Consider the following 72,089-nt stretch of genomic DNA (forward strand, 5'->3'; position numbering starts at 1 on the left):
AAACATGCTTTTTTAAAAAAACAGCTCCATCTGTTGCATGTAAGAGCAACACACATTATACTAAATATGTTACGATTCCAATTCGATATTTCCAATTTCATTGATTAATTGAATTTTCATAAATTTCGGTTAATTTTAATTTTGATTTAATTATTATGTGTGACATTGCGTTGGAATTGATCTGTGTTGTTTACCATATCATTCATTTCGTGAGTATACATTATTTTTTATTATTTTTTTTTTTTGATGTCGTGCTGTGTTATGATCCCAGGTAGCCGAAAAACGAGTCTCCCCTTTGAGAATTATTCTATCAAGCCTGACCTGACTATAAGGTCTGGGAAATAAGGAGGTGAAGACACCAATGTAAAATAGCTGGTTGGATTTGATGAACAATTTGAGATTATGGGCAGTAAATAAGAAAATAGATAAATGACTGATTAAGAGATGTGGACAATTTGCTGGAGGTGTGAGGCTCGCTTCTGGAGGGCTTTGAGCTCACTTGAGGCCAGACATCACAGGGGGAAGCCATGCTCTGTTTGAGCTCCCGTCAGAAAGGAACCCTAGTGATATATCTCCAAGAGAAGAGAAGTGTGCAGACGTGCCAGCTGTGGAATCGAGCTGGGAACGTTGTGGTCTCAAGTCCGGGACGGCGAGGAGTGTTAATTAAGCCGCCCAGAGACATTATCGTGGGCCGTGGGAGTGCCCTGACCAGACTCAGTCAGAGGGAGGAGCGCCCTCGACTAGGCAATCTGTGGTAAGCACGATTTAAGCCAGTTCATAGTGATTACTTGTAGTTGGTTGTGTGCCCAGCGACAGTAGCAATGTTTATTGATAAGTTAGACATGTTTTGATAAAGCAGGAGGCCTAAAATAAGAGAGTGGAGAGGGAGGAACACGGAGCGACATCCGTCTCCTCTGAGCGCTGGCAGGTGACTGAGGGGGGCCCAGCTCCTGGGGGCTGAGGACCCTCCCAGAGTGAGTGAGGCCCGCCAGGCAAGGCGGAGCATGGACCAGCCCAAAATGGGGGAGTCCACTCTCACAGTATGCAGAGAGCAGATAGATGTAGGAGGCAAACATATTGTGTGGTTATTTTTGTTTATGTGTTTAATGGGAAACATTTCTATTGGAGTGTCAATGGGTTGCAGGTTTGTCTTTGGGGAAGAAGTTGCTGAGAACTTCGAAGCCAGCACAGAGAGAGCCAGCTGATGAGACTCCAAGGTAGTGGAGGAGAGGACCTCGAGCTGTGAGGAGAAGCAGTGAAGAGGAGTGTCACGTGCTTCTGTAGAGGTGGTGAAGCACCATAGTTGCTCGAGGGAACTTCATGGTGTAGCAGCCAGGAGAGCTGGGGAGGACCCTAGCAGAAGTGGTGAAGCACCGTAGTTGCTCAAGGAAAACTTCATGGTAGCAGCCTGAAGGAGCTGCAGAGGATCCTGGTAGTTAAACCCGGAAGAACGTGAAGAGATCAGGGTAGTGAACTTCCAGATGTGGAAGGGAAGTTCTGTTTGATTACTTGTTGGGAGATGTTAGAGTGTTTGGTTGTCATTAGCGTGCCAGACGCAGTGAAAGGCGAGTGATAGTTTGCCATTTTTGTGCCAAGGAGTTTATACTGAAGTTTAAAGTTACAGTCGTAGGCTGGATTACCTACAGATGTATGTGTTCTAGGACTGATAGGGTGATCGATGGATCATTGTTGTGTATCAAGGAACATTTATACTGATATATGTTATTGCATTCATACGCTGATTTTTCTTGTACATGTTTATAGATATATATATATTCTCTTGCTGATAGTGCAACATTGTATTATAGGACTTGACCTTCTTGAGGAGGTTGGTAATATCAGGTGGTGAACCAGGAGATAGGATACCACTTGATAAGCTGAGGATAGAGTTCTGATGTTGTTGGAGTGCAACCTGACTGAAATAGTGAAGAGTGTAGGATTCATTATTATTATTATATGCGTATGTGCTCTGTCCAGTAAATGTATTCAAATTTGCTGGTGTTTGACCTTGTCCTAGTGAGGCTTCCCAGGAGGTAGTAAAGAAGGAGAGAGAGAGAGAAAGAACCAAGAACCACTGCTGCGGACAGGGTAGAAGGTAATACTAATATGTCAAAGTGGATTGAGGAGATCATATCTCATAAGGAGAGAGTGGGGAGTCACAGCGGCTCGAGTGGGTGTGTGCACTTGACAACGAGGCTGAGTGTTGAAGCCGCATTCCCTAAATGTGTGACGTTGAGCCCCTCTCCAGGAGCCAGAAGCGCCCAGTGTGATCTCCTGGTAAAGTATAAGCACTCCACCGAGTTGTGGGTTGGGTTGTCCATAAAGAAGGATCAACAACGTGACAACACCACCAACCCACACTACAAGAAATTGGGGGCCTGTGTCCGGGAAAGTGAGCTGACACACCCACACCCTGTCCAAGAGTGGATTTGTACACCCCTTGTCGAAATAAATACTCTGTGTGACCGTAGGTGTATATTCTCTCTCTTGGGAAGACTCACAGGACAAGATGGATAAGGTGCAAGCATTTGTGGAGTCAGGCAAGCCTGAGGACTTGGAAGGTTGCACGAGGGATCAATTGAAACAAATAGCAGAAAAATGTGGCATCAGGTTGAAAGCATCTAAACTAGCTGGGATGAAGGATGAGATCCTGAGGCAGTTAAGAGCCAAATGTGAAGCGGCAGAGCAAGGAGCCCAGAAAGGAGCTGAAAGTGGTAAGGAGGATGATGGGCAGGATGAAGTGAGATCCCAGGGATCGAGTAGGAGCAGCAAGAGTAGCAGGAGTAGCCGAAATAGGAGCTTGGAGAGATTCTAGTTAGAACTCCAGATGCAGCGTGAGGAGAGACAGTTCCAGCTGGAAAAGATGAAATTAGAACTCCAGATGAAAAATGAAGCCGAGAAGGAAAAAGAGAAAACCAAGCTGGAAGTAGAGAAAGCAAGACTAGAGGTGGAAAAAGAAAAAGAGAAAACCAGAATAAGGGAACTGGAATTGGAACAGGAGAAAGAAAAAGAAAAAGCCCAGGTCGAAAAAGAAAAAGAGAGAACAAAACAAATGCAGATAGAAGCGAACAGAACCTTGGCTGAACAAAGGATTGAACATGGGTTGCCAGAGAGCACCACCCAGGTATCACACTCACCAGATGTTAGTGTTAGGGAGAAGGACATTCCCTTGTTTGTTCCCGAAGAGGCGGAGAGCTTCTTCGAGCATTTTGAAAAAGTTGCCAGCATCAAGGAGTGGCCACAGGAGGAATGGGCCCAGCTGGTCCAGTTAGGATTGACCGGTGCAGCCAGGGAGGCATACACCCAATTGTCACTGGAAGAGTGCCAGGATTATGCCACGGTAAAGAGCAGCATATTGCGCTCGTTTCAGCTAACTCCATAAGCTTATAGGAAGCGCTTCAGAGAGATGGTGAAGGTTGGAGCGTGTACGTTTGCCGAGACAGCAAGGGATCTGGAAAAACGATTCCAGAAGTGGATTGAGGCTGCTGGAGTTGGATCTTACGCTGACCTGAAGGAACTGATGATCATGGAGAAGTTCTTGGAGATGATGCATCCCGAAACAAAGTTCAAGATCCAAGAAGCGGGGATAAAGGAGGTGAAAGATGCCGCAGATAGGGCGGATATGATTACGGAAGCATACAAGAGCTTGAGGGAGAACAGAGTGAGAAGCGAGGCGAGACGCAGCAATGGCAGACCCAGTGGAGTCTGGGGAGGAAGAAATTATGAAAGACCCAGAAGAGTCTGGGGTGAGAAGAATTTTGATAAATGGGCAGATAAACGTAAGTACCCTACAACTCAGAAGAGTAGGTCGCACACTTCGTCTGAAAGTGAGGATGGAGGAGCTAAATGAGAAACTAATCGGTATCGAGGAAATCAAGAGTCCAGTAAAGCCCCACAGAGTGCAGGTAGCGTGCCTGGCCTGAGGAACTCTCATGCGAGTGGACAAAGTCAGAGCAGCTCTGGTACATATAGCAGAGACTTTTCCCAGATGAGATGTTACCAATGTAACAGGTTGGGTCACGTGATGCGAGATTGTCGGCAGGGCAAGCGAGTTGTGACCCTGGCCATGTGTGACCCCCGAAGTAAATATACTAATGTGTTCCGAGACAAACCACAGAAGGTGAACTAAGTGAACGAGAGGTATAGGCCGTTCATGAGTAAAGGTTGGATCAGTGTAGAAGGCCAACCTGAGGTAGAAGTTGGTATTTTAAGGGATACCGGAGCTAATCAGAGCTTGATTGCGAGAAGCCTGATTGGGAATGATCGATGGTTAGCTGGCAGAAGTAAGATGAAAGTATATGGGTTATTGTCTGAGAGTGACATGCCCGTATGTACTGTCCAGCTAAGGTCGGAATATGTGTCGGCAGAGTGTGAGATTTTTTTTTCTTTGACAGTTATCAAAAGAATTAAGTCCTATTGATGTTACGTTAATCGTAACTACCTCGCAAGAGAGGCAGACCTTAAACAGCAAGAGCTGCCAGTGGCAGATATTTAATCTTAAAGCCTAAGATCATAGGACCGCGGGAGCAAACCGCCAGGCGAAACCACACGGGTAACACCTGTCACTTAGGTCGCTGGCTCCTCCTAGTTGACAACTAATAAAGGGTAGCCGACGGATTCTCACTTCTTATTTATAGAAGTGTGGTGCTGTGCAATGGACTCGAGCTTTAGATACAGACTTGATATGAACATAAGCAGGCAAAGCGTTGCAGAACATAAAATGTGGGGCAGTAATATTGGAAGGTTTGACGTAAACGACCGTTTCTATAACACAACAATTTATTCACAAAACAATAACTAAAACTACTACACAGTGAATTTACGTTACTTTACTGTCACTCCAGTGGCACATTCAAGAACAGCTAATCAACAGCCTGATGGACCCACGGTCTCCTTATCCCGTCGTCGCTGACTGACTAATGACACTAACTGAACAAAGTGGTGCCCACTGGTGACGCAAGCTTGCTATCAATATTGTCGCGGCTTCACGGTGATCAACTACTCTAATCACAAAACTTGACTGGCGCTCGCTGCCCTCAACGAGGTACCAAGTAACAAGGCGGTTAATCCAAGAATGATAACCCCTTATAAAAAATCTTACGTTAACACTTGTCTCTCAGGACAATCAACAACAAAAGTTACTCTAATTGAATTTCAACAATTACGATAACACACACGTGTCTCAACGACACTTAAATGGCAGCAATAACTCGTAAATCAATTAATTACATCAACTTGTAAGTCAAGCATTCGGTGAGTAATTCCCAATTAATTACTGAATACTACAGCCTATTTATTCAGACGAGTATTGACAAAGCCTACTGTCTCTCAACTGACAGTTCACTTCCGGTCTTACGACAAGATTACCTTAACGAGGGTAGACTACTGTACCACACACAAGGTTACAACACTCCATGTAAACAACAACATCAACACCTGACAAATGATTCGCTCACTGGCCGCCAGAGGGCCAGGACGTGCTCGTTTGACCTGCCAGTTGTCGCTTGGTGCTGAGTGGAGGCGGGTGTGGATTGTGGTGTGGTGCGCCCGCGGGCCGGAGGGCCCGGCTGGTGGTATGGTGGTTGGTGGTGTGTCCCGCGTACGGCGGGTGGACACGCAGTGCCTTGACTTCTCAGGGGATGTGGACTGGGCGATTGTGGAAGTTGTTGTCGTCGATGTGCTTCAAGCGGATGTCCAGGATTTGATAGGGCTGGAAAAGCTTTCCCCTACACGAGTGGCGCTGACCTTCTGCAGGAGCTCGCTGTACAAGGAGTTTGTGGAGCGTTGGGCCAGCCACTCGGTTCCAGTCACCGATACTGTGGCCGTTTCGGATCCCTGGGGGGCCGTGCAGTACGTGAGTGTGCATGGTGTACCGGTGACGTTCTCTGAGGATGAGCTGCGGGTTGTGTTTGGAAAGTATGGAGAGGTGCAGTTTCATCGTTTCAACCATCTGCGTACGGGTCGGCTGAGCGGGCTGCGTACGGGCATTCGTACGCTAGGTATGAAGATTACGTCACCGGTACCGTCTCGTCTTCTGTATCGTGGGCTCTCGCTCAGAGTATTTTATCAGGGACAGACTCGCACTTGTTTCCGGTGTGGTGCTGAGGGCCATGTGGCAGCGAGCTGTGATACTCCTCGGGCTGAGGCTCCCTCCGTTTTCTTGGAGGGTGACTTTCCCCCTTTGGAGACGCGGGGGGCTTCCTCATCGCCTTCTCGCCCTGGCGAGGTGCCTGGGGTGGTTCCTGCGGCGGGTTCAGCAAGTGCTCCCTCTGTCCCTGTTTGGTCGGGACATAGTACGTCTGCTTCCCCGGTGTGCTCTGTGGAAATGGGAGCTCCTACCTCGGGGGTTCCTCGTTCGGTGGTGGCGGAGGTGCATCCGCGGCTGGAGGCTTCTGTGCGGTCCTTGGCTGCTGTTGTTGGTGTGGTGCCTACTTCCCCTGCTGAAGATTGTCTGCTGCCCGGGGATGCTGGGGTGGTGGGGTGTGTCCTCCTCCCTGCCCTCTGACTCAGCGTCGACTCCCTCGTCGTCTACGAAGGTCGCCTTGTCCAGTGGTTCATCAGCTGCGATTGCCTCGGCGTCCATGGTGGATGCCCCCTGTGAGCTGGAGTGTGCTCTCCCGCTTTCTGGACCTGCTCCTTCTGCTCCGGTCTCCGGGCGTGGTGGTAGGCTGTGGCCCCATGCTGTGGCCCCATGCTGTGGAGGTTGCTGCTGTGTGTGTCCGTGCTGCTTCGGCTTTGGGCCCGCCCACGTCGGGTTCTTCTGGAGCACCCCTTGCTGGGGGTCGTTGTACCGACGATCAGCAGCATCATGTGAAGCGCCGTCGTTTGGCTCAGGATACATCGCCTCGTCGGTTGAGGGCGGAGGGCGGTGTTGCGATGGAGGTTGCGGGCGAGGACATCGAGGAGGTTTCTTCTGTGGTGCCTCCAGTGACGGCAGCTGCGCCTCCTGATGGTGGCACCTCTGGGTGGGTGGCTCATCGCGGTGACCGGGACCTGGTGGTCGTGTTGTTTAAGAGTAACTGTCGGGGGTCTTCAGCCCTTGTTCCGGTTGGTGGGGGCTCTGCGGATCCGGCAGAGGGCTCGTCCGTGGGGCTGGGTACGGTGACTGGCGGTGTTCACTGTGATCGCCCTGGGGTCCAGGATGAAGTGCGGCCTGTGTGTCGCGACGGGTTGGGGGTGTCCTGAGGTTGTCCCGATGGCGCCCTCTGTAGTTTGTGCGTCCTTGAATGTTCGGGGTTTGAATGCTCTTGGGGTCCAGTTGGGCCTGTTGGATGTTTTGCAGGAGCAACGTGTGGATGTGGCTCTCATACAGGAGCATAATGTGCATGATGTGTCTGTGTTGCAGTGTCTAAGCGTGCATTATCATGTGGTGCTCAACTCGCCGAGGACGCCTTTCAGGGGGACCCTTATGTTATTCTCTCGTAAGGCCTCCTTCTCCGTGCTTCACACGGAGTTGGACGAGGATGGGCGGGTGTTGTTTGTGCGGGTGGAGTTTTTGGGGGTCGTGATTCCGTTTTTGACGGTGTACGCCCCCTCGGGTGCAGCGCGTCGTCAGGAGAGGGAGGAGTTTTTTCGGGTGGGGCTTCTTCCTTTTTTGCGCCATGATACGCGGGGCATGATTTTTGGAGGGGACTTCAATTGTGTGATGAGTGCACGGGATTGTTGTAGCGTTCGTCCGCAGAATGTCTCGGGTGCGCTGCTGGAGGTGGTGCGTTCATGTGGTTTCCGAGACGCTGCCGTGCTCTTTGGTGGAGGGTTGTCGTTTACTTTTGCTGCACGTGGGGTGCGTTCGCGCATCGATAGGGTGTATGTCAATGGTGGGGAATGTACGGTGTATGATTTTCGCACTGTCCCGGTTGCATTCTCCGACCACAGTTTGGTGGTGGTCCGGGTTGTGGTACCCAGTCAGGTGCGGGTCGGTGCGGGGTGGTGGAAGCTAAACTGTGGGTTGTTGCGTTCTCCGCGTGTTTGTCGTCAGTTTCGGTGTTGGTGGGTCGGGATTCGAGCCCGGCGTTGTGAGTTTCTGTCTGTCTTGGAGTGGTGGGAGTGGTGTAAAGTGCAGTGTCGTTTGTTTTTTCGCGTGGTTGCTAAGCGCGAGGCTGCTGGGCGCTTTGGGTTGCTGCGGTTGTTGCAGGCGCAGCTGTCGAGGTTGTATGTAAGGTACGATGCTGGTGTTGATTGTTTTGATAAGATTGTGGACTGCAAGGCGCGTATATGCGGGTTGCGGAGTGAGTGGGCGGAGGGTGTGCGTGTGAGGGCTCGTGTAAGTGAGAGGGTAGACGGGGAACGGATTTCTCCATTTCTTTTAAGTAAGGTACGGGCCGCGCGGGACTCTGTTCTTTTTACGGCCTTGCAACGGCCAGATGGGACGGTTGTTTCGGACACTGGTGGGGTGTTGCACTATGTTCGGCAGGAGTTGGCTGCGCTGTATGCGGAGGTGGCTGGGGACGCCGCACTTGCGGAGGATTTCTTGGGTCGGTGCCTTCCTGGGTTGTCGGTTGCGGAGTGTGCTGGTCTGGTGAAAGAGGTCTCCTTGGCGGAGCTGCTTGTGGTGGTGCGGTCGTTTCGTTCCGGGAAGGTGCCGGGTTCGGATGGTCTTCCTATTGAGTTCTATGTCGCCTTTTGGGATGTGTTGGGGGATGTTCTGCTGGAGGTGGTCCGGTCTTGTCTTCGGGAGTGTGTTCTGCCTATGTCTCAGTGCGTTGGGATTGTGCGGCTTCTCCCGAAGTCGGGCGATCTACGGTTATTCTCAAACTGGCAGCCCATTACTTTGTTGAATGTCGACTACAAGATCCTGTCTAAGGTCTTGGCTGGTCGGTGTCGCAGTGTTGTTGCGTCTGTTGTCTCTGTGGAGCAGTTTTGTGGTGTTCCGGGTCGATCCTTGTTGCATTGCAATGCATTGTTTCGAGATGTGCTCTTGTACGTGTCCGACTCTCGCTTGTCGGCAGCGATGCTTTGTCTAGATTGGTCGAAGGCTTTCGACCGTGTGTCGCTCGATTTTGTGTTTCGTGTGTTTGGGAGGCTGGGATTTCCGCCCTTGTTTGTTCGTTGGGTGCGTATGTTGTACGCTCAATGTTGTAGTCGGGTCTGTGTAAATGGGTTTTTGAGTGATTCTTTCCCTGTGCGTCGCTCGGTGCGGCAGGGTTGTCCGCTTTCGATGCTCCTGTATATCGTCTTTCAGGAGCCGTTTTTTCGGGCGATCAAGGGATGCCCGTTGATCGTCCCCCCCCGTTTGCCGTCGGGTCTTCGGTTGCCTATCTGCAAATATGCAGATGATACCGTCCTGTTCCTGGCCTCGGAGGGGTCGGTTGGGGCGGTCCAGGTTGTGGTTGAGAGGTTTGAGTTGGCCACTGGGGCGCAGGTAAATCGTGCGAAATCCGGTCTTATGGGTCTTGGTGGGTGGTCCTCTCGCCTTGTGTGGGTGGGGTGATGGTTTCCGGTTGTCACTTCTATGCGGGTTTTGGGGCTTACCTGGTTCGCTTCCTATGAGAGGTCCTTGGCTTGCAATTGGAATATGGTTTCCCGGAGTGTCGGTGTTGCGATTGGGTTGCTGGCTGTGCGCCCGTTGACGCTTTATCAGCGGGCATTGCAAGTGAATTGCAAAGTTTTGTCCCGGGTCTGGTTCGTGGCTCGGATTTTCCCCCTGGATCGTAAGCTGGCTTCGGGTTGGTACGCCAGGTTTATCGTTATGTGTGGTGTGGTCGTTACAACCCAATTCGCCGGTCGACGTTGGTGTTGGCTGTGCGGGAGGGTGGGGTGGGCATTCCTGATGTGTTCACGAGGGCTCGGGCGCTCTTTTGGGTCTCGTTGTGTCAGGGGTTTGCGTTGGGTGGGGGGCTCAATGGTTTGTGTGTTTATTTTTGCTCTGTTAGGTTTAGCTATTTGGTGGATTTTGGTGTTTGTCGGGAGGCGGCGGTCTGTACCCCCCCCCCCCCCCCCCCCCGGTTTACTCTTGGGCGGTGGCGATTCTTCGGGAGGTATGCCGTTGTCCGGGGTTCCTGTCCTTGTCGGTCAAGGCGGTGTATCGGGTTTTGTTTCGTCGTGTTCCACCGCGGGTGGAGGGTTTGTTCCCGTGTTGGGATTGGGGGGATGTGTGGGCGGCGCTGGGGGCTCGGTTTCTGGCTCCGCAACAGCGGGAATTGTTGTTTCGGCTCTTGCATTTGTCGTTGGCGACTAATGCACGGTTGTGCATGCTGGGTTTGCGTGCCTCTGATGCGTGTGTGCACTGTGGTCTCCCTGAGACGCAGTTGCATGTCTTTTATTTTTGCGGGCGGTTGCGGGGTTTGCTTGATTGGTTTCGGGACGTGTTGGTTGGAGTTTGTGGACCTGAGTGTCGGGGTGACCTTTTGAGATTTTTGTTTTTGTCCTTTCCGCGGAGGTCGCGCCGTGTTCGTAATACGCTTTGTCTTCTTGTTGCTGACTTTGTGTATTGTGTGTGGGTGGGTCGGAGGAAGGGTTATGGGGTTGCTGGGCTTTTGGGGTTTTTGAGGGGTCGTTTGCGGTTCACGTGGTGGTGGGTGCAGCGTGCGTTTCCGAGCGAGTTCCGTGGTTGGTTCACGGGTGGGTATGTGCGTGGGGTTGCTTTTGGGTGAGTGGTCTTCTGTTTTCATCCTAGATCCCCGGCCCTCCGGTGGGCCTCCTCGGGGGAGTTGTGCTGGGTGTGTGTGTGGTTGCTCCTGTGGTTGTGTGTTCGGTTTGGTGTGTGGGGTTGAGTGTGAGTGTGGGTTTGCTTCTATGTTGGCTCCTGCGTGGGCCGTTGCTTGTACCTTGAGTGAGTTGCATGCGGCTGTTTTGTTACTCATTTTGTTGGTTTGATTGCTGTTCTTCCTGGAAGTGTGTTTGTTTAGGGTACATGTATCTCTGTGTTTCATTGTTCGCCCCGGATTCTTTCTTGGGGTTGTCATATAGTAGTGCCTGGGCCTTGGCCATGGTTTGTTTTTATGTTACTTATATGATTTGTGTGCGATGTGCTTATGCTTTGTGTTATTTCTGTACTTGTGTGCATTGTGTATTTATATGTGTGTCTGGTTTATTCTTTATATGTTAGTTGTGTCTTTCCATGTCCGTATGCGTCCGTTTGTTGTGTGTCCGTTTCTATGTTTATGTGTATTCGGACTTGTGTCCCTGGAGTTTCTGGGGTCTTATTATGCAATGTTCTCTTCTATGCCTGTTTATGATTATGTTTTTGTTGTTATGTTCTCTTCTTAGGTTCATGTCATGTATGTATTGTGCTATACTTTGTATATTTCTTTTATCAAAATAAAAAAAAAAAAAAAAACATCAACACCTGGTGAATTCACTAAGTGGCGGTTACTAATCCTCTTTAATTAGCTACGAGTGCTTAATCACTCTGTCCGCAGACAGATCTGATCAGTCCAATGAATTACAGCAGCTTAATTACAGCGCAATTGACTCCGATCACAACAGACCGGTCAACCCCTTACGTTAATCAATCAAATAACGACAGCTCGTTAAATTGTTAACACTACGTTAGTCTTCACTTGACAATTCCTCCACTGCGTGAACTTCACTGTGACTGTTGCCTTTACACGTCTCTACGTTAAACACAACACTGTTCAACGAACAAGTGACCTCGTTAAGTAAATCGTGACCCCCGGTGACGTTAACTGACTTTAATTCTCACGGAATCCTTCACAGTACACAACGCCTTCCACCAAGGTCAAACTTGTCTACGGTTTACACACGGTACAACACAGTACATCACAGTACATCCTTGCCACTCATGGCAAAACTTGTAAATGACTTCCCTCAGTAAATTATCCACCAATAATTCACACTTTACCACAACACAACAGTAAAATTTATAACCAAGGGAAACCTCCCTGTTACCACTTTCACTGCTGAAAAAGGGAATCAAATGACAGCGAATTACATACGCGGCACATAGAGAAAATAGAAGCAAATAACTCACTTATTCTACCTCTGAATGTGTCTCTAGGTGTCCTCACACACGTCAAAATCACAGTTGGGTCCAACCTCAACTTGATGACGGCAAACAGGGTAAACTCACACGTCTCCAATTCCCATTCACCTCACCAGGTGGTCACAGGGACAGAGGACAGACGGAACACTGGGGGCGAACCCAGCTTCAGAGTTTTATTACCCAAAACGGAAACAGTGTACTTACATCAATCACGCGGGCCCGCAACACTCCCACTCACTCACATACAAGTCAACCTCACACTCCCACTGCTGCTGCTGGATGATGACGTAGGCATCCTCACTTCCTACACGTGGTTTGGTGGAGCACAGGGTCCTAGACCACGGGGTTAGCTCCACACACAGAGACCAGGTGGCGCGGACACGCCAGCTTAGGCAGGCCAGGGTGCGCGCACAACAGCAGGGATGCGGTACCACGCCCTTCCACTTGACACGGTACCCCAGGATACGACGGTACACGGTGTTCCACAGTACACGAGACCCGAGACGGAGTCATTCACTGTTCTCTCGCAATTCCTCAGAATTAGGAATTTTTTAAGGTTTCTTTCATAACACTGAAACCTTCTCTAGCACGTCTCACTGCAGTACCTTCAAGCACAGATACGATAGACAGCGGATGTCACTTTCGTAGCCCGATAATTAACCACCTCACTCAGTCCAGTTGCTCTAAGATGGCGTCCCACAATTACGCGGCTAGGTGACAAGTTCACACTGTTCGGTACAAGCAACTTTCGGAACTACCGGATTCTTACGGACGACACACGGAAAGATAGCAAGATGATAGGCGTGACTTTAGTAACGTTGCAGGCGGTATTTCCCGATGCTTTGCCTAGCATGGAAAATTACGTCCTCTCATAGCAACGTTCTAGGTAAGAATGTTTTTTTCCCGCCAAGACTACGCCTGGGGTACCATGCGGTACCCCTCAGCATCTTGACCAATCACGGTTCAGCATTCCTGAGGCCCAGGAGCCCTGGCCAATGGCGTACCTGCCTCATGACGCCAGCCCCCTCTCGCACGAGGTGGACATGTGATAGGGGGGGTGGTCTACAGCCGTTAACCCCCAATACCTCCCTCTCTACACTTGTACAAAATTTTCCCTGAAATCAACTCCCTCCTGTAATTTTCTTCACAGACCCGATACAGCGATCAGAATGACATCAATGGCTAGCAAATGTCAAGGGCTGTCCAACGACACCCAACACGACTGTGGAAAAGTTATATTCAGAAAGTTGAATCACGGTGCACATCACTGGTGCACTATGCAATTTCGTACTTAATTCAGTGCATGAGAGAGCAGGAAAAATATGTCTCCTGACACAGAGGTGATGTTGGGAGTATGCCCCGACATACCTATTTCAGGAGTCCAAGTGATCATGGGGAATGACTTGTGCGGGACAGAGGTGTAGTAAAGTGCTCGAAGAAACTTTTAGGGAACGAAGAAGAGTTGAAGGAGAAGAAATGGAGTTGTACAGAGGTGAGAAGTGTGGGAAGAGGATGATGATACAAGCATGGGGGAATAGAAGAAAGCCAAGGACTCGATGGAAGTCAAACAGGATGACGTCTCGGATAAATGAGACGAAAGGGAGGATCGTCGATGAAGACGAGGGAGTGAAGTACGATGACAGGAGACGGAAGTATAACGGCAGTAAATGAAAGTGTGAAGACGACAGAGGAGGTACAGACAGTAGATGTCTGACTCTGGACGTGAAGAGAAGAAGACGAGGAAACGGAGGGTGGAAACAATAAGTAGAGTGGACCGATGGAGTGCAGGCGTCCAAGGAGGACAGCCTAGCCAAGAGGTGCCAGAGAAGTCAGATCGTTTGTGCCCAGGAGTAAGAAAGAATTGTTGAGATACCTCGGTATGATTAGATATTACCGGAAGTTCTGCGGAAATTTCTCCACCATAGACGCTCCTATGACGAGTTTGCTATCAAAGAGCAATAAGTGGGAGTGGAATGGAACAGCACAAGAAGCGTTTGAAAAGACCAAAAGACTGTTGACCGAGGCGCCTGTGCTAGTGTCGCCAGATTTTGGAGCGCCGTTTACGTTATTTGTAGATGCCAGTGATATAGGGGCTGGAGCTGTACTGACGCAGCAGAATGATGGAATTTACCGCCCCGTTTCCTTCTTTTCAAAGAAGTTCGTTAAGCACCAGAGGTCGTACAGTACGGTCGAGAAAGAGATTTTGGCCCTGGTGATGGCATTGAAACATTTTAAAGTGTATGTGAGTGGGGGAGGACACCCAGTGATGGTGTATACAGACCATAATCCCCTAGTTTTCCTGAAGAAAATGAAGCATGCAAACCAGAGGTTGACCAGATGGTTTCAACTGTCAATCAACTAATGTACAGGTTCCTGAGACTACTGGGCTCTATCATATCTGCACATGAAGCTGTGTATGGAGTCAGCCTCCACCACATCACTGCCTACTGCATTCCATTTGTCTACTACTCGGACAATGAAAAAATCATTCTAACGTCTCCATGGCACATTTGGGTACTCAGTTTCCACCTGTGTTCCCTAGTGCGTGTGCCCCTCGTGTTAAATAGCCTGTCTTTATCTACCCTATCAATTCCTATGAGAATCTTGTATGTGGTGATCATGTCCCATCTATTCAACAGAGCAGAAGAAGTTGTTAAACACATATGGCAAAATCTTACTGAAGCGACTATACGAGTCATGAATACTCTAACTCCGCCTAAGTAAAACAGAAACAAGCAACACTTAGTGGGCCAGCCAGACGCTTAGGGCCCGCGCAGGAATATCCCTGCAAAAAAAAAAGTCCCATCCAACTCTTCTGTCTCCCAGTGACGTGAGATTTAATTCCCGTAGTCTCTCCTCGTAGCTCATACCCCTCAGTTCGGGTACTAGTCTGGTGGAAAACCTTTGAACCTTTTCCAGTTTAGTTCTTTGCTTGACTAGATATGGACTCCATGCTGGGGCTTCATAATCCAGGACTGTGTGTATGTGTGTGTGTGAGTGTGTGTACTCACCTATTTGTGTCTGCAGGATCGAGCATTGACTCCTGGATCCCGCCTTTCGAGCCATCGGTTATTTACAGCAATGATTCCTGTCCCATTTCCCTATCATACCTGGTTTTAAAATTATGAATAGTATTTGCTTACACAACCTGCACCTTAAGTGCATTCCATTTCCCCACTACTCTCACGCTAAAAGAAAACTTCCTAACATCCCTGTGATTCATCTGAGTTTCCAGCTTCCATCCATGTCCCCTCGTTCTGTTACTATTCCATGTGAACATTTCGTCTATGTCCACTCTGTCAATTCCCCTGAGTATTTTATACGTTCGTATCATATCCCCCCTCTCCCTTCTCTTTTCTAGTGTCGTAAGGCTCAGTTCCTTCAGGCGCTCTTCATACTCGTAACGTTGGGACGAGTCTCGTTGCAAACTTCTAAAACTTTTTCCAGTTTCATTATGTGTTTCTTCAGATGGGGACTCCATGATGAGGCGGCATACTCCAAGACTAGCCTCACGTAGACAGTGTAAAGCGCCCTAAATGCCTCCTTACTTAGGTTTCTGAATGATGTTCTAACTTTTGCCAGTGTAGAGTACGCTGCTGTCGTTATCCTATTTATATGTGCTTCAGGAGTTAGATTAGGTGTTACGTTCACTCCCAGGTCTCTTTCACGCGTCGTCACAGGTAGGCTGTTCCCATTCATTGTGTACTGTCCCTTTGGTCTCCTATCTCCTAATCCCATTTCCATTTACTCTTTACATTTGTGTGTGTGTGTGAGTGTGTTTGTGTTTGCGTGTGAGTGTGTGTGTGTGTGTGTGTGTGTGTGTGTGTGTGTGTGTGTGTGTGTGTGTGTGTGTGTGTGTGTGTGTGTGTGTGTGTGTGTGTGTATACTCACCTAATTGTACTCATCTAATTGTGCTTGCGGGGGTTGAGCTTTGGCTCTTTGGTTCCGCCTCTCAAATGTCAATCAACTGATGTACAGATTCCTGAACCTACTGGGTTCTATCATATCTGCATTTGAAACTGTGTATGGAGTCAGCCTCCATCACATCACTTCCTATTGCATTCCATTTATTAACTACCCTGACAATGAAAAAATTCTTTCTAACGTCTCTGTGGCTCATCTGGGTACTAAGTTTCCACCTGTGTCCCCTTGTTCGTGTCCCACCCGCGCTGAAGAGTTTGTCTTTGTCCACCCTGTCAATTATATTTCTCCGGCAGCTTTGTTTTGTTAGTTTAAATCTATGACCTCTTGTTCTTCAAGTTCCGGGTCTCTGGAATTCTTTCCTATCAATTTTATCGATTCCTGTTACTATTTTGTACGTAGTGATCATATCTCCTCTGTTTCTTCTATCTTCTAGCTTTTTGCATATTTAATGCCTCTTACCTCTCCTTATAGCTCTTGTCCTTCAGTTCTGGGACAAGCTTTAAGCAGTCCTCCTGCTAAAGGCTCCCCACCCCCTTTAGCAGCATGTGTATGTGTGTGTGTGTGTGTAGTTACCTAAGTGTAGTTACAGGATGAGAGCTACGCTCGTGGTGTCCCGTCTTCCCAGCACTCTTTGTCATATAACGCTTTGAAACTACTGACGGTCTTGGCCTCCACCACCTTCTCACCTAACTTGTTCCAACCGTCTACCACTCTATTTGCGAAAGTGAATTTTCTTATATTTCTTCGGCATCTGTGTTTAGCTAGTTTAAATCTATGACCTCTGGTTCTTAAAGTTCCAGGTCTCAGGAAGTCTTCCCTATTGTGTTTATCAATTCTTGTTACTATTTTGTATGTAGTGATCATATCACCACTTTTTCTTCTGTCTTCTAGTTTTGGCATATTTAATACCTCTAACCTCTCCTCGTAGCTATTACCCTTCAGTTCTGGGAGCCACTTAATAGCATGTCTTTGCACCTTTTCCAGTTTGTTGATGTGCTTCTTAAGACATGGGCACCACACAACTGCTGCATATTCTAGCTTTGGCCTAACAAAAGTCGTGAACAATTTCTTTAGTATATCGCCATCCATGTATTTAAAAGCAATTCTGAAGTTAGAAAGCGTGGCATAGGCTCCTCACACAATATTCTTTATGTGGTCCTCAGGTGATAGTTTTCTATCTAGAACCACCCCTAGATCTCATTCTTTATCAGAATTCTTTAAAGATTTCTCACGTAATATATAGGTTGAGTGGGGTCTATGTTCTCCTATTCCACATTCCATAACATGGCATTTATTACCATTAAATTCCATTTGCCAAGTGGTGCTCCATATACTTATTTTGTCCAGGTCATCTTAAAGGGCATGACAATCATCTAAGTTTCTTATCCTTCCTATTATCTTAGTATCATCAGCAAACATGTTCATATAATCCTGTATACCAACTGGTAGATCATTTATGTAGACAATAAACATCACTGGTGCAAGAACTGAACCCTGTGGTACTCCACTTGTGACATTTCTCCAGGCAGATACATTGCCTCTGATCACCGCCCTCATTTTTCTAGCAGTCAGAAAATTTTTCATCCATGTTAGAAGATTACCTGTCACCCCTCCAATATTTTTCAGTTTCCAGAACAACCTCTTACGTGGAACTCTGTCGAAAGCCTTTTTTAGGTCCAGATAGATGCAGTCAACCCAACCATCTCTTTCCTATAGTATCTCGGTTGCACGATCATAGAAACTGAGTAAATTCGATACACAGGATCTTCCAGATCGAAAACCATACTTTCTGTCTGATATTATATAATTTCTCTCCAGGTGTTCTACCCATTTAGTTTTAAATATTTGTTCCAATATTTTGACTATTACACTTGTCAGTGATACAGGTCTATAATTAAGGGGGTCTTCCCTGCTTCCACTTTTGTAGATTGGAACTATGTTAGCCTTTTTCCACACATCAGCTACAACTCCTGTAAACAGGGATGCCTGAAAAATCAGTTGAAATGGAATGCCAGGTGCACATTCTCTCAGAACCCATGGTGAAACTCCATCTGGACCAACTGCTTTGTTCTTATTTAGCTCCTTGAGCATTTCTTCCACTTCGTCTCTAGACACCTCTATGTGCTCTATGTTGTTCTCTGGAATTCTTATTGTGTCTGGTTCCCTGAAGATTCCATTTTGTACAAACACACTTTGGAACTTATCGTTTAATGTTTCACACATTTCCTTTTCATTTTCCGTGAATCTATTCACGGTAATATTCAACTTCTGAATATTATCCTTTACCTGCAATTTGTTGTTTATGAATTTATAGAATAGACCTGGTTCTGTTTTACATTTGTCTGCAATCCCTTTTTCAAAATATCTTTCTGCCTCTCTCCTCACTGCCGTGTAGTTGTTTCTTGCATCTTTGTATCGCTGGTATGTTTGGGGGTTTGGCCTCTTCCTGTATTGATTCCATTTTTGTGTCTTTTGGTCTCTGGCCCTCTCGCACTTTCTGTTGAACTAATCCTGTTTCCTAGTTCTGTATCTGTTTTGGTATAATTTTTTTGTGCCTTTATCATATATTTCACAAAACTTGACATACATCTCATTCACTTCCTTGCCTAGCAACAAGTCTATCCAATTATACGCACTAAAAAAATTTCTAAGGTTGCCATAATGTCCTCTCCTAAAGTCAGGTTTTTCAATTGCATCAACCTTCTTATTTTCTTCCAGATTATAATGCATTGCATACTTTATTCTCAAAAAGACATGGTCACTTTTACCCAAGGGAGGAAGGTACTGAATGTCAAATATTTCTTCCTCCTTCCTGGTAAATATCAAATCTAGCATGGAGGGAACGTCCCCTTCCCTCATCCTCGTAGCTTGTTTAACATGTTGATACAAGAATGTTTCCAGTGTGTGTGTGTGTGTACTCACCTATTTGTACTCACCTACTCGTGCTTGTGGGGGTTGAGCTTTGGCTCTTTGGTCCCGCCTCTCAACAGATCACTCAACTGCGGTACAGGTTCCTGAGCCTACTGGGCTCTATCATATCTACATTTAAAACTGTGTATGGAGTGAGCCTCCACTACATCACTGCCTAATGCATTCCATCCGTTAACTACTCTGACACTGAAAAAGTTCCTTCTTACGTCCCTGTGGCTCATGTGGGTACTCAGTTTCCACCTGTGTCCCCTTGTTCGCATACCACCAGTGTTGAATAGTTTTTCCTTGTTTACCCGGTCGATTCCCCTGAGGATTTTGTAGGTTGTGATCATGTCCCCCCTTACTCTTCTGTCTTCCAGTGTCGTAAGGTGCATTTCCCGCAGCCTTTCCTCATAACTCATGCCACATAGTTCTGGGACTAGTCTAGTAGCATACCTTTGGACTTTTTCCAGCTTTGTCCTGTGCTTGACAAGGTACAGGCTCCATGCTGGGGCCGCATACTCCAGGATTGGTCTTACATATGTGGTGTACAAGATTCTGAATGATTCCTTACACAGGTTCCTGAACGCTGTTCTGATGTTAGCCAGCCTCGCATATGCCGCAGACGTTATTCTTTTTATGTGGGCTTCAGGAGACAGGTTTGGTGTGATATCAACTCCAAGATCTTTCTCTCTGTCTGTTTCATTACGTACTTCATCTCCTATTCTGTATCCCGTGTCTGGCCTCCTGTTTCCACTGCCTAGTTTCATTACTTTGCATTTACTCGGGTTGAACTTCAACAGCCATTTGTTGGACAATTCACTCAGTCTGTCTAGGTCATCTTGTAGCTTCCTACTATCATCCTCTGTTTCAATCCTCCTCATAATTTTTGCATCGTCGGCAAACATTGAGAGGAACGAATCTATTCCCTCTGGGAGATCATTTACATATACCAGAAACAGTATAGGGCCAAGGACTGACCCCTGCGGGACTCCACTTGTAACGTCTCGCCAATCTGAGACCTCACCCCTCACACAGACTCGTTGTCTCCTGTTGTTTAGGTACTCCTTTATCCAATGGAGTACCTTCCCTTTCACTCCAGCCTGCATCTCCAACTTTCCCACTAGCCTCTTGTTTGGCACTGTATCAAAGGCTTTCTGACAATCTAAAAATATGCAGTCTGCCCGCCGTTCTCTTTCTTGCCTTATTTTTGTTGCCTGGTCGTAGGATTCAAGTAACCCTGTGAGGCAGGACCTGCCATCCCTGAACCCATGTTGGTGCTGTGTTACAAAGTTCCTTCGATCCAGATGCTCCACTGGCTTTCTTCGCACAATTTTCTCCATCAGCTTGCATGGTATGCAGGTTACGGACACTGGCCTGTAGTTCAGTGCCTCCTGTCTATCCCCTTTCTTGTATATCGGGACTACGTTAGCTGCTTTCCAAATATCTGGCAGTTCCCCTGTTGCCAGTGATTTGTTATACACTATGGAGAGTAGTAGGCACAGTTCTTTTTCTCCTTCCTTTAGTATCCAAGGGGAGATTCCATCTGGTCCTGTAGCCTTTGTCACATCCAACTCTAGTAAATACTTCCTTACTTCCCCGCTGGAAATCTCAAATAAACTCTTCCAGTGGTTCCTGGTTAGCTTATCCCTCTCTTATCTCTGGAATTTCTCCTTGCTCTAAGGTGAAGACCTCCTGGAATTTCTTATTCAGTTCCTCACACACTTCCTTGTCGTTTGTAGTGAATCCTTCCGCCCCTATCCTTTATTTCATAACCTGTTCCTTTACTGTTGTTTTTCTCCTGATGTGGCTATGCAACAATTTAGGCTGAGTCTTTGCCTTGCTTGCGATGTCATTTTCGTATTGTCTTTCTGCCTCTCTTCTCATCCTGACATATTCATTCCTGGCATTCTGGTATCTTTCTCTGCTCTCCAGTGTCCTGTTATTCCTATAGTTTCTCCATGCCCTTTTACTTTGCTGCTTAGCTAGCCTACATCTCTGATTAAACCATGGGTTTCTCATCTTCATTTGTCTGTTTTCCTTTTGGACTGGAACAAACTTGTTTTCTGCGTCCTTGCATTTCTGCGTGATGTAGTCCATCATATCTCGGGCCGTCTTTTCCCTGAGCTCTGTTTCCCATGCTATATCTGTTAGGAATTTTCTTATCCCCTCATAGTTTCCCTTTCGGTATGCTAACCTTTTGGTTTCGGTATCTTTCCTCGAGTTCAATAACCCTTCTTCAATCAGGTACTCAAACACCAGTACACTGTGGTCGCTCATTCCTACTGGGTCCTCAAAACCGATTTCTCTTATGTCGGAGTCGTTCAGAGTGAAGACTAGGTCGAGTCTCGCTGGTTCGTCATTGCCTCTCATCTTTGTGGGTTCTCTGACATGCTGGGTTAAAAAGTTTCTTGTCACCACCTCCAATAGTTTGGCTCTCCACGTATCCTCGCCTCCATGCGGTTCCTTGTTCTCCCAGTCAATCCTTCTATGATTGAAGTCGCCCATGATGAGCAGGTGGGATCTATTTCTATAGGCAGCAGAGGCTGCCCTCTCAATTATAGTGTTAACTGCCATGTTGTTGTTTTCATACTCTTGACTGAGTCTTCTGTCATTTGGTGGAGGGTTGTATATTACTGCTACTACTATTCTTGGTCCTCCCATTGTTATGGTGCCTGCTATGTAGTCTCTGAACTCCTCACAGCCCGGGATGGCCATCTCCTTAAAACTCCATTCCTTTCTCATTAGTAGGGCCACTCCGCCTCCTCCCCTACCTTCCCTCTCTTTCCTTATTACTGTGTACTCCTGACGAAACACGGCATTCGTTATGATTCCAGAGAGTTGTGTGTGTGTGTGTGTGTGTGTGTGTGTGTGTGTGTGTGTGTGTGTGTGTGTGTGTGTGTGTGTGTGTGTGTGTGTGTGTGTGTGTGTGTGTGTGTGTGTGTGTGTGTGTGTGTGTGTGTGTGTGTGTGTGTACTCACCTAGTTGTGTCTGCAGGATCGAGCATTGACTACTACTGCTTTCTTATTCATTTGAGTGTGTGTGTGTGTGTGTGTGTGTGTGTGTGTGTGTGTGTGTGTGTGTGTGTGTGTGTGTGTGTGTGTGTGTGTGTGTGTGTGTGTGTGTCTATACTCACCTATTTGTGCTTGCAGGATCGAGCTTTGGCTCTTGGATCCCGTCTTTACAGCTATCGGTTGTTTACAGCAATGACTCCTGTCCCATTTCCCTATCATACCTAATTTTAAAAGTATGAATAGAGTTTGCTTCCACAACCTGCTCCTTAAGTGCATTCCATTTTTCCACTACTCTCACGCTAAAAGAAAACTTCCTAACATCCCTGTGACTCATCTGAGTTTCCAGTTTCCACCCATGTCCCCTCGTTCTGTTATTATTATGTGTGAACATTTCATCTATTTCCACTCTGTCAATTCCCCTGAGTATTTTATATGTTCCTATCATATCTCCTCTCTCCCTTCTTTTCTCTAGTGTCGTAAGGTTCAGTTCATTCAGACGTTCTTCATATCTCATCCCTCGTAACTCTGGGACAAGCCTCGTTGCGAACCTCTGAACCTTCTCTAGTTTCCTTATGTGTTTCTTCAGGTGGGGGCTCCATGATGGCGCGGCATTCTCTAAGACTGGTCTCACGTAGGCAGTGTAAAGCGCCCTAAAAGCCTCCTCATTTAGGTTACTGAATAAAGTTCTAATTTTCGCCAGTGTAGAGTACGCTGCTGTCGTTATCCTATTTATATGTGCCTCAGGAGTTAGATTAGGTGTCACATTGACTCCTAGGTCTCTTTCTCGAATCGTTACAGGTAGGCAGTTCCCCTTCATTGTGTACTGTCTCTTTGGTCGTCTATCACCTGATCCCATTTCCATAACTTTACATTTACTGGAGTTGAACTCCAGTAGCCATATCCCTGACCATCTCTGCAACCTGTTTAAGTCCTCTTGGAGGATCCTACAATCCTCATCTGTCACAACTCTTCTCATTAATTTTGGCGTCATCCGCAAACATTGACATGTACGATTCCACTCCTGTAAACATATCATTTACGTAAATTAGAAAGAGGATTGGGCCCAGCACCGATCCTTGAGGTACTCCGCTCGTTACTGTTCGCCAGTCCGACTTCTCGCCCCTTACCATTACCCTCTGGCTCCTTCCTGTTAGGTAGTTCCTCACCCATGCTAGGGCCTTTCCGCTTACTCCTGTGTGTGTGTGTGTGTGTGTGTGTGTGTGTGTGTGTGTGTGTGTGTGTGTGTGTGTGTGTGTGTGTGTGTGTGTGTGTGTGTGTGTGTGTGCTCACCTAGTTTTACTTACCTAGTTGTGTTTGCGGGGGTTGAGCTTTGGCTCTTTGGTCCTGCCTCTTAACTGTCAATCAACTGTTGTACAGATTCCTGAGCCTATTGGGCTCTATCATATTAACATTTGAAACTGTGTATGGAGTGAGCCTCCACCACATCACTGCCTAATGCATTCCATCTGTTAACTACTCTGACACTGAAAAAGTTCTTTCTAACGTCCCTGTGGCTTATGTGGGTACTCAGTTTCCACCTGTGTCCCCTTGTGTGTGTACCACCCGAGTTAAATAATCCATCCTTGTCTACCCTGTCAATTCCCCCTGAGAATTTTGTATGTGGTGATCATGTCTCCCCGAGCTCTTCTGTCTTCCAGCGATGTGATATGCAGTTCACGTAGCCTTTCCTCATAACTCATGCCTCTTAGTTCTGGGACTAGTCTAGTGGCATACCTCTGAACTTTTTCCAGCTTCGTCTTGTGCTTGACAAGGTACGGGCTCCATGCTGGGGCCGCATACTTTAGGATTGGTCTTACATATGTGGTATACAAGGTTCTGAAGGATTCCTTACACAGGTTTCTGAAAGCAGTTCTGATGTTATCCAGCCTCGCATATGCCGGTGATGTTATTCTTTTGATGTGGGCTTCAGGAGACAGGTTTGGCGTGATATCACTCCTAGATTACGGCCCTCTGTCCGTTTCGCAAAGGAATTCATGTGTGTACGTGCGTGCGTGCTTGCGTGCGTGCGTGCGTGCGTGCTTGCGTGCGTGCATGTGTGCATGCGTGAGTTAGGCGTTTATAGTTATGTTTATCTGTGCCAGGAAACCTTCTGTTATACATAAATATATCCGTTCACTCCTTCGGGTCATTCATAATAGGTTAACCAACTCAACCTCTCGGTGAACAACCTCCTGAACATTGTGTCACGACTCAAATCTTACAAAAACAGTTGATAGTTACATTACCGAAAGGTAATGTGCTTAAGTTAGAGTTATAGGGTGTTATTCCTTACAAAATACACTAATCTTAACAATTCTGGATGGACTCAGGTGAACACACGCTCATATTTCTAGCAAAGGTTCTTCACTGAATGTGTTTGATATGTTCTATCACTGCTGGTAAGGTGTTCTGGAGGTCTAAGATGCCACGGAGCTAAGAGGACAGTCATTATGGTTGGAACACAACTTAGATGCCACGAAGCTTAGAAGGAAGTCTGAAAAGTTTTAGGATTTAACGTAACAATGAGAAAATCCACCGAAGCCGTGATGAGGATTCGAGCCTGTGCGCTCGATGTCCCCAGACATTACGTAAACACATTTATTTAACGTAACAATGTTACGGCCCTTCCTCTGGGTCTGCTTCTTGTGACGGTGTCTCTTCTTCCAGGTCTGCTTCTTGTGACGGTGTCTCTTCTTCCAGGTCTGCTTCTTGTGACGGTGTCTCTTCTTCCAGGTCTGCTTCTTGTGACGGTGTCTCTTCTTCCAGGTCTGCTTCTTGTGACGGTGTCTCTTCTTCCAGGTCTGCTTCTTGTGACGGTGTCTCTTCTTCCAGGTCTGCTTCTTGTGACGGTGTCTCTTCTTCCAGGTCTGCTTCTTGTGACGGTGTCTCTTCTTCCAGGTCTGCTTCTTGTGACGGTGTCTCTTCTTCCAGGTCTGCTTCTTGCGACGGTGTCTCTTCTTCCAGGTCTGCTTCTTGTGACCTACAATTTGAAAGATGCACAGGTTTCGCAAGCGGTTTCGGCTACGCTAGATGCAACCTGGCCCAGTCATCAAAGCAACGCTGATGCAGTAGGGATCCACAATCAGAAGTAACAATTCCTTTGGAGTCAAGATGCATCGCTCAACATCAAGACTTATTTTCAACCGAAATTGATAATATGTAGTCGGAAGGAAATTCTAATGCTTTCTAATGGAGCAAATTCTAATGCCTTCTAGTAGAACAAATGATAATGGCTTCTAATGGAACAAATTCTAATGCCTTCTAATGGAACAAATTCTAATAATTTTGCTAGTAATGTATGTTTGAGTGTTTACGTGATGCTAAACCACCCAGGCTGCTGCAGTGTGAGATGCGAGCGATCACCACAGAACATAAGCTGGATGATGACAAGTATAATGCTTGCGTGTGTATATGATGACTAAACGACACATCAGACATGAAGAAGAGACGTTTCGTTCCTTCATGAACTTGATAATGTTCCAGGATGGACCGAAACGTCGTCGTCTCTGTATCTTCTGGTGTGTGGTTTAGTCCTGATGTTCAAAGCTGTTTCGACATGATAATTGTCCAGTAATAACCGATACGTTATCTGTTCCAGAAGTTGCAACACACTCACCGCGAGCCTCGCCAGCGATCTGGTCTGGGTTCGAGTCCTGGTCGGAGAGGATTGACTGGGCGCTAATCTTTAACTGTTCGCCCATGTTGACCCAGCAATAATTGGGTACCTGGTTGCTAGCCAATTGGCGAATAGTATTCCAGGGTAAACTAGCAGGGTTTGGAAGGGTTAGTTAAACTTCCCAGGGCTAGTTAAACTATCTATTGGAAGGGAAAGCTCTCAGCTTGCTTACAGGAGTCAACAATCGTCTACCCCCTGTACCCACCTGTGTATAAACAAAAAAAAATAAAAAAAAACATGTGATTTTGTAACATCAAGCTGATCAACATCCTCATCTGTGTTATTGTCAGAGGCAATGGTCGACGCAATCACAACGTATTGCAGGAGCAACAGAGGCTGAAAGACTATCCTTCCAATGAACTTGGAGTCCCGGGAAATAATTGACCTTCCAGGATCATGAAATTGATCTATTTCCTGATCAACGGTTAGGAACAGCAGGTGAGGGTGGCAGGCAGGGTGAAGTGTGCGCCGTGAACATGTCCTCTGCTGATGACCGATTGTGTTGAGACTTAACCTTAGAGATTGCAAAGGCAGAATTCTCCACTCAATGAGACGGAGCCCATTCTGCAAAATGGTTGTGGAGGGAATATAAAATATGAGAGCATTGCTTCAAAATCTGGATTTGCGTTCTTACAGAAATTGCTACACAAGCTGCCGTACGAGAGTGGTATGGCCGCACTTGAGTGATATGTTCACGTCTTGCAAGCTGTCAAGACCAAGAGTCGTGGAGGAGCAGCTGAAGAGGGAGGGAGAGAGAAGTAGGTGTGTTGTTGACGGTCACTGTCTGAAGTTTATATGTGAGGCGAGGTGCGGGGAACTGACCAAGTGGCGCAAGAAGCGGACCCAGGAACAGTGCAGGACCAAGCAGGAGACCGTAGAGACTGGGAAGACGTAGTATGCAGGACACGAGGGTTGGACCTCCACATAGCTGGTGAAATTAGGAAGACAAGATAGATGTAAAGAGTGAAGGTCTCGTGGTGTTTGATTTAGTGTCTTTGCAAGATTATCTTTGGTATTGTAAGGATCTTGTCCTTGGTTCATTAACTGTGCAGCGTTGCCCTATACCTGGGCTCAGTCAGAACATTCAATCTTTACAAATACCATCAAGACGATGATATTTGTTACGGACTCGTCACCACCGTCTGTGTGGGTGGCCTGGTAATTCCAGCGCCATCTATGAGTCTGCACGCCAACCTCCCCTGATGTTGGACGCTACGCAAACAACGCCATCTATTGGTGGTGGCGTGACAACGGCAAATGGCTCTGGTTTCCTGCCTTGGCTAGACACAGAGGTCATTGTGGATGACCTCTGGCGAGGTGGCGGATCAAGATCAGAGCCACAAAGGTTGTGCGACGTGCATAATGTCAACTCCCCAGTGAGTTGGAGTGTTACCGCCTGGTTTCCCCAGTGTACTGTCTAATTAACTGATGACTTGTTATGTCCAGAGGTGACGTCTGGAGGCAGTCGTACTGAAGAAAGCAGTTTACCTTGGGCAGTCCACGTACTCTCCGCCTGGTCTTGGAAGAAGACTGAGTAAGCCGCCATGGATCTACACAGTGTGTTAGCTGCTATATAACGTAGTGTTGGTAACGGTCGGCGTACCCGGGAATAGGTTTAGGAGAGTAACAGACGATAGTGAGGTGCATGTTGTAAAGTGCTGCTAGCCAGTCTGGCTTCTGCCAGTGGTTCGCTACCCCTGTATTTGTTATTTCGTGACCCCGATCAGCGTGAGGCTGAGGTCCTCTGCCAGCAAGTAGCTGGAGAGTGATAGTGGGGGTATAGGCACCGCGTGATACTGTGTCGGTGGGATGACCCACGAAAAAGGTGATCTAGCCAGTGTTTCCCATTACGAGTGGACGAGGTACTGGGCAGTGGAAACACTGGGGTTGACGAACACTGCATGTGAGTGTCAGGTGTCCTGAGTGAAAGCGACATCAATGTACATTAGTGTAGTAATAACCTATTAATTATAATTTAAGGGTTAAAGTGTAAATATATTGGTGAAGGGAATAGTGTTTTGTTCATTCCCTCCTTTCTCTCTATTGTACTATATAGCCAATTCTTGAAAGTGTACTACCGACTTGGGGTCGGATACACTTACAGGTTTATACATCAAGAACCCGGTTACTGGTCCATTGTGGCCGTAACAGTATTTGTGACGATTCTCCTCAAGTTAATGCACCTGAGAAGACAATAACATACCGACACGATCTGGGTAGATCCTGCCTGTCTTGGCAAGTTAGTTAAATAACGTTTGGTCTGGCCGACAACTGGCTGGGTGACCACGTGAGTGTTTGACCCAAGAGGACCTTGCTAAGCTTACCACCCCTGTTGTCCCTAACAATGCCCCGCCATTGTATGTAAACACAAAATGATCCTCAACTACCCCATACAACCGTTGCATATTTATGCAATTATTTCCCTCATGCTATTTTCCTCTCTTGACTAATTAATTCAGCATCAATACACACCAAGACAACAATAGTGTCATCTCAGGAACAAAACATAGTTATTAACACAATGAAATCACAGTAACGTGATGAGGGTAATGGCAGCAGTAGTTTATCACAGGTACATCGGTGTCTCATTGTACATTGTACAGTGACGGGGGCGTGAGGAACACCACCACTCCCACCTCACTCTCCACACCACCTTATGTGGCTACAGTACGAAAATGACATCACAAGTAAAGCTACGACCCAACCAAAACTATTCCACAGCCACATCACGAGGAAAACAGCGGTGAAGGAATAAGTGATGAAACTGAGAAAAGGGGAGAAAGGATACACAGACAATGACAAGGTGTGTGAAGAACTCGACAAGAGATTCCAGGAGGTCTTTGCAATAGAGCAAGGAGAAGTCCCTGTACTTAGAGAGGAGGCGGTAAACCAAGCAACCTTGGAGGAATTCGAGCTCACCATTAACGAGGTCAAAACGAATCTGTTGAAGTAGAATGTGACAAAGTTTGTTGGCATAAGAAAATTTCACCATTTTTACTAAAAAGAGTGGTGCAGAAGCACTAAGTGTACCGCTCTTTATAGTGTATAGCAGGTCACTGGAAACAAGAGATCTACCGGAAAGTTGAAAGACAGTTAATATAGTCCTAATATACAAAAAAGGATGACAGGCAAGAGGCACTGAACTACAGGCCAGTTTCCCTAACTTGTATATCATGCAAGGTGAAGGAGAAGATCGTGAGGAAAAGACTCGTAGAGTATTTGGAGGGAAACAGCTTTGTAACACACCACCAATATTGGTTCAGGTGGTGTATATCGTGACTCACAGATTTAATAGAATATGACCAGGCGACAAAAATTAGGCAAGAAAAAGAAGGGTGGGAAGACTGCATTTTCTTAGTTTGTCAGAAACACTTTGGCAGTACCCCAATAAGAGACTGTTGCAAAAGTTGGAGCAACAGGCAGGAGTAAAAGGTAAGGTGCTCCAATGGATAACGGAGTATCTAAGCAACCGGAAACAGCAGTAACTGAGAGGGGGGAGGGGTGGGAAACATCAGAGAAGCGAAATGTCACCAGCGGAGTCCCACAGGGCTCTGTACTTGGACCCATCCTGCTTCTGATATATGTAAACGATCTTCCGATGGGAATAGACTCATTCCTCTCAATGTTTGCTGATGACGCAAAAATTATGAGAAGAATAGAGACAGTTGAAGACAGACAGAGACTACAGGACGACCTGGACGAATTGCAGGAATGGTCTAGAAAATGGCTACTAAAATTTAACTCGGCTAAATGTAAAGTAATGAAATTATGTAAAGGGAGCAGGAGGCTGAACGCAAGATACGATCTAGAGGGTGAAAATCCTGCAAGAGTCAAATAGAAAGATATCAACCCCCAGAAAGATCTGGGGGTTGATATCACATCAAACCTGTCCCCAGAAACCCACATCAAAAGGATATCAAGAGAGGCATATGCTAGATAAGGAGTCATTCAGAACCTTGTATACCACTTATGTCAGACAATTCTGGAGTATACAGCTCCAGTCTGGAGTCCATACCTAGTTAAACACAAGGCAAAGTTAGAGAAGATTCAGAGGTATGCTACCAAACTAGTCCCAAAACTGAGAGGTATGAGCTACGAGAAAATGCTAAGGGAGCTAAACCTCATGTCCCTGGATAGCAGAAGAGTTAGGGAGGACACGATCACCACCTGCAAAATTCTCAGAGGAATTGACAAGGTGGACAAAGACAAAGTGTTTAACATAGGTGGAACACGAACAAGGGGACACACGTGGATCTCAGTTCCCAAATGAGCCACAGAGTCATTAGAAAAAAAATGTTCAATGTCAAAGTAGTAAACAAATGGAATGCATTAGGCAGTGATGTCATGGAAGCAGACTCCATACACACTTTGAAATGTAGTTATGATAGAACCCATTAGGCTCAGGAATCTATTCACCAGTTGATTGACAGTCGAGAGGCAGGACCAAAGAGCCAAAGCTCAATTCCCGCAAGCACAACTAGGTGAGTATCTTCACCTCCCTCTCCACACGTCACCCCATCCACCTTCATCCACTTCTACCCCATTACTGTAACCATCTTCTCCCATACACTATCTCCATCAGTGAAACCAAATGGGTGCCCTTAAAAAACAACTCTGCCCTTAGTTATACGAATACCAACATCTATGGACTTGGAGCTGAACATCTCACATTTAGAGACTTCTTGAAGGAGGGACTTAGAGGGCATTTAGTACCCACTTTCAAGTGGCATTTGGCCAACCCCGACACCCTCTATTTCACTCCCTGTAAAATGGTTTTCATTCCTGCATAGTGAGGCTAGCCCAAGGTATCTGGTCTCCAGCCTCCAACACACATTCTCTCTTATGGATATTGATAGGCTAAAGGGGTACTGGGCATTGTTCACCTATCTATCCACCCATCTATCTGTCAATTTATAAAAATAATTCATCTATCCATCTATTTACCTATCTATCTCTCCATTTGTCTATCCAACTATCTCTATATTTGTCTATCCTACTATATATCCATTCATCCGTCCATCTATTTATCATCTATCCATGCATCTATCTATCTATCTATATATATCTATCTATCTATCATCCATTTACCCGTCTATCCATCAGTATATTCATCTATCTACCCATCCATCAGTATATTCTTCTATCTATCCATCCATCTATAGATATATATATATCACTCTACATCCATCTATCTATCCATTTGTCCATCCGTCTATCCATCTATCCATATACCTATCCATCTATCCATATGCATATCGATCTACCTAATCATTTATCCATCCACATATTCATCCATCCATCTAACCATCGATCTATCTGTCCTTCCGTCAATCCATATATCCATGAACAAATCCACAAGGGCCGTGACGAGGGTTCGAACCTAAGTCCAAGAGGATCCCAGACGCTGCCTTAATCGACTGAGCTACGACATGGTCAAAAGAATTGCAACCAGGAAATTATCCAGATTTACCAATGGATCCTGCAATCTCTCCAAGACACAAATAAGTAGAATATCCATATTCCTATCCATCTATCTATCCATTTATCCATCCATCTAACCATCAAACTATCTGTCCATCTATTCATATATATGTCCATACATCCATCTATTATTCTATCCATTCGTTTATTATTCTATCCATTCATCTATTAAATCTATCCATCAATGTATATTTCTATTCATATCTTTCCGTCTATCCATCCCACTATCCATCCATCTCCCTATCCATCCATCTATGCATCCACCTACTCATCTGTCTGTCCATCTATCCATCAAACTACCAAATATCTATCCATCCACCTATCGATCTATCCTTTCATTTATCTATTCATCCATCTACGCTTCCTTTTATCCATATATCTATCCATCTATCCATCCATCTATCTATCTATCCACCCACCAATACATTTTTCTATCCCTATATATCATCTATCACTCCATCTTTCTATTCACCTCATAGCTGTCTATCCATCTATCTATTAATATATCCGTCAATCTACCTACCAATCTATTTACCTATCCATATATCCATTTTATTTATAAATCAATCAATCTATTTATCAATCTATTCATCTAGCCATCCACCTATCCATCTATCCATTCATCAATCTATCCACATTTCACTCTACTGTCTGTCTCTCTCGGTCTCTCAGTCTCTGTCTTAGTCTCAGTCTGTCTGTATTTGTCTCTGTCTTTGTCTATATGTCTCTTTCTCTCTGTCTCTTTCTTTCTTATAATAAATATAATTGTCTAATGTGGTGGCCAGTGAGAGGAGCTCAGTGTTGTACAAAAGAATAGCCTTGAGTTGGGTGTTAAAGTTCTCTTGCCGATTATTTGCCTTTGAAGTATGTGAGTGAAGCATTTACTGAGTTGTGATTCGAACAGAGGTCGTCAGTGAAGGACTGTTCGAGAAATGGTTGAGAGTCGTCAGTTGTGATTTAGGAGTGTAGTGTTATCTAGTCATAAACAAAGGGTTTGACAGCTGGCTTAACGGGACATTGGCCTTTGTTGATGAGGACTGGCTGACGTTGAGAGAGGAACGTTTCGGAGGCAGGAGGAGATCGAGCAAAGCTCTGTTCGAGTAAAATGTGCAGCCCGTCCTCATGTACAAAGGCTAAATGCGCGTTAAACCAGCCTCCAACACCTAACCTAACCTAACTTCGGCTTAATTATAAACAGAATTATAATATACAATAACAATCTATACTATGAAAAATAATGTTTGCTCAAAGTTAAAGGCCAGATGCTTGGGCCTAGTTTAATAAACTTGTTTGAGGGCATGGTCTAGGGTATGGGATGAACATAGGCTGGTCGGGGTCGCCAGAATTCAAAATCCATCATACGATAGAAGATAGAAACCTTCACATACATACAAAGCAGTTGGGTAATAATTTTATTTTCATCAAAAATTAAAATAGGTTTTTCTTTCTTATTGTAATATAAAACATTATTCATTGACTTCGGGAAATAATATTAAATTTTCTGATAATAAAACTTCAGCTGTACTCCCATAAATATCTAACTTTAATACTGCATTCTACTCTCCAGACCCCCGCAGCCCGTCCCTCTAAGGTGCCCCAACGTCAAGAAACTGTCGTACTTAAGTACCTTTATCCTAACCTGCCAGAGGACCCAAAACAGAAAACGGGACAGAATGTCAATTTCACGAGCTGCTACCATTTTCTAGTATGACATTTTTTTTACCTTAGGTGGAATATACGTCAAAATGCGACGTTGTACCAGGAGGCCGGGGTGACCGCAGTTGGCTCCACCAACCCAAGGCTACAGAACAATGTGGTAAATGTTTAATTTTAAAACACAAAATTTTAACATTTTCTTTTCTTCTTCTTCTTCGAGAAGGAGCATACGACATATGCGAGACTGGCTAACATCAGAACATCCTTCAGGAACCTGTGTAAGGAATCATTCAGAACCTTGTATACCACATATGTAAGACCAATCAGAGAGTATGCGGCCCCAGCATGGAACCCAGCACTGAAGAAAGGCAGTTAGAACAGAAAGCAATTCAGGAAATAAAGAAAAATCCAAAATATTTCTTCTCATATGCGAAATCAAAAGCAAAAACCACTGCCAGTATTGGACCTATTCGTACAAGTGAAGGTTCATACACGGAGGATGACAAAGAAATTAGTGAAATCCTAAAAAAAGCAGTATGAGGACATGTTTAGCACTCCAATAAACAACATGAAGGTGGAAGATCCAGACAATTTCTTTATGCGGGATATTCAAACCCCTGTAAATATAACTGATATAAACACGAGCGCACTAAATTTTGAAAAAGAAATTGAAAACATGCCCATGCACTCGGCCCCAGGTCCAGACTCATGGAATTCAATATTTATAAAGAAATGCAAAGTGCCGGTAGCACAGGCACTCAGTATAGTGTGGAGGAAGAGCTTGGACACGGGGGAGATACCAGATGCACTTAAAGTAGCAGACATAGCCCCTCTACACAAGGGAGGGAGCAAAGCATTGGCAAAAAATTATAGACCAGTTGCACTAACATCGCACATCATAAAAGTATTTGAGAGAGTGATTAGGAGTCAGGTCACCAATTTCATGGAGACCAATGACCTTCACAACCCAGGCCAACATGGATTTCGAGCGGGAAGATCGTGCCTCTCACAGCTACTGGAGCACTACGACAAAGTCACTGAGGCATTAGAAGAGAAACAGAATGCTGATGTGATATACACGGACTTCGCAAAGGCTTTCGATAAATGTGACCATGGCGTGATAGCACACAAAATGAAGTCAATGGGAATAACCGGTAAAGTAGGACGCTGGATACTCAGTTTTCTGTCAAACAGGACTCAGCGAGTAACTGTCAACCATATAAAATCTAGTCCAAGTGCAGTGAAAAGCTCTGTACCTCAGGGTACAGTCCTTGCACCGCTGCTTTTCCTTATTCTCATATCAGATATAGACAAAAATACAAGTCACAGCTTCGTATCATCCTTTGCAGATGACACAAAAATCAGTATGAAAATTACCTCGGCTGAGGACATTGAAAAACTTCAAGCTGATATTAATAAAGTTTTCGACTGGGCATCAGAAAATAACATGATGTTTAACAGTGATAAATTCCAGGTACTCAGGTACGGTAAAAATGAGGACCTTAAACATAATACAGAGTACAAAACACAATCAAATGTACCCTTAGTAGGAAAACAGCATGTAAAGGATTTGGGAATAATAATGTCTGACGACCTAACGTTTAAGGAGCATAACCAGGCAAATATTGCGACAGCCAGAAAAATGATAGGATGGATTACGAGAACTTTCAAATCCAGGGATCCCATCACAATGGTTGTACTCTTCAAGTCACTTGTGTTGTCCCGTCTTGAGTACTGCTCAGTACTCACTTCCCCCTTCAGAGCAGGAGAGATTGCTGAAATAGAGGGAATACAGAGAACATATACGGCACGCATAGACGCAATAAAGCACCTAAATTATTGGGATCGTCTCAAAGCCCTCCAAATGTGCTCACTAGAAAGAAGACGAGAGAGATATTAAATAATATACACTTGGAAGATACTGGAGGGCCAAGTACCAAATCTACACAGTAAAATAACAACGTACTGGAGTGAACGACATGGAAGAAAATGTAGAATAGAACCAGTGAAGAGCAGAGGTGCCATAGGCACAATCAGAGAACACTGTATAAACACCAGAGGTCCGCGGTTGTTCAACGTCTTCCCAGCAAGCATAAGAAATATTGCCGGAACAACCGTGGACATTTTCAAGAGGAAACTAGATTTATTCCTCCAAGGAGTGCCGGACCAACCGGGCTGTGGTGGGTATGTGGGCCTGCGGGCCGCTCCAAGCAACAGCCTGGTGGACCAAACTTTCACAAGTCGAGCCTGGCCTCGGGCCGGGCTTGGGGAGTAGAAGAACTCCCAGAACCCCATCAACCAGGTATCAACCAGGTAACCCGTACCTTGTCAAGCACAAGACGAAGCTGGAAAAAGTTCAGAGGTATGCTACTAGACTAGTCCCAGAACTAAGAGGCATGAGTTACGAGGAAAGGCTGAGAGAAATGCACCTCACGGCATTGGAAGACAGAAGAGTAAGGGGAGATATGATCACTACCTAGAAAATCTTCAGTGGAATTGACAGGATGGATAAGGATAAACTGTTTAACACTGGCGGTAAGCGAACAAGGGGACACAGGTAGAAACCGAGTACCTAAATGAGCCACAGGGACGTTAGAAAGAACTGCTTCAGCGTCAGAGTAGTTAACAAGTGGAATGCACTAGGAAGTGATGTGGTGGAGGCTGACTCCATACACAGTTTCAAATGTAGATATGACAGAGCCACAGGGACCTGTAGGCTCAGGAATCTGTGCACCTGTTGATTGACAGTTGAGAGGCGGGACCAAAAAGCCAGAGCTCAACCCCCGCAAGCACAAAAAGGTGAGTACAAATAGATGAGTATACACACACACACACACATGTGTGTGATGGGGGCCTCGTAGCCTGGTGGATAGCGCGCAGTACTCGTAATTCTGTGGCGCGGGTTCGATTCCCGCACGAGGCAGAAACAAATGGGCAAAGTTTCTTTCACCCTAAGTGCCCCTGTTACCTAGCAGTAAATAGATACCTGGGAGTTAGTCAGCTGTCACGGGCTGCTTCCTGGGGTGTGTGTGTGTGTGTGTGGTGTGGGGAAAAAAAAAAAGTAGTTAGTAGTTAGTAAACAGTTGATTGACAGTTGAGAGGCGGGCCGAAAGAGCAAAGCTCAACCCCCGCAAAAACACAACTAGTAAACACACACGCATTAGGTTTATGAACAAACATCAACATGGGTTCTGGAAAGGGAAATCGTGCCTAACAAACATTTTGGAATTCTATGATAAAATAACGAAGATAAGGCAGGACAGAGAAGGTTGGGCAGACTGCATATTTATGGACTGCCAAAAAGCCTTTGATACAGTACAGCACATTACACTGCTATTCAAACTTGAGAGGCAAGCAGGAGTAAGCGGAAAGGCCCTAGCATGGGTAACGAACTACCTAACAGGAAGAAGCCAGAAAGTTACGGTAAAGGGGCGAGAAGTCGGACTGGCGAACAGTAACGAGTGGAGTACTTCAAGGATCGGTGCTGGGACCAGTTCTATTGCAATATACGTTAACGACATGTTTACAGGAGTAGAGTCCTACATGTCGATGTAGGCGGATGACGCAAAGTTGATGAGAAGAGTTGTGACAGATGAGGATTGTAGGATCCTCCAAGAAGACCTGAACAGGTTGCAGAGATGGTCAGAGAAATGGCTACTGGAGCTCAACACGAGAAAATGTAAAGTTATGGAAATAGGATAAGGAGATAGGAGACCAAAGGGTCGGTACACAATGAAGGGGAACTGCCTTCCTGTGACGACGCGAGAAAGAGACCTGGGCGTGGATGTGGCACCTAATCTAACTCCTGAGGCACATATAAATAAGATAACAACAGCAGCGTACTCTACACTGGCAAAAGTTAGAACATCATTCAGAAACCTAAATGAGGAGGCATTTAGGGCGCTTTACACTGCCTACGTGAGACCAGTCTTAGAGAATGCTGCACCATCATGGAGTCCCCCACCTGAAGAAACACATAAGGAAACTATTAAAGGTTCAGAAATTTGCAACGAGACTCGTCTCAGCGTTACGAGGGATATGGTATGAAGAGCGTCTGAAAGAACTGAACCTTACAACACTAGAAAAAAGAAGGGACAGGGAGGATATGATTGGAACGTACAAAATACTCAGGGAGATTGACAGAGTGGAAATAGATGAAATGTTCAAACAGAACGAGGTGACATGGGTGGAAGCTGGAAATTCAGATGAGTCACAGAAATGTTAAGAAGTCTCTTTTAGCGTGAGAGTAGTGGGAAAATGGAATGCACTTGAGGAGCAGGTTGTGGAAGTAAACTCTATTCAGAATATTAAAACTAAATATGATAGGGAAATAGGACTGTAATCATTGCTGTAAACAACCGATGGCTAGAAAGGTGGGATTAAAGAGTCAATGTTCGATCCTGCAGGCACAAATAGGTGAGTACAAATTGGCGAGTACACATAAACACACACACACATACCCACTGTATATGGGGCCTGATAGCTGAGTGGACAGCGTTCTAGACTCGTAATGCTAGGGTCCAGGTTCGATCCCCGACAATGGCAGAAACAAATGGGTTTCTTTCACCCTGATGCTCCTGTTACCTAGCAGTGAATAGGTACCTGGGAGTTAGGGAGTCAGGAGTTCCACCCCTCCCCCTAGTGTGATGGTGCTTACCAGGCAAACTCCATTTTATGTTTGTTACATAAGGGGTACTGTCTGCGACATAAGGGGTACTGTCTGCGACATAAGGGGTACTGTCTGCGACATAAGGGGTACTGTCTGCGACATAAGGGGTACTGTCTGCGACATAAGGGGTACTGTCTGCGACATAAGGGGTACTGTCTGCGACATAAGGGGTACTGTCTGCGACATAAGGGGTACTGTCTGCGACATAAGGGGTACTGTCTGCGACATAAGGGATACTCTCTGCGACATAAGGGGTACTGTCTGCGACATAAGGGGTACTGTCTGCGACATAAGGGATACTGTCTGCGACATAAGGGGTACTGTCTGCGACATAAGGGGTACTGTCTGCGACATAAGGGGTACTCTCTACGACATAAGGGGTACTGTCTGCGACATAAGGGGTACTCTCTACGACATAAGGGGTACTGTCTGCGACATAAGGGGTACTCTCTGCGACATAAGTGGTACTGTCTGCGACGTAAGGGGTACTCTCTGCGACATAAGTGGTACTGTCTGCGACATAAGGGGTACTCTCTGCGACATAAGGGGTACTGTCTGCGACATAAGGGGTACTGTCTGCGACATAAGGGGTACTGTCTGCGACATAAGGGGTACTGTCTGCGACATAAGGGGTACTGTCTGTGACATAAGGGGTACTCTCTACGACATAAGGGGTACTGTCTGCGACATAAGGGGTACTCTCTACGACATAAGGGGTACTGTCTGCGACATAAGGGGTACTGTCTGCGACATAAGGGGTACTGTCTGCGACATAAGGGGTACTGTCTGCGACATAAGGGGTACTCTCTGCGACATAAGGGGTACTGTCTGCGACATAAGGGGTACTCTCTGCGACATAAGGGGTACTGTCTGCGACATAAGGGGTACTGTCTGCGACATAAGGGGTACTCTCTGCGACATAAGGGGTACTGTCTGCGACATAAGGGGTACTCTCTGCGACATAAGGGGTACTCTCTGCGACATAAGGGGTACTCTCTGCGACATAAGGGGTACTCTCTGCGACATAAGGGGTACTCTCTGCGACATAAGGGGTACTCTCTGCGACATAAAGGGTACTGTCTGCGACATAAGGGGTACTCTCAGCGACATAAGGGGTACTCTCTGTGACTGCCTATCCTTTCACGAAGTGAGTTGACAAGTGCAACAAAGCAAACATGTCAGTGATACAGCTGTAGTCAGCTGTAGTGCTGGTTACAGCTGTAGTCAGCTGTTACAGCTGCACTACAGCTGTAGTCAGCTGTAGTGCTGGTTATACCCAACATTCCTGTAAACAAATGCTGCTGATGGAATGTGTATAATATTAAGTTCACCGTTACACTAACTCTTAAATTGATTCAGGTCAGCAAGAATTGCTTATTCCCAGTCAAGATTGCCCACAATCTTGCCGGAAGTTGCCGTCACTGGCAACTTGCCGGGAGTTGCCATCACTTGCAACTTGCCGGAAGTTGCCGTCACTGGCAACTTGCCGGGAGTTGCCGTCACTGGCAACTTGCCGGGAGTTGCCGTCACTGGCAACTTGCCGGGAGTTGCCATCACTTGCAACTTGCCGGAAGTTGCCGTCACTGGCAACTTGCCGGGAGTTGCCGTCACTGGCAACTTGCCGGGAGTTGCCGTCACTGGCAACTTGCCGGGAGTTGCCGTCACTGGCAACTTGCCGGGAGTTGCCATCACTTGCAACTTGCCGGGAGTTGCCATCACTTGCAACTTGCCGGGAGTTGCCATCACTTGCAACTTGCCGGGAGTTGCCGTCACTGGCAACTTGCCGGGAGTTGCCGTCACTTGAAACTTGCCGGGAGTTGCCATCACTTGCAACTTGCCGGGAGTTGCCGTCACTTGAAACTTGCCGGGAGTTGCCATCACTTGCAACTTGCCGGAAGTTGCCGTCACTGGCAACTTGCCGGGAGTTGCCGTCACTGGCAACTTGCCGGGAGTTGCCGTCACTGGCAACTTGCCGGGAGTTGCCATCACTTGCAACTTGCCAGAAGTTGCCGTCACTGGCAACTTGCCGGGAGTTGCCGTCACTGGCAACTTGCCGGGAGTTGCCGTCACTGGCAACTTGCCGGGAGTTGCCGTCACTGGCAACTTGCCGGGAGTTGCCATCACTTGCAACTTGCCGGGAGTTGCCATCACTTGCAACTTGCCGGGAGTTGCCATCACTTGCAACTTGCCGGGAGTTGCCGTCACTGGCAACTTGCCGGGAGTTGCCGTCACTTGAAACTTGCCGGGAGTTGCCATCACTTGCAACTTGCCGGGAGTTGCCGTCACTTGAAACTTGCCGGGAGTTGCCATCACTTGCAACTTGCCGGGAGTTGCCGTCACTTGCAACTTGCCGGGAGTTGCCGTCACTGGCAACTTGCCGGGAGTTGCCGTCACTGGCAACTTGCCGGGAGTTGCCGTCACTGGCAACTTGCCGGGAGTTGCCGTCACTGGCAACTTGCCGGGAGTTGCCGTCACTGGCAACTTGCCGGGAGTTGCCGTCACTTGCAACTTGCCGGGAGTTGCCGTCACTTGAAACTTGCCGGGAGTTGCCATCACTTGCAACTTGCCGTGAGTTGCCGTCACTTGAAACTTGCCGGGAGTTGCCATCACTTGCAACTTGCCGGGAGTTGCCGTCACTTGCAACTTGCCGGGAGTTGCCGTCACTGGCAACTTGCCGGGAGTTGCCGTCACTGGCAACTTGCCGGGAGTTGCCGTCACTTGCAACTTGCCGGGAGTTGCCGTCACTTGCAACTTGCCGGGAGTTGCCGTCACTTGAAACTTGCCGGGAGTTGCCGTCACTGGCAACTTGCCGGGAGTTGCCGTCACTGGCAACATCAACTTGCGAGTGATGAAAGTTAAGTGTTCGTCTCAGTACTGTAAACTGGCAGTCCATTCCAATCACCAACTTCGATATGTCCAAACCCTATTAACCTCTTACCCACTCAGTACGTTAATGTCCAGCTTGGTCCCATTGCTGCGGGCTCTGAGCGATAGTTTCAGAATCTTGTTTATTTCTTTAAATAAACAATAAATAAACTCTTATAGCACCTTTCAAATCTATTTGAAAAATCTCGATACTTTGTCCTAATGACCCGTGTGTCTCTAAGAGTGCAGAGTCCAATTTTCCCTTGAAGGAAGAGCTCCAATATCATCAAGAGTGTCGAGTAGAAGAGCACCTCCACTCTCACCTCTCACACACACAGTGAGAGCATTCCTCGCCTCATGGCTACTCTCACTACACACACAATACAACTCAACAAAACTTGTCGAACTGTGACTGTGGTGTATATACCTTCCTTCTTGTGGACCACTCTGACGTGGTTGGTAAGGTATACCTTCCTTCTTGTGGACCACTCTGACGTGGTTGGTAAGGTATACCTTCCTTCTTGTGGACCACTCTGACGTGGTTGGTAAGGTATACCTTCCTTCTTGTGGACCACTCTGACGTGGTTGGTAAGGTATACCTTCCTTCTTGTGGACCACTCTGACGTGGTTGGTAAGGTATACCTTCCTTCTTGTGGACCACTCTGACGTGGTTGGTAAGGTATACCTTCCTTCTTGTGGACCACTCTGACGTGGTTGGTAAGGTATACCTTCCTCTTTGTGGACCACTCTGACGTCGTTGGTAAGGTATACCTTCCTTCTTGTGGACCACTCTGTCGTCGTTGGTAAGGTATACCTTCCTTCTTGTGGACCACTCTGACGTGGTTGGTAAGGTATACCTTCCTCTTTGTGGACCACTCTGACGTCGTTGGTAAGGTATACCTTCCTTCTTGTGGACCACTCTGTCGTCGTTGGTAAGGTATACCTTCCTCTTTGTGGACCACTCTGACGTCGTTGGTAAGGTATACCTTCCTTCTTGTGGACCACTCTGACGTGGTTGGTAAGGTATACCTTCCTTCTTGTGGACCACTCTGACGTGGTTGGTAAGGTATACCTTCCTTCTTGTGGACCACTCTGACGTGGTTGGTAAGGTATACCTTCCTTCTTTTGGACCACTCTGACGTCGTTGGTAAGGTATACCTTCCTTCTTTTGGACCACTCTGACGTGGTTGGTAAAGTATCATTCAATGATTTACAAAAGTATTACCTAATAGTTTCAATTTACCCTTTAATACCATCTCGAGACATATTCTATTTGACACAAGGATCTTACAAACGTCGCCCAAGACTTAAAATTAAGACTTATACCACCGGAGTTATTAAATGATGGCCAGCTGGCCTAGTACTGCATGATGGCCAGCTGCTGCATGATGGCCAGCTGGCCTAGTACTGCATGATGGCCAGCTGGCCTAGTACTGCATGATGGCCAGCTGGCCTAGTACTGCATGATGGCCAGCTGGCCTAGTACTGCATGATGGCCAGCTGGCCTGGTGCTGCATGATGGCCAGCTGGCCTAGTACTGCATGATGGCCAGCTGGCCTAGTACTGCATGATGGCCAGCTGGCCTGGTGGTGCATGATGGCCAGCTGGCCTAGTACTGCATGATGGCCAGCTGGCCTAGTACTGCATGATGGCCAGCTGGCCTCGTGCTGCATGATGGCCAGCTGGCCTGGTACTGCATGATGGCCAGCTGGCCTGGTGGTGCATGATGGCCAGCTGGCCTAGTACTGCATGATGGCCAGCTGGCCTAGTACTGCATGATGGCCAGCTGCCCTAGTACTGCATGATGGCCAGCTGGCCTGGTGCTGCATGATGGCCAGCTGGCCTAGTACTGTATGATGGCCAGCTGGCCTAGTACTGCATGATGGCCAGCTGGCCTAGTACTGCATGATGGCCAGCTGGCCTAGTACTGTATGATGGCCAGCTGGCCTAGTACTGCATGATGGCCAGCTGGCCTAGTACTGCATGATGGCCAGCTGGCCTAGTGGTGCATGATGGCCAGCTGGCCTAGTACTGCATGATGGCCAGCTGGCCTGGTACTGCATGATGGCCAGCTGGCCTAGTACTGCATGATGGGACGTGGTGGGACAAACACACGGGGTGGGACAAACACACGGGGTGGGACAAACACACGGGGTGGGACAAACACACGGGGTGGGACCAACACACGGGGTGGGACCAACACACGGGGTGGGACCAACACACGGGGTGGGACAAACACACGGGGTGGGACAAACACACGGGGTGGGACAAACACACGGGGTGGGACAAACACACGGGGTGGGACCAACACACGGGGTGGGACAAGCACACAGGGTGGGACAAACACACGGGGTGGGACAAACACACGGGGTGGGATAAACACACGGGGTGGGACAAACACACGGGGTGGGACAAACACACGGGGTGGGACAAACACACGGGGTGGGACAAACACACGGGGTGGGACAAACACACGGGGTGGGACAAACACACGGGGTGGGACAAACACACGGGGTGGGACAAACACACGGGGTGGGACAAGCACACAGGGTGGGACAAACACACAGGGTGGGACCAACACACGGGGTGGGACAAACACACGGGGTGGGACAAACACACAGGGTGGGACCAACACACGGGGTGGGACAAACACACGGGGTGGGACAAACACACGGGGTGGGACAAACACACGGGGTGGGACAAACACACGGGGTGGGACAAACACACGGGGTGGGACAAACACACAGGGTGGGACCAACACACGGGGTGGGACAAACACATGGGGTGGGACCAACACACGGGGTGGGACAAACACACGGGGTGGGACTGAAGGGCTACACACCTGAGTCATGTTGCAGGGCCTATTGAGCTCCTACAGTGACCTCATGAAGATCTCGTCACACCTCTGCGCGCCGTCGTGGTGCGTCGTGAGCTGATGCGCTTGCTTGGTACTGGTGTCTTAGTACTAGTAGCTTGGTACTGGTGGCTTGGTACTGGTGTCTTAGTACTGATGGCTTGGAACTGCTGGTTTGGTACTGGTGGTTTGATACTGATGGCTTGGTTCTGCTGGCTTCGTGCTAATGGTTTGGTGCTGGTGGCTTGGTGCTGGTGGCTTGGTGCTGGTGGCTTGGTGCTGGTGGCTTGGTGCTGGTGGCTTGGTGCTGGTGGCTTGGTACTGGTGGCTTGGTACTGGTGGCTTGGTACTGGTGGCTTGGTACTGGTGGCTTGGTACTGGTGGTTTGGTACTGGTGGTTTGATACTGATGGCTTGGTTCTGCTGGCTTGGTTCTGCTGGCTTCGTGCTAATGGTTTGGTGCTGGTGGCTTGGTGCTGGTGGCTTGGTGCTGGTGGCTTGGTGATGGTGGCTTGGTGCTGGTGGCTTGGTGCTGGTGGCTTGGTACTGGTGGCTTGGTACTGGTGGCTTGGTACTGGTGGCTTGGTACTGGTGGCTTGGTACTGGTGGTTTGGTACTGGTGGTTTGATACTGATGGCTTGGTTCTGCTGGCTTGGTTCTGCTGGCTTCGTGCTAATGGTTTGGTGCTGGTGGCTTGGTGCTAATGGTTTGGTGCTGGTGGCTTGGTGCTGGTGGCTTGGTACTGGTGGCTTGGTACTGGTGGCTTGGTACTGGTGGCTTGGTACTGGTGGCTTGGTGCTGGTGGCTTGGTACTGGTGGCTTGGTACTAGTGGCTTGGTGCTGGTGGCTTGGTACTAGTGGCTTGGTACTGGTGGCTTGGTACTTGTGTCTTAGTACTAGTGGCTTGGTACTGGTGGCTTGTTGAGCTTGAATCAGCTGCCTCTCCTGTGGTTTACATGATCCATAAAAAACAGTTGTCTGGATTTATGTAATATAATTTCCGGCATCCTCCCGGCGGGAAACGAATCCCGATAGACCTAGCGAGGTGCCCCTTTGTGTATGTGGTGGGGAAGGGGGGAGGGCCAACTGGGCCAAATACCAACGCCTCGCTGGTCCCAAAATGTTACACACAATAGTTGTCTTTACTCCCTGCTACCCTTTTTAATGCTAGGTGAACAGAGCAGGTTAAACGAAACGTGCCCAACCGGGTCTGTTGGTTGTGGGAGACTTTAATAAGCTACAAACGAAAATAATGTATGTAATTTTTCTTAATTATGTGGTCCTACCAATAAAGCAGCCCGTCCTCCTAAACTTTCCTAATGTCAAAGGAAAAACGAAGAGTCAAGAGTTTCTGTCAATATTAGTCCCATACTCTGGTAGGTTGAGCTATATAGAAAACGTTAAGCTATAACTATGATATTTCCTCTGGAATACTTGCCAAAATTTAGTGACTGTTTTGTAGGTGATATTGGTGATGTACATCACCCAATATGCATTCTAGTACTGGAGGGTCAACACAGGATCAACGCTATCAGTGTCGAGTAACGGTTAAGCAACACAGGGGCGACATTATCGTCATCAATTCAATGTTACAACTTCGCTGGTTACCTATGTGTTCCATCACTGACCAGCACCCGCGGTCAGTTAGTGCTCAACATTACGAAACGGGTGAGTCAGACGCACAAACATTCCTAGCAACCACACTCCCAGCACGCACATCCCCAGCAGGTACATTCCTAGCAACCACACTCCTAGAAAGCACATTCCTAGCAAGCATACTCCCAGCAAGCACATTCCCAGCAAGGCTGTTCCCAGCATGTCGTGTGATAGTGTCCAGTGGGTGTGTGTCCAGTGTGTCTCACGACTAGCATAGTCTCAAGCCTAGCCCCGGCCAGGGGCCAGGCTTGACTTGTAAGAGCTTGGTCCAACAGGCTGTTGCTTGGAGCGGCCCGCGGGCCCACATATCCACCACAGCCTGGCTGTTCCGACACTTCTTGAAGAAGACTACCCAGTTTTCTCTTGAAGGACTAACAGATATAGAGATGACAGCAGAGGAAGTAATGAAAGAGCTAACAACACTGGATGAAAGTAAGCCAGTTTTATCAGACAATGTATCATCATGGATACTAAACGAGGCAGCGAAGGCTCTCTGCGCAACCTGTCCTCCTACAAAGACCGTAGCATTTCGCTCATGTACGTTATTAAGGCAAAAAATTGTCGTACTCGAAAATGGGAACGGCTCGTGAGAGTGAGGTATTGTCCCGATTTCTGTTTTGGGACTCCACTGGTGACATCACGCCAGTCTGAGGTCTCACCCCTCACAGTAATTCTCTGCTTCCTGTTGTTTAGGTACTCCCTTATTCATTGGAACATCTTACCCCTTACTCCAGCTTATGCAACAATTTCTTATGGGGTACTGTGTCAAACGCTTTCTGACAGTCAAAGAAAATGCAGTTTGCCCATCTTTCTCTTTCTTAATTGAAGCTTGTTGTTTGGTCATAGAATTCTATTAAACCTGTGAGACATGACTTGCCAATCCTGAACCCATGCTAGTGATGTGGAACAAAGTCTCTTCTCTCCAGATGTGCTACCAGTTTTTTTCTAGAGATCTTCTCCATCACCTTGCATAGTAAATAAGTTAAGGACACTGGCCTGTAGTTTAAGGCCTCCTGCCTATCCCCCTTTTTGTATATTGGGACTACATTTAGCTGTTTTCCAACTCTCTGGTAGGTCTCCTAGCTATTACCTGTGACTTGGTATACACCATAAATAGTGACATGCAAAAGGTTTCTGCCCCCTCTTTTAGCATCCACCGTGAGGTTCAATTAGGTCCAACAGCCTTAGTCTCATCTAGATAGAGCAGATACTTCCTAACTTCATCTCTGGTAATTTCAATATCTTCCAAGGCTGCTTGGTTGGTTGCCACCCCTCTTAGTTCAGGGACGTCTTGCTCTAGTATGAAGACCTCCTGGAATGTCTTATTGAGTTCTTCATACACCTCTTGGTCATTCTCTGTGTACCCATCTCTCCCTTTTTCAGTTCCATCACGTATTATTTCAATGTTGTTTTGCTCTTGATGTGGCTGTGTAGCGGTTTTGGCTGGGTCTTGGCTTTGTTTGCTATGTCATTTTCAAACTGCTTCTCTCCTCACACTGAGGTACCCATTTCTGCCCATCTGGTATCTCTCTCTGCTCTTTGGTGTCCTGTTTCTGTAGCTTCTCCATGTCCTTGTGCTTAGTTTCCTTGCTTCCTTACATGACTGATGGAACACTGGATTCCCCTTTTGCTTATCGTTTTTTTTCCTTTCTGGGCCGCGAAAAACCTGTTTTCTGTCTCCTGACACTTCTGGGTAATGTAGTCCCATCATGCCTTGTACAGACTTTCCTCTGAGCTCTGTCTCCCATGGTATTCCTAGATTTTTTAATTTCATCATAGTTTCCCCTTCGGTATTCCAGCCTTTTACTTTTCAGTTCTTTTCATGGATGGATTATTCCTACTGCCATCAGATACTCAAATGTTAGGACACTATGGTCGCTCATTCCTATGGGGGTTTGTGATTTGACTTCCCTTATGTCTGACTCGTTCAGGGTGAATATCAGATCAAGTCTGGCTGGTTCACCATTTTATCTCATTCATTGTTGCCATGTCTAATAATTTAGCTCTCCATGTTTCTGTCCCTCCGTGTGATTCTCTATTTTCTCAGTCTATCTTTCCATTGTTAAAGTCATCTATAATCAACAGTTTAGATTTCTTCCTTCAGGCAACAGAAGCTGCTCCCTGTATTATGTTAAGGGTTGACATGTTCCTGTCATTCTCCTGTCCGGGTCTTGTTATATAGTGGAGAGTTGTCTATTACTACTGCTATTATCCTTGGTCCTCCCAGTGTCATAGTGCCTGCTATGTAGTCTCTGTAAGCTTCACATCCTGGGATGTTCATTTCATTGAAACTCCATGACTTCCTTATCAGCAGGGCCACTCCTCCTCCTCCTCTTTCCTCCCTCTCTTTCCTTACTATATGGAAGTCTTGCATGGGCACTGCATTTGTTATGATGCCTAAGAGTTTAGTTTCTGTCAGTGCTATTACATCTGAGTTTTCTTCTTGTGTCTTTTCTACAGGTTCACTTATTTTATTCGTAATCTCATCTATGTTTGTGTACATCACTTTGACGTTCACTTTCATCTGTCCATCCTCACTTACTCTTACTCTTGCTGGCTGTTCCTTTGGTGCAGACAGTTGCTCCATGGACTGGACTGCATGGTTGGGGCCGGTGTGCTGTGCAATACTTACTGTCTGCTACGACTACTGCTCCTTTCCTCTCAATAAGCTGACTAGTATATCTTACTGCTTCCTGAGAAGTGGCTTCATGCATGATCACTTCATTTACCGTCGACATAGCTTCTGGGCTCTAAGTATAAGTGTGAGTGTGAATGTGTGTGTGTGTGTGTGTGTGTGTGTGTGTGTGTGTGTGTGTGTGTGTGTGTGTGTGTGTGTGTGTGTGTGTGTGTGTGTGTGTGTGTAAGTGTGTGTGTGTGTGTGTATTCACCTAGTTGTGCTTGCGGGGGTTGAGCTCTGCTCTTTCGGCCCGCCTCTCAACTCTCAATCAACTGTTACTAACTACTATTTTTTTCACACCACACACACACACACACACCCCACGAAGTAGACCTTGACAGCTGACTAACTCCCAGGTACCTATTGACTGCTAGGTAACAGGGACATTAGGATGAAAGAAACTCTGCCCAATGTTTCACGCCGGCACCCGGGACCACAGGATCACGCATCCAGCGTGCTGTCCGCTCAGCCACCAGCCCCCCACCTGTGTATATGTGTGTGTGTGTGTGTACTCACCTATTTCACCTATTTGTACTCACCTATTTGTGCTTGCGGGAGTTGAGCTTTGGTTCTTTGGTCCCGCCTCTCAACTGTCAATCAACTGGTGTACAGATTCCTGAGCCTACTGGGCTCTATTATATCTACATTTGAAACTGTGTATGGAGTCAGCCTCGACCACATCACTGCCTAATGCATTCCATCCGTTAACTACTCTGACACTGAAAAAGTTCCTTCTAACGTCCCTGTGGCTCATATGGGTACGCAGTTTCCACCTGTGTCCCCTTGTTCGCGTACCACCAGTGTTGAATAGTTTATCCTTGTTTACCCGGTCGATTCCCCTGAGGATTTTGTAGGTTGTGATCATGTCTCCCCCTAGTCCTCTGTCTTCCAGTGTCGTAAGGTGCATTTCCCGCAGCCTTTCTTTGTAACTCCTGCCTCTTAGATCTGGGACTAGTCTAGTGGCATACCTTTGGACTTTTTCCAGCTTCGTCTTGTGCTTGACAAGGTACGGGCTCCATGCTGGTGCCGCATACTCCAGGATTGGTCTTACATATGTGGTAAACAAGATTCTGAATGATTCCTTACACAGGTTCCTGAACGCTGTTCTGATGTTAGCCAGCCTCGCATATGCCGCAGACGTTATTCTTTTTATGTGGGCTTAAGGAAACAGTTTTGGTGTGATATCAACTCCAAGATCTTTCTCTCTGTCCGTTTCATTAAGTACTTCATCTTCTATTCTGTATCCTGTGTCTGGCCTCCTGTTTCCACTGCCTAGTTTCATTACTTTGCATTTACTCGGGTTGAACTTCAACAGCCATTTGTTGGACCATTCACTCAGTCTGTCTAGGTCTTCTTGTAACCTCCTACTATCATCCTCTGTTTCAATCCTCCTCATAATTTTTGCATCATCAGCAAACATTGAGAGAAACGAGTTTATACCCTCTGGGAGATCATTTACCTTCTTCAGAAACAGTACAGGTCCATGGACTGACCCCTGCGGGAATCCACTCGTAACGTCTGGCCAATCTGAGACCTCACCCCTCACTCTGACTCGTTGTCTCCTGTTGCTTAGGTACTCCTTTATCCAATGGAGTACCTTCCCTTTCACTCCAGCCTGCATCTCCAGCTTTTTCACTAACCTCTTGTGTGGTACTGTATCAAAGGCTTTCTGACAATCCAAAAATATGCAGTCTGCCCACCCCTCTCTTTCTTGCCTTATTTTTGTTGCCTGGTCGTAGAATTCAAGTAACGCTGTGAGGCAGGACCTGCCATCCGTGAAACCATGTTGATGCTTTGTGTGTGTGTGTGTGTGTGTGTACTCACCTATTTGTGCTTGCGGGGGTTGAGCTTTGGCTCTTTGGTCCCGCCTCTCAACTGTCAATCAACTGGTGTACAGATTCCTGAGCCTACTGGGCTCTATCATATCTACATTTAAATTTAAATTGTGTGTGTGTGTGTGTGTGTGTGTGTGTGTGTGTGTGTGTGTGTGTGTGTGTGTGTGTGTGTGTGTGTGTGTGTGTGTGTGTGTGTGTGTGTGTGTGTGTGTGTGTGTGTACTCACCTAGTTGTGCTTACAGGGGTTGAGCTCTGGCTCTTTGGTCCCGCCTCTCAACCGTCAATCAACAGGTGTACAGGTTCCTGAGCCTATTGGGCTCTATCATATCTACACTTGAAACTGTGTATGGAGTCAGCCTCCACCACATTGCTTCCTAATGCATTCCATTTGTCAACCACTCTGACACTAAAAAAGTTCTTTCTAATATCTCTGTGGCTCATTTGGGCACTCAGTTTCCACCTGTGTCCCCTAGTGCGTGTGCCCCTTGTGTTAAATAGCCTGTCTTTATCAACCCTGTCGATTCCCTTGAGAATCTTGAATGTGGTGATCATGTCCCCCCTAACTCTTCTGTCTTCCAACGAAGTGAGGTTCAATTCCCGTAGTCTCTCCTCGTAGCTCATACCTCTCAGCTCGGGTACTAGTCTGGTGGCAAACCTTTGAACCTTTTCCAGTTTAGTCTTATGCTTGACTAGATATGGACTCCATGCTGGAGCCGCATACTCCAGGATTGGTCTGACATATTTTGGTCAGACATTGGTCAGACATTGGTCAGACATTGGTCTGACTGGTTCGTAGTTCGCGGGGGAGGGGACAGACGTGTCGTCGTCGCGCTCCGTTAAAACACTGGAATAAACCGGGCTTTTTTAGGATTACAACCATGGATTACGGCCCACAGTGATCACCAAGTGCATAGTGACCCGTAGGAAAATAGAATACAGAAATTAACAATGGAAATTTGAGTTAAATACAGAATAAAGGTGGTCCCACGTGGTGAGCCAGTGCCACCAGGCTCATGTGTACAGGCATAAGCGATATATATCAAATATAGCGAGCAGTGATACCTTGAACAGTGAAGTGGAACGTGTAACACAACATATAAATTAGTGGATAGTGTTAGAGAATTGTACAAAGAAAAAGTATAAATGTAAAGTTGTGGAGGAGGCATCACACTAGGCTGTTTACACCACAGCCACGAGGCCTACACAGTGTAGAGGACGTCCCGCAGTAACAGTGTACTTCCTCAGTGATAATATACTGGCAATATATACGGTAATACGGGAAAGTGGAGCTAGGAACTAGTAACAGAGTAAGTGAATAACATTACAAGCCGGAAGAAAGCAGAAATTCCCTTAGGATATTACAGGCACATAATCAGTGTATAAATCAAGTAACTGGCAACCAGTGACATCCTGGTTGCCCATCCTGCCCCCGACCTGGGACAAACAACGGTCAACTGGACGGTCCCAAGACGACCATATTTTCTCCACAAGGCGATAAGTACCCCCACATAAACTTGAACAAATAAACATATGTAATATTATAAATATACTGGATACATATTATATATACATACATATAATACTTAAATATATGCATATATTATTATAACATCACAAACCCAACATGGAGGTGTGTGGAGGCTGCCTTAAGTCACTTCGGAAGAGTGTTGTAGGCATTGTATGTAACATTTGTAACATAAGGTTTCACCTGAGTTGTACAGGATTACCTACACAATATGCAAACCGGGAAGGTAACTACTGGATCTGTCAAAGAGACAGACAGATGTGGGAAAACATCACCAAACTAATGAATAACATTCCTGAAGAACACAGGCTACAATTCACACAAAAACTACCAGAAATATATGCAGAGTATATAAAGACAGCAACGAACTCTGAACACAACCCAGGGACTGAGAATTTAGAGAGTCAAAGTAGCAATGTAGACGGGTATAGTGTCGAGGTACACAAAAATGAAGGCAATAGTGTAGAGCACACTGGTGATATGAATAAGGAGAGAAAAAATGAGACGAATGAGAACACAAATGAGAAAGACGAAAGCAACAAGGAGAAAGATAAGGACAATACCGAGAATGAATGCAGAAACGAGAAAGTTGGAACAAAAAACACAGAGGTAGCCAAGTCGTGCACGGGTACAAACAAGAATAATACAATCACAAATGAAAATATTTGCTGGTATTATGCAAAAGGACAGTGCAGATATGGGCCCAGAGGCACGGAATGCTCATTCATGCACCCACGGAAATGCCGAAACTGGTTAGGGAAAGGCAGATGTCGTTTTGATACAGAGTGTAGATATTTTCACCCTAAGCTATGCACACTCTCAGTCAATGAGAGGAAATGCTACGATCTTCACTGCCCCGATTTCCACGTCAGAGGTACACAGCGCCATATAAGAGAAGAAGTCCAACATAATAGCCCTGAAAATTTTTTAGAGGCAGGTACAAACAGAGGGAGAAACAGACAGGCAGAAACGTGGCAGGAGTACGGATGGAGAGGGGGAAATGCCCAAGACTGGACTACAGTTCGTCATCAAGCCCACACATACTACACCCCCCAACTACACAGAGACTACCACACTCCCCAGTATCACTTCCAAAACTGGACAAACCATTGCCACAACAACACACCCTGGGTCAGGGTAGAGAGGAGGGAGAACTACCAAAACCTTCCAGAAGTGACACACAACATGGACAATCATTCATATTTGCAAACATTCAAGGTTTAAAGCCAAAGTCAAGAAATAAAGTTAAGTTCATAAATGGCCTTCTATTAGAGTCAAACTCAATATTTGGGGCATTCACGGAAACTCATACAAAAGATTACATGGATGGTGAAATCTGGATTCCAAATTATAATCTATATAGATGTGATAGAAAAACTAGGTCAAATGGAGGAGTAGGTCTGTATATTAAAGAAGACCTGGTATGCACAGAACTACTAAATTCAACTAATGAGGTGGTAGAGGTACTTGGAATGAAGGTAGAGAAACTAAACTTAATTATTATTCTAATATATAAACCGCCAGATACAACGATTGAGGAATTCACAGAGCAGATGCACAAAATAGAGAACATACTTGACAACCTAGCAAACCCAGCTCCAGATATTATCTTTCTTGGAGATTTCAATTTACCGAGTCTAAGATGGAGAACGGCAAACACAAATATCATAGCAGGGAATGACCCGGGAAATAACCAACCACAGGTTAGAGAACTTTTGAGATTCTGTGACAAATTCTCGCTCAATCAACAGATTACAGAACCAACTAGGAACGAAAACACACTAGACTTGTTATTCACAAACAATGATGAACTAATCAGGGATATCACAATCTCAGATACTTCATACTCAGACCATAAGCTCATTGAAGTGCGAACTAGCATAAATAACGGTAGTAGGTCTAAGAGACCAAACAAGCGAGAAGGAATATTCAATCAATTCAATTTCAACAATAAGAGGATTGACTGGGAAAAAATAAATGTAGACCTTGCAACCATTCAATGGGAGACGGTCTTAAGCGACAAAACTCCCACACAGGGAATAGCTCAACTGACAGCTGAAGCTTACAAGGTCTGCTTGAAGCACGTACCTGTGAGGAGGGGCAGAAAGAGGACCACTCTAGAAAGAGAACGGAGACGACTGTACAGGAGAAGGAAAAAAATAACGGAAATGCTTCGGCAGACACAACTATCACAAGCAAGGAAAACAAGCCTAAGCAGGGAGATTGAGGAAATAGAACAAACGTTGAAGCGATCATATGAGTCTGAGGAAATGGAATTGGAACAGAAAGCTATACAAGAGATAAGGAAAAATCCGAAATATTTTTTCACATACGCAAAATCAAAATCCAAAACCTCGACCAGTATTGGACCGTTAATTACAAATGAAGGTACGTACACAGAGGACAACAAAGAGATTAGTGAAATTCTAAGAAGCCAGTATGAGGCTATGTTTAGCACACCAATAAACAACATGAAAGTTGATGACCCAGACAGCTTCTTTATGAATGACATTCAAGCTGCAGATAATATAACGGATATTACCACAAACTCGGAAGACTTTGAAAGAGAAATTGATAATATGCCTATGCACTCAGCTCCTGGGCCTGACTCATGGAATTCAATATTCATAAAGAAATGTAAAGTACCAGTAGCGAGAGCACTCAGCGTAATATGGAGAAAGAGCCTGGATACAGGGGAGATACCAGCAGCACTTAAATCTGCAGATATAGCTCCGTTGCACAAGGGGGGGAGTAAAGCCTTGGCAAAAAATTATAGACCAGTTGCACTAACATCACACATAATAAAAGTGTTTGAAAGAGTGATTAGGAATCAAATTTCTAGTTTTATGGAAAACAATGAATTGCACAATCCAGGACAACATGGATTTAGAGCGGGAAGATCCTGTCTGTCACAGTTACTCAACCACTATGACAAAATCACAGAAGCCCTAGAAGAAAAGCAAAATGCAGATGTTGTATACACAGACTTTGCAAAGGCGTTCGACAAATGTGACCATGGGGTGATAGCTCACAAAATGAGGTCAATGGGAATAACTGGAAAAGTAGGACGCTGGATGCTCAATTTCCTGTCGAACAGAACACAAAGAGTAACAGTCAATCAGATAAAATCGAGTCCAAGCGATGTTAAAAGCTCTGTACCTCAAGGTACAGTACTTGCACCGCTACTGTTCCTTATTCTCATATCTGATATAGACAAAAATACACGCCACAGCTTCGTGTCGTCCTTTGCAGATGACACAAAAATCAGCATGAAAATTACCTCTGCTGAAGACATTGAAAAACTACAAGCAGATGTCAACAAAGTTTTTGATTGGGCAGCAGAAAATAACATGATGTTTAACAGTGATAAATTTCAGGTACTCAGGTACGGCAAAAATGAGGATCTGAAACATAATACAGGGTACAAAACACAATCGAATCTTCCCATAGTAGAAAAACAGCATGTCAAGGATTTGGGAATAATGATGTCCGACGATCTAACGTTTAGGGAGCATAACCAAGCAAATATCGCGTCAGCCAGAAAAATGATCGGATGGATTACGAGAACTTTCAAATCCAGGGATCCCATCACAATGGTTGTACTCTTCAAGTCACTTGTGCTGTCCCGTCTCGAGTACTGCTCAGTACTCACTTCCCCCTTCAGAGCAGGAGAGATTGCTGAAATAGAGGGAATACAGAGAACATATACGGCACGCATAGACGAGATAAAACACCTAAATTATTGGGATCGTCTCAAAGCTCTCCAAATGTACTCTCTAGAAAGGAGACGAGAGAGATACCAAATAATATACACATGGAAAATACTGGAGGGTCAGGTCCCAAATCTACACAGTAAAATAACAACGTACTGGAGTGAACGATATGAAAGAAAATGCAAGATTGAACCAGTGAAGAGCAGAGGTGCCATAGGCACAATCAGAGAGCACTGTATAAACATCAGGGGTCCGCGGTTGTTCAACGTCCTCCCAGCGAGCATAAGAAATATTGCCGGAACAGCCGTGGACATCTTCAAGAGAAAACTGGACGGTTTTCTAAGAGAAGTTCCGGATCAGCCGGGCTGTGGTGGGTACGTGGCCCTGCGAGCCGCTCCAAGCAACAGCCTGGTGGACCAAACTCTCACAAGTCGAGCCTGGCCTCGGGCCGGGCTTGTGGAGTAGAACAACTCCCAGAACCCCATCAACCAGGTATCAACCAGGTAACATATGTGGTATATAATGTTCTGAAAGATTCCTTACACAAGTTTCTAAAAGCAGTTCTTATGTTAGCCAACCTGGCATATGCTGCTGATGTTTGTTACCTATCGTACGTTACGGCTCGTGACCCTGAAACAGCTAACAACAAAAAGGTCTAGGGTTACTAAAAAACTGCTGTTCACAAGAGCGGGTCACCAGTATAACCCCTTGATAAGTAATGAGCACGTTATTAAAAATCTTCCTTTAGGACTGAAAGAATACATATAAAAACTTATATAGATATATATTACATAAATCTCAATAGCAAACAGATGATTATTTGGTCACAATATATCACATTAAAAATATCACTGTCTCTTTCAGGCATTAAATTAATATTATTATATGTATGGTTATGACAGAACAAAAATGTAAAACTTAACTCCACAAGATGTTAACTCTCTGGTTCCGGATCAGCTACTGAATAACAATAACGCGGGAGTCAAAAACATTGCCTTGCCCCGCGAACAATTTGCCAAAGTTACAATATTTATTATTTCTACAATGGAGCAATACATTGTGACAAGAGTAATCTTAAACTAACTTAATGAATAATTAATACATATTGATATACAAAAATAAGGTAATTATTTCTTTACATAGTAATTAAAATACGCATACAGAGGGGAATAATGGCATGCTCACCCAGCAACGGACTATCCCACGACAATTTGCCAGATACAGTTCACTCAATTATTATTCACCTCTGTTACCCACATATGATCACATATAAATCATTAGTTCCCGTGGGAAAACTGAGCACACAAAGAAATAAAACAATCATTCCCACGATACGTTGGGCCTAACGCCAACACTGTAACATGAAATTACTTTTGCATAGAACATATAAGTATATCAATATACATACTTGTAATTTACACACAATTATAAAGGTACATATTAATTTAGTTACTTACATATCTTATAGGGGTACGTTACACTTCCACCTCCAAGAAAAAAAATGCAATGGATTGAAGATCAATGGCATTTTTTCCGAAGTAAAAATGTTAAGTAAAAAGAAACATTTCACTTATGGTACATCAAAACTTCTTGACAATGCATCAGCAATAACATTTTGCCTGCCTGGAATATGTTTGATTTCTACATTAAATTCCTGCAAAAACAATGACCAGTGCAGAATTCGTTGGTTCTTGACTTTCATCATATTTATAAAGATAAGGGGGTTGTGGTCTGTAAATACTAACACTTTGTTTCCTGACAAGTAAATCTCAAACTTCTTAATTGACAATATAAGACCCAACGCCTCCTTTTCTACCACGGAATAATTCTTCTGAGCTGCATTAAATTTTCTAGAGTAATAATACACAGGATGCTCAATCTTATCTAAACCAACTTGAATAAGCACAGCACCTATTCCAACATCTGACGCATCAATGTGTAATATGAAAGGTTTATCAAATTGGGGACTAGCAAGAACAGGTGATGTGGACAATATGCCCTTTAGGTTCTGAAAAGCATTCTGACAATCTTGTGTCCACTGAAACTTTACTTGCTTGCATAACAAATTTGTCAAAGGAGCAGCCACTGTGGAAAAATTTCTACAATAACGCCTATAGTATGCACACATACCAATAAACCGTTGGACTCCTTTCTTATTGGTTAACACTGGGTAGTCCACAATGGCTTGAATCTTGTCTTGTAAGGTAATAATCTTACCTTGCCCTACCTCGTGTCCAAGATAAGTTATTGTACCTCTTGCCCAACTACACTTATTCATATTTATGGTTAACTTTGCGGTTTGCAACACGGTAAACAAGTTCTTAAGGCCTAAGAGATGATCTGCCCAATTCTTACTGTACAAAACAATGTCATCAAGGTAGGCCCTACAATCTGGCACATCCTTGAGTAAGAAATTCATGAGTCTTTGAAAAGTAGCAGGTGCATTTCTCAAACCGAATGGCATGACATTAAATTCATACGCACCATCAGGTGTAACAAAAGCAGTAACCTCCCTAGCATACTCTGTTAATGGGATTTGGTAGTACCCTTTTGACAAATCAAGCTTACTTACATATTCGGCATGTCCTATGGACTCAATACATTCCTCCAACAAGGGCAAAGGAAAAACGTCCACAGTAGAGCGCTTGTTCAGTTTCCTATAATCCACGCACAATCTCCAGGTTCCATCTGGTTTTGGCACTAACAAACACGGAGAGCTCCAAGTACTTTGACTTGGCCGAATGAAATCATGCTGGAGCAGATATTCCACTTCTGCTTGTATAATTTTCCTCTTTTCGGGATTCACTCGGTACGGATGTTGTCGAATGGGTGTGCTGTCCAGGAGCTGAATGTCGTGTGTGATGAGGTGGGTCTGTGTGGGAACCTCCCCAAACAGAGATGTATGGTTGTCCAGCAGAACCTGGAACTCATCACGTTGCTCCTCCTGTAAATGACATAGCATCTCCCTGCCATTGGAACTGGAACTGAGAAGTTGAATATTAACATCATGTCCCTCACTACAATTATCCTCAGGTGGTAACTCTTCCCGACTAAAACAACCTACTACACCAGGTCCAACATAAGCTTTTAATCTGTTAATGTGCACAGTCATTTGGGGTTCTGAAAGATTAGGGTTAATTAGTTTATAAGTTAGGTCTCCCACCTTTTCCACCACTTGGTAGGGTCCTGCGAACTTATGGGACATGGAAGTCCCCATACGAGGTTTCAACACCAACACCAAATCTTCGACAGCAAACGACCTGAGCTTAGCCTTGAACTTCTTGTCATATCTTACTTTCATGGCTTGTTGAGTCCTTCCCAGATGTTCTTTCGCCAACTCACGAGCCCAACACAACTTGTCCTTGACCTCACTCAAGTACAATCCACTCTGATGAACAGAGACATCTCCCAACAACTTTTCTTGTAACATTTTTAGAGGACCTCTTACTTGGTGACCAAACACTAGTTCAAAAGGTGAACAGCCCAATGACTCTTGTAGCCCTTCTCTAGCAGCAAACAACACAAAGGGAAGATTCTCATCCCAATTACGTGGATGAGTTTCTCCGGTTGTCCTCAACATTTGTTTTAAGGTCTGGTGGAAACGTTCAAGCCCACCTTGGCTTTGTGGATGATATGGACTGGATAATTTGTGCCGAATCCCTCGGGATTCGCAAAAAGTTCTGAAAACTTTAGAAACAAAATTTCCCCCATTGTCACTCTGAATAACTCTAGGCATTCCAAACAACGAAAAGAATCTTTCAAGACACTTGATGAGATTATGAGCCTTGGTATTCCTTAGAGCATAAGCTTCAGGAAATCTTGTAGTCATACACATGAGAGTGAACAAAAACATGTTACCCGACTTAGTCTTAGGTAAAGGACCTACACAATCAATTACAACATGAGTAACAGGTTCATCAGGAACTACAATAGGTTGCAATGGTGCTCTAGGTACAGATTGATTTGGTTTACCAACAATTTGACAGGGTTCACAGTTATGACAATATCTGACCACGTCTTTCTTTAACTTAGGCCAGAAAAAATATTTGCATATCTTATGGTACATATTTGTGATACCTTGATGACCTCCCATGGGGTCGTCATGTGCAGCCTGCAGGACCTGCCTACGATACTCATTGGGGACAACGAGTTGGGTTCTAATCTCACAATCAACTGAAGAGGGAGTGCCCTTGGGTCTCCACCTTCTCATCAGAAGTCGATCCTTGAAGAAGAAACCCGTCCCTTCCTCCAATGCATCAACATTATCAGGAGCCTCAGAAATACACTTAATTAAACTAGGATCAGTAGTCTGTACAACACTTAGGGGCAATGACTCAGACTCAGCAGCGAGCGGGCGAGAACCTAGTAGCTTGATCTCTTTTCCCGATTGATCAGAATAAAATGGAGTCATAGCTACTTCGGCCTCACTCTCGACAACTGGTTCACTGGAGACAAGCAGGCAAGGTAAAGATAGTTCAGCCTTCTCACCTTCACTTTCCTTGTGGTTTAGGTTCGGCGGGGCTTCTACTACGGCCTCACTCTCATCATCCAGTCGAGTCATAAAGGAATCCTCAAGATCCACCTCCCACTCCTTTACTGAAGGGGTCCTGGTCTTGGGAACAGCAACCTCAGTGAAGACAGGATTACTCTCACCTGTTTGTCCCATTGATCTAGTTACAACACAAGCAGGGTAAATAATATCATCATCTGCTTCTGGTTGAGCTAATACATTATTGGGTTTAGTTAACATGATGGGACACTTGGGCCCTACAACCTTTCGGTTGCCAAAATCATTACCTAGAATAATGTCTACCCCAGGAATGGGCAGTTGTTTACTTACACCAACATTACACCATCCTGAAGTATAGTTAGAATCAAGGTTAACTTGCATTAAGGACACCGGTTGCACACTACCTGCAATACCTTGGAGAAGCACAACTTCACCAAGATCTCGGGTGTCAACATCCGCAAGTACATTCTGGGTAATAAGAGACTGTGAAGCTCCAGTATCACGGAGTAATTGAACAGTCTTATGTCTACCATTATTACATAATAAGGTACCTGTGGAAATATATGGTTTAAATTCAGCCATCCAATTGGGACTGACTGTAATACATGAAGAATTAATAGGTTGCAATCCTTTACTCATAATAAGACCAGTTGGCCGTAGTTCAGGATGCAAGCTAAAACATGAAGAAATCACATGTCCCCTTCTCTTACAATGTGTACAATACTTGACAGTGGACACACTGGTAGAACCAACTGCCGGTTTAGAATTAGCATTACTAGGCTTAGATGATCCTGGCAATGGAGTAACACTCTTAGGGTTAGTAAGAGAAGAGTTCACGGGAGTAACTGTCGCACCAGGAGGAGACTTATACTGATAAGGAGTTCTGTGAGCATTATAATTTACTCTACGACTAGGCTTAGGTGAAGTGGCCGTAAATTGGGCCTTAGTCAACAACTCGTGCTCATCAGCGAGCTTTGACAGCTCATAAATATCTGTTACATTCTTTTGTTCTGCCATAAAAGTAGACAACTTGTCTGGGAGACATGACAATACTTCTTCCATGATAAGAAGATTCTTTAGAGCATCATACTCGGTTACTGAAAGTGACTTTAACCATCTGTTGCAAAAATTCGTCTTCTGACGAGTAAAATCTGCTATTGTCTGATCACTTACCCTCCTTAGGTTCCGAAACTTCTGCCTGTGTGCCTCTGGATTTAATTGATACGCATTTAAGATGCTTTTTTTTACAAATACGTAATCAAAACTATGAGCGTCAGGTAGGGATGTAAAAACCTCCTGACTATGCCCCTTAAATTGAGATTGCATAATGGCTACCCACTGATCCCTTGGCCAGTTCATACTGATGGCAATTTTATAAAAATGGGCAAAGAAAACTTCAGGATCCTCCTCATTGAACTTGGGTAATTCTATATACTTATGCGTCCTGATGGGATTATTATCACTATTTGTTGAAACATTACTAGTATTTCCATGCCCAGCTGCCATACGCTGTGTTTCAAGCCTGAAGTTAGTGTCAGCCATTTGTTGTTGAATCTCTAATTGTTGCTTTTTTGTGGCTTCTAGTTGCAACTGTGCCGCAATTTCTAAACGCCTAGTCTCAAGCTCCCTCTGTTGAGCTTCAGCCTCTAATATTTGCTGTCTCTGTTGAGCTTCAATCTCTCTTTGACGAGCTTCAGCCTCAAATTTTTTCTGTTCCTTTTGAGCATCAAGCTTAGCATATGCTATTTGCGCTTCTAACTCAAGACGCTTTAACGTCATCTGATCACTCGACTCCTCTCTTAACTCCTCTAGAACTTCTTCCTCTAACTCTCCATTCTCAACAAAATGCGTCACAATGACTTTCAATATTTGGGCTTTAACCATTCTATTGTTGGCGGTCAAATCCAAATGATTTGCCATTTGTATTAACTCAGTCTTTTTAAGGCTCTGAATCCCTTCAAAGTCTGGGTGAGCCACCAACGATGCAACTTTCTCCTCCATCGTTACTAACACTTGGCACTTGATTCACAACAATAATTAAAACAATGGCACTGCACTACACTTCACTGTAAAATTGTCACCACACTGAAAATTCGCTTGGCCTTACTGCACAAACAAAATATATAGGATGACTTACCTCAAAATCGTGAAACGTTGTTACTCGACACACAGGATGGCTTGCTTGGCACATGGAATAGTTCTTAAGAAACACACAGACACTTGACACACTGGTACCTAGGAAGGCAAGGTTAGATTAGCACAGTTAAGTTTAAATGGGAACAATATTTCCCGGCACAGGCCCCCATAACTCTTTGTTACCTACCGTACGTTACGGCTCGTGACCCTGAAACAGCTAACAACAAAAAGGTCTAGGGTTACTAAAAAACTGCTGTTCACAAGAGCGGGTCACCAGTATAACCCCTTGATAAGTAATGAGCACGTTATTAAAAATCTTCCTTTAGGACTGAAAGAATACATATAAAAACTTATATAGATATATATTACATAAATCTCAATAGCAAACAGATGATTATTTGGTCACAATATATCACATTAAAAATATCACTGTCTCTTTCAGGCATTAAATTAATATTATTATATGTATGGTTATGACAGAACAAAAATGTAAAACTTAACTCCACAAGATGTTAACTCTCTGGTTCCGGATCAGCTACTGAATAACAATAACGCGGGAGTCAAAAACATTGCCTTGCCCCGCGAACAATTTGCCAAAGTTACAATATTTATTATTTCTACAATGGAGCAATACATTGTGACAAGAGTAATCTTAAACTAACTTAATGAATAATTAATACATATTGATATACAAAAATAAGGTAATTATTTCTTTACATAGTAATTAAAATACGCATACAGAGGGGAATAATGGCATGCTCACCCAGCAACGGACTATCCCACGACAATTTGCCAGATACAGTTCACTCAATTATTATTCACCTCTGTTACCCACATATGATCACATATAAATCATTAGTTCCCGTGGGAAAACTGAGCACACAAAGAAATAAAACAATCATTCCCACGATACGTTGGGCCTAACGCCAACACTGTAACATGAAATTACTTTTGCATAGAACATATAAGTATATCAATATACATACTTGTAATTTACACACAATTATAAAGGTACATATTAATTTAGTTACTTACGTATCTTATAGGGGTACGTAACAATGTTATCCTCTTGATATGAGCTTCAGGGGACAGGTCTGGCGTGATATCAAACCCCAGGTCTTTCTCTCTCTCTGACTCTTGAAGTATTTCATCTCCCAAGTGATACCTTGTATCTGGTCTCCTGCTTCCTACCCCTATTTTCCCAAACACACACACACCCCTGTGTACTCACCTAGTTGTACTCACCTAGTTGTGTTTGCGGGGGTTGAGCTCTGGCTCTTTGGTCCCGCCTCTCAACCGTCAATCAACAGGTGTACAGATTCCTGAGCCTATCGGGCTCTGTCATATCTACACTTGAAACTGTGTATGGAGTCAGCCTCCACCACATCACCCCCTAATGCATTCCATTTGTCAACCACTCTGACACTAAAAAAGTTCTTTCTAATATCTCTGTGGCTCATTTGGGCACTCAGTTTCCACCTGTGTCCCCTTGTGCGTGTTCCCCTTGTGTTAAATAGACTGTCTTTATCTACCCTATCAATCCCCTTCAGAATCTTGAATGTGGTGATCATGTCCCCCCTAACTCTTCTGTCTTCCAGCGAAGTGAGGTTTAATTCCCGTAGTCTCTCCTCGTAGCTCATACCTCTCAGCTCGGGTACTAGTCTGGTGGCAAACCTTTGAACCTTTTCCAGTTTAGTCTTATCCTTGACTAGATATGGACTCCATGCTGGGGCTGCATACTCCAGGATTGGCCTGACATATGTGGTATACAAAGTTCTGAATGATTCTTTACACAAGTTTCTGAATGCCGTTCGTATGTTGGCCAGCCTGGCATATGCCGCTGATGTTATCCGCTTGATATGTGCTGCAGGAGACAGGTCTGGCGTGATATCAACCCCCAAGTCTTTTCCTTCTCTGACTCCTGAAGAATTTCCTCTCCCAGATGATACCTTGTATCTGGCCTCCTGCTCCCTACACCTATCTTCATTACATTACATTTGGTTGGGTTAAACTCTAACAACCATTTGTTCGACCATTCCTTCAGCTTGCCTAGGTCTTCTTGAAGCCTCAAACAGTCCTCTTCTGTTTTAATCCTTCTCATAATTTTAGCATCGTCCGCAAACATTGAGAGAAATGAATCGATACCCTCCGGGAGATCATTTACATATATCAGAAACAAGATAGGACCGAGTACAGAGCCCTGTGGGACTCCACTGGTGACTTCACGCCAATCGGAGGTCTCACCCCTCACCGTAACTCTCTGCTTCCTATTGCTTAGATACTCCCTTATCCACTGGAGCACCTTACCAGCTACACCTGCCTGTCTCTCCAGCTTATGTACCAGCCTCTTATGCGGTACTGTGTCAAAGGCTTTCCGACAATCCAAGAAAATGCAGTCCGCCCAGCCCTCTCTTTCTTGCTTAATCTGTGTCACCTGATCGTAGAATTCTATCAAGCCTGTAAGGCAAGATTTACCCTCCCTGAATCCATGTTGGCGATTTGTCATGAAGTCCCTTCTCTCCAGATGTGTTACCAGGTTTTTTCTCACGATCTTCTCCATCACCTTGCATGGTATACAAGTCAAGGACACTGGCCTGTAGTTCAGTGCCTCTTGTCTGTCGCCCTTTTTGTATATTGGGACCACATTCGCCGTCTTCCATATTTCTGGTAGGTCTCCCGTCTCTAGTGACTTACTATACACTATGGAGAGTGGCAAGCAAAGTGCCTCTGCACACTCTTTCAGTACCCATGGTGAGATCCCATCTGGACCAACCGCCTTTCTAACATCCAGATCCAGCAGGTGTCTCTTGACCTCCTCTCTCGTAATTTCGAACTCCTCCAAGGCCGCCTGGTTTACCTCCCTTTCTCCTAGCACAGTGACCTCACCCTGTTCTATTGTGAAGACCTCCTGGAACCTCTTGTTGAGTTCCTCACACACCTCTCTGTCATTCTCTGTATACCTGTCCTCGCCTGTTCTAAGTTTCAATACCTGTTCTTTCACTGTTGTTTTCCTTCTGATGTGACTGTGGAGTAGCTTTGGTTCGGTCTTGGCTCTGTTTGCTATATCATTTTCAAAATTTTTCTCTGCTTCTCTTCTCACCCTGACGTACTCATTCCTGGTTCTCTGGTATCTCTCCCTGCTTTCTGGTGTTCTGTTATTCCGGAAGTTCCTCCACGCCTTTTTGTTCAGTTTCTTCGCTTCCATACATGCCCTATTATACCATGGATTCTTCTGTTGCTTCTCGGATTTTTCCCTTTGGGCCGGGATGAACCTGTTTACTGCTTCCTGACACTTTTGGGTAACATAGTCCATCATACCCTGTACAGACTTGTCTCTGAGGTCTGTGTCCCAAGGTATTTCACTTAGGAAACTTCTCATCTGTTCATAATTCCCCTTTCGGTATGCCAGCCTTTTGATTCCTAGTTCTTTTTGGGGAGATAAGTCCTAGCTCTACCAGGTACTCAAAGTTCAATACACTGTGGTCACTCATTCCCAAGGGCGCTTCCATCTTAACTTCCCTTATATCCCATTCATTTAGGGTAAATATCAAATCAAGCATTGCTGGTTCATCTTCTCCTCTCATTCTTGTTGGCTCTTTGGTATGCTGGCTTAGAAAGTTTCTTGTTGCCACGTCCAGCAGCTTAGCTCTCCATGTTTCTGGTCCTCCATGCGGGTCTCTGTTCTTCCAATCTATCTTCCCATGGTTGAAGTCTCCCATAATTAGTAGTCCAGATCCATTCCTGCTAGCAACAGAAGCTGCTCTTTCTATTATGTTAATGGTGGCCATGTTGTTTCTATCATATTCCTGTCTAGGTCTTCTGTCATTTGGTGGTGGATTATATATGACTGCGACTATAATTTTTTTCCCTCCATTTGTTACAGTACCTGCTATGTAGTCACTGAAACCTTCACAGCCCTGAATATCCATCTCCTCAAAATCCCAGCCTTTTCTTGCCAGCAGAGCTACACCACCCCCACCTCTTCCTTCCCTCTCTTTCCGCATAACATAATAGTCCTGTGGGAACACTGCATTTGTTATTGTTTTCGTGATCTTTGTTTCTGTGAGGGCTATTATGTCTGGGTTTTCTTCTAGTACCAGTTCTCCAAGCTCATTTGCTTTGTTTGTAATTCCATCTATGTTAGTGTACATCGCTTTGAGGCTCACTTTCTTCTGTCCCTTCTCAAATCGCCTCCTTGGTGAGTGTTCTGCTGGTGGGGGAGGCTGTTCCATGGGTGTGAGGACCTGTGAGGTGGGTAACAGGATCTCAGAGGATACTGGAATGAGGGGCGGGGACTCCAGTGAAGGGGGAGGGACAGGGAGGGTATGGGGTGAAAGGGGAGGGAGGACGGGAAGGAAAGGGGGGGAGGGAGGACTCGGGAGGAGGGGAGGGGTAGAAGGGTGGGGATTGGGTGTGGGGGGAGGGAGATTTGGCTGAACTTTTGAGTGGGGGCAGGGAGGGTTTGGGGTAGGGGGGTTTTCTATGCAGAGGAGGGAGGCGGGGTTGTCCTCCCTTCTGGTGTTACTGGGTAGCTGGTTGTGGGTTCCCCCCTCGCCTCTGGGGGTGTTGTGTTGGGAGCTGTGACTTCCTGGTTTTCCCCTCTCGCCCTGCGCCTCTTCTTTGCTTCTGCCGCCACGGCTCTCTCCTCCCTTGTCATGTCTCGCTGGAGGAATACATTTTTTAATTTTCCCACGTTTTTCAGGGAGCTCTTCCTTGATAGGATCCTCTCCTTTGTGTTCTCGTTTGCAAACACTATCTTTATCATTCGGTCTCGGTCTTTGTTGTACCGGCCTAGCCTGAAAACCTTCTCAATGCTATGCTCGGCCCCTTCCATGTCTAGTGCCTTTAGTACTTCATTCACTGCTGCTTTGTCCTTGTCATTCCACTCTGTCCTATTGGTTCCTTCCTGTTCCTTAATACCCACAGCAACCACTGATCTTTTCCTTTCCAGCAGTTGGCTAGTGGAGCGTGCCGCCTCCTGCGAGGTGGCTGCTTTCATGGCCACCTCCATCACTGCAGTCATTACTTCAGAGTTATTTTTTTTTAGTATTTCCGCAAATGTTGCTTTTATTGTGGCATTCTCATCCAGAAAACTATTACCACTTTCTCCCTGGGTGGTTTTCTGATTCTCAGCCTCGATACCATTATCTTTGAGGGTTCTAATCTCCTCCTTTGCTGCTGTCAGCTCTCTTTTCAGGTTGCTTATTTCGTTCTTCATTTCCTGCATCATTTCTTGCATCTCACTCTTGATGTCCTCCAGAAACTGGGCGAACATTTCCTTCATCTCGTCACCTTGGCTCTTTCCTGCTCCCCTGGGACCTCTGGCTGCCATCTTGACCCTGTTGGGATGGGGGAGGGAGAGAGAGAGAGAGGGAGAGAGAGAGAGAGAGAGAGAGAAAGGGAGTGATAAAGGGAGAGATAAATGGGTGGGTGGGGGGGGATCCGACCCTTCCACTGAAGTGAGAAGAAAATAGAAGGGGAGGGGGGGGGAGGAGATGGAGAGAGGCGGGAGGGAGAGAGAGGAGAGGGAGAGAGTGGGTGAGGAAGAGAGCGGGTGAGGGAGAGAGCGGGTGAGGGAGAGAGGGGGGGGGAGGTGTGTGTGTGTGTGTGTGTGGGCAGAGAGGGAGGGGGAAGGAAAGAGAGGGAGGGAGAGGGGGAGGGAGGGGGAAGGAAAGAGAGGGAGGGAGAGGGGGAGGGAGGGGGAGAGAGAGAGAGAGAGAGAGAGAGAGAGAGAGAGAGAGAGAGAGAGAGAGAGAGAGAGAGAGAGAGAGAGAGAGAGAGAGAGAGAGAGAGAGAGAGAGAGCGCAGGAGAGAGAGAGCAGGAGAGAGATAGTGGGAGTGGGAGAGAGGGAGTGGGAGAGAGGGAGAGTGGGGAGGGGAAGAGTGTGTGTATGGGCGATGCGGGGGACTGGGGGTGGGGGGGGGGCGGAGATGGCGACTAAGTCAGGTCAGGTCAGGTGGTGGGGTCAAGAGGGGGGGGGGATAGTAAGGTCCTATCCCAGGTGTTAATGCCTTTTCCCCTGACTGAACAATTGTGTGTGTGTGTGTGTGCATGCACGTGTGTGTGTGTCTGTTTTAGCGTGTGCACACTTGTGTGCGTGTATACGTACGTGGGCGGGCGTGCTTGTATGTGTCAAGATATCCCTTATGCGTTACCTCTGCCTAAATGAGCCACTCTGAGATTTTTAAATATATTTGATATCCTGAACGAGAATTTGATAATCTTTTACCTCAATCTGTACACCTGATTAATTGACCAGAGAGGGGTACATACCAGTCTGCCTCCCGCTCACACAACCAGATGAGTAAGGGCACAGGCGATGTATGATGACGATGGATATCCGTCGTTGTCTCCCACTAGGTGATTCTCTAATTGCTGGTAGATTGATGAGGTCGGTTCTTCTCTGTCTACACAAAGCTCTGGAGTCAGTCACTGTATCGTTATGTGACCGGTCACTAATTCACTGTACCACTGATCACAGTCACCACTCAACAGCCCAGTCAGGTGGTTCCACGGCGGGTCGTCCCACCCGGTCAGGTCACACACTTACATGCACCGGTGATGCCCTAGCTCCACTTTTCGTTTCTTCGCCAAATCTTCGCACTATCGCTAGCGATATGACTATGCTATGTTGCACCCTGCTAGCTACACACTGCGAGAGGCCAAATACTATGATCTAGCCTCTATACTCCTTCAATGTCCCGAGAAAATGACGAATTTCCGCGGACCTCACTAATCGCGTGCGTCTCCTACCGACTGTGTGTGTGTGTGTGTGTGTGTATTTCACCTATTTGTACTCACCTGGTTGTGCTTGCGGGGGTTGAGCTCTGGCTCTTTGGCTCTTTGCTGTCCAACATCTCAACTATCAATCAACAGGTGTACAGGTTCTAAAGCCTATTGGGCTCTATCATATTTACACTTGAAACTGTGTATGGAGTCAGCCTGCACCACATCACTTCCTAATGCATTCCATTTGTCAACCACTCTGACACTAAAAAAGGTCCTTCTAATATCTCTGTGGCTCATTTGGGTACTCAGTTTCTACCTGTGTCCCCTAGTGCATGTGCCCCTTGTGTTTAATAGCCTGTCTTTGACTACCCTATCAATTCCCTTGAGAATCTTGAAAATGGTGATCATGTCCCCCCTCTTCTGTCTTCCAGCGACGTGAGGTTTAATTCCCGTAGTCTCTCCTCGTAGCCCATTCCTCTCAGCTCGGGTACTAATCTGGTGGCAAGCCTTTGAACCTTTTCCAGTTTAGTCTTATCCTTGACTAGATATGGACTCCATGCTGGCGCAGCATACTCCATGATTGGCCAGACATATGTGGTATACAAAGTTCTGAGTGATTCCTTACATAAGTTTCTAAATGCCGTTCTTATGTTGGCCAGCCTGGCATGTGCCGCTGATGTTATCCTCTTGATATGGGCTGCAGGGGACAGGTCTGGCGTGATATCAACCCCCAAGTCTTTTTCTCTCTCTGACTCTTGAAGAATCTCATCTCCCAGATGATACCTTGTATCTGGCCTCCTGCTCCCTACACCTATCTTCATTACATTACATTTGCTTGGTCTAAACTCTAACAACCATTGGTTCGACCATTCCTTCAGCTTGTCTAGGTCTTCTTGAAGCCTCAAACAGTCCTCCTCTGTCTTAATCCTTTTCATAATTTTGGCATCGTCAGCAAACATTGAGAGAAATGAGTTTATACCCCCTGGAGATCATTTACATATATCAAAAACAGGATAGAACCGAGTACAGAGCCCTGTGGGACTCCACTGGTGACTTCACGCCAATCTGAGGTCTCACCCCTCACCGTAACTCTCTGCTTCCTATTGCTTAGGTATTCTCTTATCCACTGGAGCACCTTACTTTTGCCTGTCTCTCCAGCTTATGTATCAGCCTCTTATGCGGTACTGTGTCCAAGGCTTTCCGACAATCCAAGAAAATGTAGTCCTCCCAGCCTTCTCTTTCTTGCATAATCTTTGTCACCTGGTCGTAGAATTCAATGAAGCCTGTCAGGCAAGATTTACCCTCCCTTAACCCATGTTGGCGATTTGTCACGAAGTCCCTTCTCTCCAGATGTGTTACTACGTTTTTTCTCACGATCTTCTCCATCACCTTGCAAGGTATACAAGTCAAGGATACTGGCCTGTAGTTCAGTGCCTCTTGCCTGTCGCCCTTTTTATATATTGGGACCACATTCGCCGTCTTCCATATTTCTGGTAGGTCTCCCGTCTCCAGTGACCTGCTATACACTATGGAGAGTGGCAAGCAAAGTGCCTCTGCCCACTCTTTCAGTACCCATGGCGAGATCCTGTCTGGACCAACAGCCTTTCTAACATCCAGCAGGTGTCTCTTGACCTCATCTCTCGTAATTTCGAACCCTTCCCAGGCCGCCTGGTTTATTTCCTCCTCTACTAGTGTAGTGACCTCACCTTGTTCTCTTGTGGAAGACCTCCTGGAATTTCTTGTTGAGTTCTTCACACACCTCTTTGTCATTCTCTGTATACCTGTCCTCGCCAGTTATAAGTTTCATTAACTGTTCCTTCAATGTCGTTTTCCTCCTGATGTGACTGTGGAGTAGTTTTGGTTCGGTCTTGGCTTTGTTTGCTATATCATCTTCATAATTTTTCTCTGCTTCTCTTCTCACCCTAACATACTCATTCCTGGTTCTCTGGTATCTCTATGCTTTCTGGTGTTCTGTTATTTCGGAAGTTCCTCCACACCCTTTTGTTCAGCTCCTTTGCTTCCATACATGCCCTATTATACCATGGATTCTTCTGTTGCTTCTCGGATTTTTCCTTTTGGACCGGGATAAACCTGTTTACTGCCTCCTGACACTTTTGGGTGACATAATCCATCATATCTTGAAAAGACTTAGCTCTGAGGTCTGTGTCCCAAGGTATTTCCCTTATGAAATTCCTCATAATTTCCCTTTCGGTATGCCAGCCTTTTGTTTCCTAGTTCTTTTTTGAGGGAGATAATTCCTAGCTCTACCAGATACTCAAAGATCAATACACTGTGATCACTCATTCTCAAGGGTGCTTCCATCTTTGGGTGTGTAATTACCTAAGTGTAATTACCTGAGTGTAGTTACAGGATGAGAGCTACGCTCGTGGTGTCCCGTCTTCCCAGCACTCTTTGTCATATAACGCTTTGAAACTACTGACGGTCTTGGCCTCCACCACCTTCTCCCCTAACTTGTTCCAACCGTCTACCACTCTGTTTGCGAAAGTGAATTTTCTTATATTTCTTCGGCATCTGTGTTTAGCTAGTTTATATCTATGACCTCTTGTTCTTAAAGTTCCAGGTCTCAGGAAATCTTCCCTATCGATTTTATCAATTCCTGTTACTATTTTGTATGTAGTGATCATATCACCTCTTTTTCTTCTATCTTCTAGTTTTGGCATATTTAATGCCCCTAACCTCTCCTCATAGCTCTTGCCCTTCAGTTCTGGGAGCCACTTAGTAGCATGTCTTTGCACCTTTTCCAGTTTGTTGATGTGCTTCTTAAGATATGGGCACCACACAACTGCTGCATATTCTAGCTTTGGCCTAACAAAAGTCAATTTCTTTAGTATATCGCCATCCATGTATTTAAAAGCAATTCTGAAGTTAGAAAGCGTGGCATAGGCTCCTCGCACAATATTCTTTATGTGGTCCTCAGGTGATAGTTTTTTATCTAGAACCACCCCTAGATCTCTTTCTTTATCAGAATTCTTTAAAGATTTCTCACATAATATATAGGTTGTGTGGGGTCTATGTTCTCCTATTCCACATTCCATAACATGGTGTGTGTGTGTGTGTGTGTGTGTGTGTGTGTTTTGTGTCTGTGTTTGTGTACTCACCTATTTGTGCTTGCAGGATCCAGCATTGGCTCTTGGATCCTTCCCTTCCAGTCATCGGTTGTTTACAGCAATGACTCCAGTCCCATTTTCCTATCATACCTAATTTTAAAATTATGAATAGAGTTTGCTGTGTGTGTACTCACCTAGTTGCACTCACCTAGTTGCGCTTGCGGGGGTTGAGCTCTGGCTCTTTGGTCCCGCCTCTGTGTGTGTGTGTGTGTGTGTGTGTGTGTGTGTGTGTGTGTGTGTGTGTGTGTGTGTGTGTGTGTGTGTGTGTGTACTCACCTAGTTGTACTCACCTAGTTGTGTCTGCAGGATCGAGCATTGACTCTTGGATCCCGCCTTTCGAGCATCGGTTGTTTACAGCAATGACTCCTGTCCCATTTCCCTATCATACCTGGTTTTAAAATTATGAATAGTATTTGCTTCCACAACCTGTTCCTGAAGTGCATTCCATTTCCCCACTACTCTCACGCTAAAAGAAAACTTCCTAACATCTCTGTGACTCATCTGAGTTTCAAGCTTCCATCCATGTCCCCTCGTTCTGTTACTATTCCGTGTGAACATTTCGTCTATGTCCACTCTGTCAATCCCTCTGAGTATCTTATACGTTCCTATCATGTCCCCCCTCTCCCTTGTTCTTTCTAGTGTCGTAAGGCATAGTTCCCTCAGGCGCTCCTCATACCCCATCCCTCGTAGCTCTGGGACGAGTCTCGTTGCAAACCTCTGAACTTTTTCCAGTTTCATTATATGCTTCTTCAGATGGGGACTCCATGATGAGGCGGCATACTCTAAGACTGGCCTCACGTAGGCAGTGTAAAGCGCCCTAAATGCCTCCTTACTTAGGTTTCTGAATGATGTTCTAACTTTTGCCAGTGTAGAGTACGCTGCTGTCGTTATCCTATTAATATGTGCCTCAGGAGATAGATTAGGTGTTACGTCCACCCCCAGGTCTCTTTCACGCGTCGTTACAGGTAGGCTGTTCCCCTTCATTGTGTACTGTCCCTTTGGTCTCCTATCTCCTAGTCCCATTTCCATAACTTTACATTTGCTCGTGTTGAATTCTAGTAGCCATTTCTCTGACCATCTCTGCAATCTGTTCAGATTGCTGTGTGTGTGTGTTTGTGTGTGTGTGTGTGTGTGTTTGTGTGTGTGTTTGTGTGTGTGTGTGTGTGTGTTTGTGTGTGTGTGTGTGT

At 45.8% G+C, this 72,089-nt stretch overlaps 2 protein-coding genes across 2 annotated transcripts; both read right to left on the bottom strand.

Moving 5' to 3' along the window:
- Positions 1-24,408: 24,408 nt before the first annotated feature.
- On the bottom strand, positions 24,409-25,493 carry LOC138357943 (variable charge X-linked protein 1-like). Its single transcript, XM_069315124.1, has 2 exons — positions 25,409-25,493; positions 24,409-24,764 (listed from the first exon to the last, which is right to left on the bottom strand). The coding sequence occupies exons 1-2, from the start codon at positions 25,491-25,493 to the stop codon at positions 24,409-24,411; spliced, it is 441 nt and encodes a 146-aa protein (XP_069171225.1).
- A 13,155-nt stretch (positions 25,494-38,648) lies between these two features.
- On the bottom strand, positions 38,649-40,109 carry LOC123746220 (uncharacterized protein DKFZp434B061-like). The gene has a single exon (XM_045727546.2). The coding sequence runs from the start codon at positions 40,107-40,109 to the stop codon at positions 38,649-38,651; it is 1,461 nt and encodes a 486-aa protein (XP_045583502.2).
- Positions 40,110-72,089: the final 31,980 nt, after the last annotated feature.

Source organism: Procambarus clarkii, chromosome 80, assembly GCF_040958095.1.
Source record: "Procambarus clarkii isolate CNS0578487 chromosome 80, FALCON_Pclarkii_2.0, whole genome shotgun sequence".
In the NCBI taxonomy this organism is placed as follows: Eukaryota; Metazoa; Arthropoda; class Malacostraca; order Decapoda; family Cambaridae; genus Procambarus; species Procambarus clarkii.

What these genes read in the sequence shown, in the direction of transcription:
- LOC138357943 (XM_069315124.1), bottom strand. Translation starts at nt 25,493, where the DNA reads ATGGGCGAACAGTTAAAGATTAGCGCCCAGTCAATCCTCTCCGACCAG. An exon ending in GATCGCTGGCGAGGCTCGCG is followed by an intron (nt 24,765 to 25,408) that starts GTGAGTGTGTTG and finishes GTAGGTCACAAG; the next exon opens with AAGCAGACCTGGAAGAAGAG.
- LOC123746220 (XM_045727546.2), bottom strand. Translation starts at nt 40,109, where the DNA reads ATGTTGCCAGTGACGGCAACTCCCGGCAAGTTGCCAGTGACGGCAACT.